Here is a 57,500-nt window from a genome sequence, read left to right as displayed (position 1 = left end):
TAATTGTCCTTTTAAAAAGGTAATAATTTTTATTTTATTTTTATTTTGAGGTGAAATATGACATGGGCATTTCGTGACCGGTTTCCCATTAATTGACTGGGCTGCTCATTAATTTATATATTAGTGTGTGTGTGTGTGCGTGTGTGTGTGTATGTGTTTGTGTTTCTGTTTGTGTGTGTGCGTGTGAGTGTGTGTGTGTTTCTGTTTGTGTGTGTGTGTGTGAGTGTGTGAGTGTGTGTGTGTGTGTGTGTGTGTGTGTGTGTGTGTGTGTGTGTGTGTGTGTGTGTGTGTGTGTGTGTGTGTGTGTGTGTATTATGGGAGGACTCTATCTTAATAGTCTCAGTGTGAAATAAGGGTCCGGATCATATGATGGGTAAAATGATTAGAAGAGGAAGGTCTCTGAGGGACACGGGACTCTAAGCTGGGGAGGGACGCCCGGATAGAGAGAGGGTCCCAAAGAAAGAAAGGAAGAAAGAAAGGATGAGGGTGGGAGGGGAGGGATGAGAAAAGACATAGGGGATGCAGAGGGGCGCCAGGGCACAGCGATGTCACACACTTTTTTTGTGCCTCAGTCAACAGGCGTGTGCCATGATGTGTGTGTGTGTGTGAAAGCACAGCCCTGCTGTCCAGCTTTAGTTCAGAGCATGGGAACCAACTGAACACACACTCCTAATGACCCGCGTGCTGCTTTTATTATATCAGTCACACACGTACACACACACACACACACACTCCTAATGACCCCTGTGCTGCCTAAATAACACACCAACAGGCGTCATTAGATTCATCCACACAATGGCATTATCACACAGACAACAGAGACATGTGTGTGTGTGTGTATATGGATGCTGACATCCTGATGTGGGTTAATACACATGCAATATGCTTTTCTTTTTTTTAGCTTTACATCAATGTTTTTTGTTCAGTCACCAAAACTTGAAGAGTTTTTTTTTTTAATTTTGTGTTAATTTTGCTTTACCATCACATCACCTTTTGTAAGAAATAATGCAAACTAGCAAGTCAAACATATTTACATTTACCTTTATTTAATTGTAATATATATATACATACACACACACACACACATATATATATAATCAGTTTACAGGAAAGATACTTAAAATAAACTATTAGCAATTTTTTACATTATAGTGAACAATTTGAAGTATGTTTGTCTTGCTAGTTTGCATGCGTTTTTACAAAAAGTGTTGAGATGGTAAAGCAAAACGAACATTTCTCTGCATGCACACTCCTTTACACACAACTTTTGAACAATGTGCTTCAATAAGGCTCACTAAAATGTAATGTTTGAGCGTCGTACTCAGAGTTCAGCATCAAAAAAGCATTAAAGTCACTAAACGCGCATTAAACAAGTCCTCGTCCTCCAGAACCCTGAATGAATGACACAGTCGCTCTGGAGTTTCCCCGAAAGGTCGTTTCAGAGGCACGGCCTGCTCTGCGTCTTCATTAAAGTTTGGAGGAACCGTGCCTGTGTAACAGAGGGAGTAGGCGCGTGTGTGTTGGTGTGGAGATGACCACTCCACAGCATCTGTCTGTCCAGCTTGCAGGGGCATCGGCACACAAAAGCCCCTCTCCCCCGGGGCAACACACACGGGGCAGGGGTCTGAGACCTCTACAGAGAGCGACAGAATGCAGCAGAGCCAGAGGAACACAGAGGAGGGAGAGAAAGAAAGAGCCCCCCCTCTCTCTCCCTCACTCCCCTTCACCTTCAGGACCCCTGTTTGTCCCGGAGCGAGCGACGTGTAAGAGGGAATTCCTGAAGAGATCACAACAGGTGCACAGTGGAGGAACACTGGAAACACACACACACACACACAGAGAGAGAGAGAGGAGGGGTGAGAGTGAACTCTGTCCAGGAACTGACTCCAGACCTGCTTATCAGTCGCAGTGAAGTTACCAACACATATATTAAAGATATAAACTATAAGAGAAATTCAGTGTTAATATCTATTTCCTACTGACAGATGCTGATACTAACTAGAGCATGGCGGTTGATTCATAGTATTTTATAATGTTAATTTGTAAAATTAAGAAATAGCGACAAAAAAAAACGTACAGAAAACTTTTATATTACACCATATTTAATGCAATTGTAGTGTAACATATGATTTATATTTATACATATTACTGTAAAATAAAATAAAAAACAACGTTCATAGTCTCATAATAGATTTTGACAACTGACAGATTAGTTTTATATATATTTACACCGGTATATATAAGAAAATTAATTTATAACATTAGTTTATATATATATATATTCATTTTGATATTTTTTCTAATAAAATCTAATAGAAATAAAATTATGTATTTATTTATATGTATAAATTACAAAAAAAATTAACCAATTTTATTTTTAAAACAAAAACATAAGATTTATATAAAAAAAACATTAAGGTAAAATTGTACACATTTAAAAGAAATTTTGACATTTTTATTTTATATATTTATTTTTATATAGACTATATTTATATAGGCTATATTCGTTTCAATATTGTTTCTAATAAAATATAATAGAATGTATTTATTTACATATATCATTTTATTTTATTAAATGCTATGTTTATTTTTAAAACAAAAATATAAGATTTAATTAAAAAAACATTAAAGGTAAAATTCATAAAATGTAATAAATTTTAATTAAATTTTGACATAACTGACTTTTTAGAAAATATGAAAATTAAATATAATAAATAGAAAAGCACATATAATTAATTTTTTAATGCATTTTTTTTTTAAATAATGTTTATTTGTGATTATATTTAATTCAATTTAAAAAGTAATTTGAAATTTTTGGTCTCATCTTGACCAAAACCTGACAGAATAATTGGCCTGGTCAATAAATCATCATCCCTAATCCTCACTAAACAATCATACACACAGGGGCTTGGCTTGGACAGTTATTGAGCTGTTGGTTAAAGGTGAATATAAACATGAGCATCATGGTGTGCGTGTCTAAAGATCCCGAATCATATCTGATGTTGAGCCGTGATGGATGAGACGTTTCCATCACTGACTCCGGATCAGTGCGTGCGCGGAGAACAACTCCTTTGTGATCGGGCTCTTCCCACGAGCTTCATCTTACCACCGACACACTCAACACCTGCCACCGGCTTTGTCTTAAAAAGCTGATCTTAGTTATTCTGTCTTTTTGTGGCTTTGTTGAGGGCCGGGCCATCACTGTAAAAAAAAAAAGTTTTTTCACAGAAATATACTGTTTTATTTTACGGATATTTTCTGTTTTTTTAACATTACGTGTAAATGTCATTAAAATACAGAAAAAAACTTTTATTAAAAACATTAACCATAAAATAAAAGTAATAATCTGTAAATTCATATAAGGAGAAATTATAGTTTTTTTACAGGATTATTCTTTTGTTTAATTGGCTTGAATGTTAAATTACATTAAATTGTATGTAAAAGGACAAAAAAAATCGCTTATTTAAAATTAAGACAACTATGTGTTTTTTTACTGTGAAACCTTACATTTAAGGTAAATACATGTAAAAAAACAATCGTAAAAAAACGGTAAAAAGTCTGGCAGCAAAGTTGCCAAACACTTACCGTCAAATTACAGTAAAAAACTTTAAGTTATTCTACGGAATAATTCTGTTTTTTAAAATACAGATATTTACTGTAAACATTTTCTGTATTTTTACAGTTCCACTACTGTAGAATGAAAAGAAAATCTCATTAAAAAAATGTCTGTAGAACATTAAACAAATGAATAAATCTGCATATAAACTGGAAATTATTGCAGGAATACCTTACAATTATAAAATTAAAGAAGTCTTCTGTTTTTACACAGTATTCTTTGGTAAATTCATAACATTATCAATTACATCCACAAGAACTCCCCGTCAAAGTACAGATTTTTAGATGTAAAACACGTACTTTTCACATTAATGTATAGGTTTACTTTGAATAAACTTACTTTTATAGTAATTAAACGCAACTATCCAATATATCTACATACTTTTAATTCAAGGAGTTCACTTTATATAAACATTGTTTTATAGTAAATAAAAGCAACTATCCAATATATCTACATTACTTTACCATTAATGTATAGGGTTAGGGTTAGGTTAGCACCTCACACCTATCAAATACAGGGTAAATGTAAAACTTCCAAGTCCCCTGCCACCAATGCAGATATTTTTCAGAAGCAAAGATAAACTTTGCTGGCCACATCAGCTTAAGATTCAACAAGTGCAGATACAAGAGTGATAGATAAAAATATATACATAAAATAAAAATAAAAAAACAGCTATGTAGGCTATACCTTTCATGCAGATATGCTGTAAATAAAAATTGAACATAATAATTACTGTGTGTTATACTACAGAAACAGATCTAAAAATATTGCCTTGAAAGATGGATGAATACAGTAGGAGATATTGTTGCACAGTGTAACTAAATATACAGTTATTGTACATGAAATATTTGAGCTTAAGTTTAATATAAAATTAAATCAAGAATAGTCAGTGATTGTTTATGCATCCTATATCCAGTGTTTCTACTGTCAGGTACCACTGACTCAGTGTTTACAATTCTGAAGTGTTCTGTAACAATTTCATAAGTGGCAGAGAAAAAATTGAGTGGCAACATTTTCAGACCCCACCCCGTGCACTGTAGCTGCTGCTGTCTGGTGCTGCAGCCTCAAGTCTCGGATCATCATGCTTTGGGACAGTTGCAGCAAAGTTGACCAGGCTCAAAGACAACCAGGCTCAAAAATGCTGGACACTAACCGCCTGTCTGCCTGTTGGTGTGAAAGGCTGAATCTTGTGTGCTGATATGTCCTCTTTTGGCTTGGCTTTTAAGGGTGACATTGTCCTTTTTGTCTGTTTGAAATGCTGCCCTGACAGTGATTTTCTGACCATATACTATATTGACACGTATCTCATATGCTTATTTGAGAAGAAAATATGTGATTCAATTTAAAAGTAAAGGCTGTAAATCCACTTTTAAAACGTTGAAGCATTAAGACACAAAGTCAATCTATATTCAACAAAATTCAAGGCTCTCACTGCAGTGAAATCATTAGGCCACTCCACAATTTTCTCGGTTGATGGGAACAAACCGCCACACTATGAATAAAGCTTTACAATGGGGTGCTATATATTTTTAATTTACAATAGGTGAGCAATGTGTAAAAGACAAGGAATTTATTCTGGGGCTCGAGTTCAACAAAGGCTCTTGTAGCATAAACTTGAGCTTTGGTGAACTGGGGGTAAAGGAATTGAAGACATTAAAATGGTTGAAACATTACACAACGTGTAAACAAACATCCTAATTGTTTTTCTCTGTGCTTTAGATATCAAGAAAGTGCGCGCAGATTCAAATAATTGAATGTTGTACAATCATTGGACGAATCATACGCCAGAGGCAATCTCGACCAATGATATTGTTTGACTTTGGGAGGGGGATACGTAATAACTTCGCGCGAAGCAGTAGAGAGCCTGGATAAAGTATGGAACATTTCCACGATATCGGCATTCAGCTTTCACTAAAGGTAGATTAATATACCCAGCCGGCACATGACCGACCTTCAACGTTGAAATATGATTGAAATAATGCCAGTCGTTGAAACAACGTTTAATGCTAAATGGTTGAAAAAGGTTAACAAAAACACTTTCTAAATCAACGTTTAATTTTTTACAAGATCTGTACGTTGAAACAACGTAATGTTTTCAACAACATACATAAATATCTGCCTTTTAACATATTATTATGATAATTCATTAGCATTTAATGATTTTTCTGATTTTCATAACAGTTCTTCAATGTATATGTTAAAATATAAGTATTATCATTAACAATAATAGTTTCACCCTCAACAGAGCAGTGCAGCAGAAACCTTTTGCTTTATGTGATTTTGTGTGAATTTACAATTTTGTCTGCTTGCCTAACAGTTTACATTGCATTATTACATACTCATACACTGTCATGTAATTTGACCAATTAATTAAATAATAATACAGACTGCAACTCGCGCAAACTATTCCTATTGTCATTGGTTGTTTCTCCGTTTTACTTTGAGCATGATTGGTTAATCTGTCTGTCTTCCAGGAAACTGTCCAATGAGAATGTGCGCAGCTCTGCGCGCCTATTTTAAGTTTGAAAATACGTCCGTTACTCTCGGTTGATGGTGTGAGCAGCTGCTGTTTGCGTTGATGATTACTCGGTCAGACCTGGATTATTTTATATCTACCTGTTGAATTCTTAAATTCTGAGTGAATTTTAGTTGCTATGCAATGAAGAACAAAAGCTGGAATATGAACAGAGGAAGGGGTCGTAGCCTACGTGGTCTGTTGGCGATATCAGGTAAGAAAACATTTTTCAGTCCTTAACAGTCTAACGTTTAGGGACACGGGTAACGTTAGCAGCTAATTTACCTGTCATAGGCTTACTGCAACCTCATAAGATAAATAAGTTATCTCTGTGTGTGTTTTTGTACTGCTTCACTATTAACGTAGCGATATTAGCACGTATTTCAATGTGTTAGTACCATCTAACATTGCTGTGTTTTTGTTGTTGGTAAGTTAACATGAGAGGTAAAAAAGCGTGGGAATGAGTAAAGTGATAAAACCGTCATTTATTCGTTAGAAGTATGTTTAACGTTACATAACCTCTTCAAACACTGATAACATATTGAAAAGATATTTGTTTACTTTATTTTTTAGATCAAGCATTGGAATAAGATGTTTATCGGGGGAGAACACCCAACAGAAAGACCCATTCACCAACTAACGTTACAGTAAGTCAATTTTACCCACGTACTGTTCGAAAACCTACACTGGCATAGTATTAAGTGTGACTTTCATACTGTTACTGATGGAAAGTCTGAGTAACTTTCTGTCCTTTTGTCTTTCTTCTGCTGAAGTGGCACACTGAAAGGGGAGATTCGTGTCACCTTCATCAGTCCTTTCTTTAATCACTGGAAACATTAAGGGAAAGACCCTCAGATGCAGGTAAAATTATTTGATGGGGTTAGGGTTATTTGATTTTGGTGTACCAACTGGCATTTTTTGTGTGTGTGCTTCCCTTTCTCTGATACACATTTCTGACGGGATTGCCATGCTTTGTGTATGTTTACATTTTTAATCATGTAACAACTAACAGTCTCAAAGATGACATTACTCAAAGATAACATTTTTACAATTGAAATAAATTTCATATACATAATATAGGCTATATATATATATATATTTATATATTTATGTTTCCTCACAATGTCAAAAAGCTTTTACAATTTTAATATGCAAGTTAACATTTATGTCGAGTCAGCAGGGCTAACGTTAAAACTCACCGTTTGTTACATTATGTCTTAACCTTATTGTCTAACCATAAGTCTGTCTAGCTTTAGCATGTAACATGCTGGTCCTAATAAAGTTAAACCGTTATTAACGTTAGCCCTGAATGTGAAACATGCATCAGCCATCATAACATTAACGTTAAATACCTTTGGTTGACTAACATTAATTTAATAACGTTAGCTGTTAACTTAACGTTACATCTTACAAGTTACTGTTGCCTCTTGCAAACACGTAACAGTAGGGGTGTGAAGGTTATTATATAACCGTGAGACCGACAGTTATAGTTGAACACCGTCGTCATTAGAACTCTATAACCGCCAAAACCGTTATTCAAATATTTTTACAAAAATGTTTTATCATAGAGAATGTTTAAATACTATTATCAGCTTACGAGGGAAACAGGTGGAGAGTTAGGGCTCGTAGGAGCGCGTAGCTCGCGTTGGTTGCTCGCGTTGACTATGTAACGGCCCTAAAGGTGCACAGACCTCTCCCGAATCATCTCCAGCACTCAGCCTCCGAAGCGCTTCAGAGGCTGAGTGCTGGAGATGATTCGGGAGAGGTCTGTGCACCTTTAGGGCCGTTACATAGTCAACGCGAGCAACGCGAGCAAGCAACGTGAGCGACGCGCTCCTTTTCATAGTACACAAGCGTCACCGGCGATGCGTGAAATGCAATACACCGATCGCGCAGCAGGGGGTAGTAGAGTCTAGAGTCGGGTCACGTAATATTCAGATCAAAATGGCAACTGAAGAGGAGTGCATATTGCTGATTTTACATCGGCGGCAACAAAGGATGTATACGAACAAGCTCGCATAACTTTTCCTCTTCGCCCACCATTGTATTCAAATCTTCTTCTTCTGTAAACATAATAATATACCTTTTTATGTACATTACTTGCAATGTCGCCCCCACCGACAACGCATAGTATTGCGTGCATCGGCGCGTCGCGTATCAAAAACTAGGATGACACATTTGGCTACGCATCGACGCATAATGGCGGCCGAAGCGTAGCGATGTGTAGCCTTGCGCACGCGTATGCGTACCGATGCGTTGACTATGTAAGGGCCCTTACCGATCAGAGTGCGCGCTGACACGGAGTAAAGCCTTGTTTATACTCGACGACGTGTCCGTTTCTTTTACTGTCTATGGTCCGCGCGCACCTTTTAAATAAACGCGCAATTTTAAATAAACGTAGAGCAAGTAGCTAATCAGTGTCTGCTCGTTTATTCAAACTAAGTTGTCCTATAACAGACGAACGTCGCAACGCATACAGTTCAATTTTCATTCAAGCTCCAAACTGCAATTATTGTTAAGGGGCAACCTAATGGCTCTGCTCTGGCGATTTTTACAAGCATGATACATCTTATCTATTTTTCAGGACAATGCCTGGTGAGAGCCACTACAGAGGATCATAGCCATCGTTGGAATTTTGAAAGGACGTGGGTGAATATCAATCTGCCAAATGAACTTTTTTAGCATGCACATTCACATCTGTATATTAATACTGATTATATATTAACTTTGTTTGTTACTGGAAAGAACTTAGCTTCTGAACTAAGAACAAAGAACTTTTTGACTAAAGGACTTGACCGTGTTTTAAGCCTATGTGCATTTTAAAGTAAACCCCATGCCATAATGGAAAAAGTATGTACACATATATTGGACAGTTGCTTGTAATTGCTATCAAATATTGTTTACATAAAATAAACATGTGTATTTTTACATATATTGGAGAAATGCTTGTAATTACTGTCTATTAATGTGTATATAAAGTGAATCCATACATTGAGTAAATGTCATGTTGATATATTGGAAAGTTGATTTTAATTAGTATAAAGCAATGTTTATATAAAGGTTTATAAAGTATACCTCATACATTGATGTTAAAAGTATATAGAAGGTAAAGCCCCATACATTAAAGGTACAAATATGTAGAAATATTGGAGAGTTGCCTGTAATTATTGTCAAATAATGTTTATATAAAGTAAACCCCCTTATTTAAATGGTAAACATGTAGAAATATTGGAGAGTTGCTTGTTATTACTGTCAAATAATCTTTATATAAAGTAGCACACTGTATTTAAATGGTACAAATATGTAGAAATATTGGAGAGTTGCTTGTTATTACTGTCAAATAATGTTTATATAAAGTAAACCTGCATACATTAATGGTGAAAGCTTGTACATTTATTGGAGATGTGTCTGTAATTACTGTCAAATAATGTTTTAATAAAGCAATAACTGTTAAAAATATGTTTCTGAAACTTAATATCACAAGATCTTGTTTTTTTGTACAGGATAAAACCAATATTTAACAGGAATTTACTGTAAATAGATTGAATAATGACATAAAATAAAAGTTTAAATCGATCAATATACTGGTATTAGGCTTTAAATTAGGGTATCTGAAGGTAATTATACAACATTTTCTGTGTGTTTTACATAGAAAAGTCTTTACTTTGACAAGGAGTTCTTGTAGATGGATTGGATTATCCTAAAAATATACCAAATAATACTGTATTAAAACAGAAGTCTTTGATTTAATTATGTAATTTTAAGGTATTTCTGCAATATTTGTAAGTTTTTATACAGATTTATACATTCGTTTAACATTCAACAGACATTTTTTTTATGAGATTTTTTTTTCTTTCTACAGCAGTTTGACTGTAAAAATACAGAAAATGTTTACAGTAAATATCCGTTTTCAAAAAACAAAATTTTTCTGTAAAATAATTTACGTTTTTTTACTGTAATTTGACGGTAAGTGGTTGGCAACTTTGCTGCCAGACTTTTTACCGTTATTTTACGAAAAAAATTTTTACAGTGCACTTTCGGAGGGTGTGAGGCTTGATTTTGTTACAGAAGCGTGATTACTGTATACCTGAGGCTCTTGTAACATACAATCACACCCCGTGATCCATCAGGCACCATGTGTTACTCCCAACCTGACACTCCAGAGCTGTAGCGTCCCATATTAAATCAACCTGACACACACACACACACACACACACCTGTGTCGTCAGCGTTGTTTGGAAATGAGCAATCATCCTGCAACAGATTGTTTGAGCCTGTCTGGAAGATAGTGCTCATGACAAAGGCTCATAGAGAGCATGTGTCCTCAGGGAACGTGTGTGTGTGTGTGTGTGTGTGAGGGGGTGATGGAAGTATAGAGCAGGGGGTATAGTTTCTGCCCCCCTCCTCCCCTGTTCCCTCTTTGTGGGCCCTTCTGAGGAGGATTGAGGAGGTTAAAAGGGAGGAGAGGCAGAAGAAAAGGAGGATGGGGGATGTGTGAGTCCTAAACACAGGTGCCTACATCTGTTCATCCTCAGGGCAGATGCTGCAGAGACACACACACACACACACACACAGGACTTCACTTTCAAAACAAAAGCCTGGAGTACACTACGAGTCAGAAGTTTGGACACACCTACTCGTTCTTTGTTATTACGGTCCTTCGCATTATAAAGTAACAGTAAACTATGGGGGTGAAAAACAAACAAACATGAGAGACTAAAATTAAACTTAGTCTAGATCCTAGGCTTACTTTATATTATCAACCAATATGAGATCCGGCTCCGGTTTTGAGATGTATGGAAGGAGGGCAAAGTGACATTCCTTTAACATTATTTTATTTTGTTTCCCCCGTAAAAGATTTTAAACTTTATTTTATAACAAAAGGAGCAGGTCTTTACACAGGGCTCAATGATAAGGAGTTTAATGGTTACTTGCCCTGCCACAATTTTCAATAAATAAATAGTATTTTCATAAATAATGTTAACAAATTAACAAATTACAAGCAATAGAACAAATATACAAATAAAATAAACAGATTTCAGGTGTGCCTAACAGTATTCAGGTATGAAATATTATAAATTAGATGTACATTAATCCTTATTAAAGATTTGTGCAGATTTTTGAGCTACTGTCACTTTAAGAACAAATGCACAGATCTGACACGCATCACATTTTCTCCCACCTGTTTTAGTTCATTAAGACTTTTTCATTAATTTAAGTGCTTATTTTAACTTGCCAAAACGGGCAGTTTAACATAATTTTGAGTGTATAAGCGAGATAAGACAAGGGAACTCAGTTCAGTAAGCTTTATTTGTAAGAGTGAAGGAGGAACATACGCATTGATTTTCAGTCCATTCCAATTAAATTTTATGAATAATGAATAAGTTCATGCACAATTTATACTGTGACCCCAAAATGTATTAAGTCACACTTAATGCCTCATCATCACTGCATTATAAAAAACAATATTGAAGCAAGAGTTTTTTCCTCTTCACTTTTCTACATAATTTTAGCTTTTTTGTCTTTGAATCAGCTGTTTTTAGTGGAAGACCTCAGTTCTCCTTAACGTCACAGGTGTTCCAGCAAGAAAAACCATCACATTAACTATCAACACGATCCACTAATGCTTCACAAACACAAAGAGTGGCACATACTCGACTTTGAGCACTTTATTGTTTAAAATCAGCTTTAAAATATAGTTAAAAACGTCATTTTACTCTAACTTGAGCTTCTTTAACATATTTATATAACTAATCATTTGGATTTTGTTTAAGTTAGATTTTTTAAAATATAATACATATATTTTACATAACACACACACACACACACACACACACATATATAATGTTAAATATTTAAATATTATTTTAAATTTAAAAAACATTTTATTTATTATGAATAATAGGCTAATTCAGTACTGGTCAAAATTATAATATATATATAAAATTATATTTTTATAATGTGTGTTTTTATATATATATCATAGTCTCATATTGGCCAAAAACTGACAGATTAGTTGGACTTGTATGCTGTTTTAAAGTAGGATACTTTACCTCTTTAAATTAAATACCACATTGGTTTTTCTTATCTAATGAAATAACATTGAGACATGACTTCAGTTTCTACTGGCCACTGTATTTGGCTACAAAACTAATTTAAAGCATTCAAGCTATCAGATCAAAAGGTATTGAAGATTATTAGAAACACATTGTGAGGTGTGTGCAAACTTTTGACTGGTAGCTAAAGTGGAACTAAGAGGAATCATTTCCAGCACAAAAACATCACGTGGGATGCATCGACATCTTTAGCGTGGGGATTGTGGTGTCAAAAATGCATATTCCTTGTCAAATCAATATGTTGAGAGAGAGACAGAGGTCGATATGTTGTGGTGGCCGACTGGCCGGACGCGCGCATCAGTCCCAGGAGCCCTGGAAGCAGATGTGTTTTGATACGCGCAGGCACGCGACAAGCGTCAGCTCCCAAACGTCCACGCCTGTTTCCTTACGCTCGCACACACCCACAAACAGACTCACACGGGCGCAAATAAGAAGATCCCTGCGTAATTATTGAATGATTGTATCCCCTCGGGAGGCCCCCGAGAGAACCTCAATGAAGCCACGACCACCATGTCCATGGCAACGGCGCATGATAATGAGCCTCGTGGTCAGAGCCAGGGCGCGCGTGGATTGTTCTGCGCGCCCGCGGGCAGCTGCTCAAAGTAATACGATCTGAAAGTTGAAACAATGCATGGACCACAGGTAGCCTCTGATCAACGCGCGTGCTTTTTGTATTTAAGCGGAACTATATGATAAATATGCGACTAAAACACGCATTTCTCATTCTAAGATGGACAGGGTGCGAATTAGGCTACCCCTCCTCTAACCCCCAAAGGAAGTGAAAACAAAAGGTTGGGTGTGTTAGTAAAAGTGCATTTGCCTATGCTTTTGTATATACAAGTATATATTTCGACAGGGTTTTAGCAGCTAATGATAAACATTTAAAAACGAACTAGTCAAAGTGAACGAGCGCGTAACCGTAATAATAAAGTGACGCTGTGCGGTCATAATGTAGCATAAGGATCACATAGGGGTGAATTCAGGTTGATTGGGACACTTTTTCCTAGTCATCCCAAATCACCCTGAATTCGCCTATATATAAATCGACCAATTATATTATGAAAAATAGTGCTTTATTTACAGTATTTGAGATAATTTATGGTTGGCCAATAGTTGCGCGACACGAACCTATAGACAAATTGCTCCAAGAAAAAAAAAAAAAAAGTCTAAAATTCACTTTAAAAATAAATAGTTAACCCCCTCCCTAACACTCTGGATGCGCGCGCGCCTCTCTTTCTGCCCTCTCATCCATGTTACCTTCTCCAATCTAGTGCCACGTTTTTGTAAAATAAGCCGTGGCGTATCAAATCAGATTCTCCAACCCCTTCGCCGATCGATAGGTCGCAAACAACATTATAGCCCCTAATTGTGATCCCCACACGACTTCATATGATCGATCCCGTGTGATGCGAGCCCAGCTTAGGTTCCCACGGCCGCCCATGTGCTGTCTAACTCCGCTGGGACTGCAACACTTCTGGCTTCGCCTGCGCCATCTGGCCCCTGCCGGCCCATACCGTTACAGGTTCTTTAACATGCTTCTAGTTCAATTTAGACCCAGGGCAGTGAGCACACACACACACACACTCGGGCAGAGGGAGGGAGGAGACAGGCGTTTAGTCAGTGGCAGATGGTGTGTAAGGGTCTGGTCGCGTCTGAAGGCGTACCGTAGACCCCCTTCAGTGACTGTCCCCCGAGGGGCTTCACAATCAATGAAAAACGAAAGCGCAAAGAAAGGCAAGAACAAGAAGCAAGCGAGTCCCACTGACCTGGTAGCTGAGGGGCTTGAGTTACTGCAGGCTTCAACTGTTAGTTCATTCCACAAGGGAGAAGGAACGAGCAAAACAACCTGACTAAAAGCTGTTGCTCGAGAACTCATGTTTGCCTTGATATTAAAAAGGGGAAATAAATAATACAGTGAAATGAATTGGTTACAGAAAAAGTGAATTGGTTAACTTTAAGACACGTTGCAAAAATACACCAATCATTACATGCATCACTAAACAGGCCTATCATAAGCCAATAAATTCATTTTTCCTTTAAAGATATATAGTTAAAGAAAAAGTAGTAGGTTTATTAACTACCTTACACTTTACTACACTGTTAAGAAATGGTCCCAAAAAGTTATTGTCGCAGTGATGCCATTGAACTATTTTTGGTTCCCCAAAGAACCTGTCTGTGAAACCATTATTTTTCTTAATGTGAGAAACACTTTTAAAAACTTTTTCTTTTTTTTTTGCTATAAAGAACCTTTTGAGGAATGGACAGATTCTATTGGTGTTAAAGGTTTTTCATGGAACCAGATGCAGAATAAGGAGAACCTTTATTTTTAAGAGTGTATAGGCTACTAAGAAAAAAATTATTCAGCAACAACACATAAAAACTACCCAAAAAGTTTTTAAAAATAAAATCGTTTTTTTTTCATGGGCAAGGAAACATTCCCAGAATTCCCTGTGCAAACTATTACATTTGTTGAATTCTATGTTTTTTTTTAAATAGCTTTGTCTTGATGTTATGCATCAGTCTGTTTTAGCTCTGCATTATATATATTTATGTTTTTTTGTGGTTCACACTATCTTTATGCAGATCATTTGGTTTTGAGGCAAAATTTGATAAACTTTAAGTTGATCTGTGTACCACCTGTGTTGTCATCAGAACATTTACTATTAAAAATAAATGTAAAAAAATCCATACCTCAGATTGGCATGTTGAATTAGTAAAATATAAAACATTCAGAACATAGCCACTGTGTTTTATTTTTTTTACTGTAAAGCTTCACAAATGCCAGTTTTTAATCATTAACATGAACAGTGTAAAAATACAAAATCCTAATAGGCTATTTTTAGCATACATGTTTGGGGGAAATAGTAAAATAATTCAAATGCTAAATTCAAATCTCACACACACAGGGAGCAAATACAGAAAAAGAGGAATTCCATATTTGCCAGCCCATGCCCAAAGTCCCGCCCCAGCCCCCCGCGACCAGCAAAGTTTCACCAGGAATCGATTTTTTTCCCACTCTATGATGTCAGAAAATTTGGCTCATTTAAAGGTTGGTGGATTGGAAATACAGAAAGAGCTCAAAGCATATCTTAACACAGTGATGTAATTTGTCTCACTTGTGTTTGGTTACTATGGACCTCAGGCGAAAAGCTTTTGTGCTTAAGAAAATCGCACTTAAATGAACGACCAAATTAAGACCCCCCTTCCACCACCCCCATTACACACGCGCAAATCTCGCTCTTTTTTCTCTCCTACACACACACACACACACTTTTTTTCGCACAACGAATTCTAGCTACAGGGAAAAAAATCGTAGCGGGTTCTTCTAATGTAAGACAACAGTCGGGCATCGAAGAGGTTCAAAAGACGAAGAAAAACAAACATATATTTGTTTGAATGGGCTCCTGAGAATGGAACGATAAGGAGGCGATTTGCTTGTTTTTGTGGGGCTCCGCGGATCGGCCGATTATGAGAACGGTAGCGCAGGTGCTGCCCAAATTACCATACAGCTGAGAGCAAACTTATTCCGCCAGCACACAATAGCGGTGCGCCCGGGGGATGGCCACGCGAGTAACACATACACACACACACACACATACACACACGCGCGCGCGCTTCGAACTCTTTCACTGCACGCGTATACACACACACACACGCACGCGCGCGCGCAGGCACACACACACACACACACACAGAGGAAAAGGGAAAAGCAAGTGGAGAATTTGGCCTCCATACAAATGATGCGTATTCTTTTGTGAGTTTGCCTGACGCACACACAGTGTTAGCCTGAGGAATGTTTTTTAGACACAAATCAGGACTCCCTCAAACAGGAAACGCAAAGGGAAGTAGACATGAGTTGAAAACTGAGAATGTCTTTCTCAAATGTGCTGGAAGTTAAACTTTTAACTAATTTTTAAAAGTTGATTTTTTTTTAGACACACACAAAAACACGCGTATTAAACTCCCTGAGCGCGTAAATGAAAACAAAAGAAAATAAAACTTATACGTCACGTTGCACTGTGTCATATTCTAATGCAAATAATAATAAATAATGTGTCTAAAACTTCAAGTTGTAAATTACCGTCACTTTTACGCACACACAGCAGCGCACTGATGTGTTTGGTTGGTTGGTTGGTAGGGGCTGGTTGCAAGCGAGCCGCATTGTAAAGCGTGGGACAGATTGGGGGTAGCGGTTCATTAGCATATTATTACCCCGGCATGTGGCACCCCGTATAAAACTGGCGGCAGGCGGCCTCGCTCCAGATACAAACGCACAGTGTCCGTCGGAGAAAGACGTGTGGAGGGATGTTGGAGCAGTGACAAACCCTGGTTTAGGATCAGACGAAGAAGGAATTATAAGAGCACACACGCGCATTCTTCTCCGAATTTTGAGGATTATATCATTCCGACGGTATTCCACAAGACTTCTGTTTTAATTTGGAACTTTCAGTTTGTTTTGGACACACTTTTTTTTCGCGGGGAAGAACTGGGAATTGTTTTGACATGAAAGGGAACTGCGTTCATGCTCAGTATCTTTTGAAAGCAAGCCTCTTCCAATGAATCAGCCGGCGAAAAGAAGAGGCTTTTAATACGAGGGATCTCCTGACTGATCTGGGAGCAGCCAAGTTTGCTCAAAGACTTTCATAAAAAAAACTATTTATTTATTTATTAATCATGGGACGCCACTTACTGTTGCTCTTCTCCATCCTGTACATGCTGCTCTGCCAGGTAAGGACTCCTCGCTCATGTCAGAATAAGGTAATGTGTTAAATTGCAATCACATTTAGATCTAATACTCATACATTCATTCTTCTCCAGGCGTCTTCCTCAGGCGTCTTCGAGCTGAAGTTGCAGGAGTTTTTGAACAAGAAGGGCGTGCAAGGCAACAAGAACTGCTGTAAAGGTGGACTTACCACCCCGTACCAGCAGTGCGACTGCAAGACTTTTTTCCGCATCTGTTTAAAACACTATCAGCCCAATGCATCTCCAGAGCCACCCTGCACCTACGGAGGCACCGCCACCCCTGTGCTGGGGTCCAACTCTTTCCAAGTGCCAGATACCTTACCGGATGGCTCTTTCACCAATCCCATCAGGATGAATTTCGGTTTCACATGGCCGGTGAGTACCCTTTAGTACCAATGCACTGACTTCAAAAGTGATGGTCAGCTCATTTTCTAATGGACAAATCTGTTTTTGCTATTGCAGGGAACTTTTTCTCTTATCATTGAAGCGGTGCATGCTGATTCCAAAGAGGATCTGACAACAGGTATGTTATCTGACAGTAAAAAGAGAAAAGAATGAGTAGTGTATGAATATTGTTTTGAACGGCATGACTGAAAAACATGCATTTTCTACACAGAAAACCCAGAGCGCATCATCAGCACCATGACCACACAGAGGCACTTGACTGTGGGCGAGGACTGGTCTCAGGACCTTCACAGCGTGGGTCGAACCGAGCTCAAGTACTCCTACCGCTTTGTGTGTGATGAGCACTACTACGGAGAGGGATGCTCCGTGTTTTGCCGGCCCAGGGACGACGCATTCGGTCATTTCACCTGTGGGGGAAGTGGAGAAATCATCTGCGACGCGGGATGGAAGGGCCAATACTGCACAGAACGTGAGTAAAAAAATATTGTATATTACTAAATTATTAATGGTATAGTAAACATAACGCTCTGCTATCATGAAAAACTCAGATTTTTGAAAGGCTGTGCTGTTATTTAGAAAAGAGAGGGAGAAAAAAAAGTTAACGGTTACAAACAACTTGTAACTAAAACCCTGCCCCCCACACTCACACTCCCCCTTCCAGCCCACTCTCACAACACACCACTTGATTTATTCTAGTCGGGAGGAGGAAAGTTTTTAGGAATAATCTCACGCGTGCCATAAATTTACATGCTGCCGTTCGATTGGCTGCTCACGGAGTGGGCCGGCTGCCGATTGGCTGGCGGAGGGGAGGTATTGTTTGAAGTGGGCAGCTGCCGGGAGTGCGCAGACAATGGAGCAGCTGTCGCCCGCTGGCCGCGCATACACCAGCTGTCCACTCTTATCTTCCCTACCCGGAGACATCGAGAGCACAGGGGAGGAGAAAAAAAAGTTTTGACCCATAGTGAAGAGAGGGAGGAAAGAAGGGTCCCCTTGTTTGTGAGCGCCCTATTGTTGTCATGTGTTAAGCAGAAATTCTTCAGAGGTGATTAGGAGATTTGAGCATTTATTTTTTTAAGCAAGAGAGAACGCTAATAGGTTTACGTGGCCCCCTCATTTGACACGAAAATTTTATGGGAAAATGTAAAAGTTGTGGATCCTTGATCCTAATGCAGGTGTTTTATCCTCCTTACAGCAATTTGCCTCCCAGGATGTGATGAGGAGCACGGCTTCTGCGAGAAACCTGGAGAGTGCAAGTACGTTCATCACAATGATTACATCATTAGCTGTTGAAATCACATTCAGGACTGATTTTCTAACTGGATCATTTGTTTATATTGTGCATCAGGTGCAGAGTGGGCTTTAAAGGACGCTACTGTGATGAGTGCATACGTTACCCAGGATGCCTTCATGGGACCTGCCAACAACCATGGCAATGCAACTGCCAGGAAGGCTGGGGAGGCCTCTTCTGCAACCAAGGTAAGACACACAAAAGATCAAAGAAAAGCATTTATAATGGCCTTGGAAGACTAAATGACAGAAGGATGTTTGGTAGAGAGGCTGGCTGAAAGAGAAATATGAGTTCCCAAGTGCACAAGACTACAAAAGAAAGAGCGAGCAACAGCTGTCCAGCTGCGGTTCAACCATGTGTCGCTGCTTAATCCACATGTGCTCAACATATGTCCGCCTCTGTTACAGATCTGAACTACTGCACACATCATAAGCCCTGCCTGAATGGAGCCACTTGTAGTAACACCGGTCAGGGCAGCTACACCTGTTCCTGTCGCCCAGGATTCACTGGAGCCAGCTGTGAGATTGAGGTCAACGAATGCACAGGGAACCCCTGCCGCAACGGAGGAAGCTGCATTGTAAGTGTACATGTTTTATATAAATTAGGGTGTATTCACACCTGTCTTGTTTGGTTCGATCGAATCAAACTCAAGTTCGTTTCCCCCCTTGGTGGGCAGGTGTGAATACAGCAAACATACGAAAATGAACACGGGTCAAGCAACCGTACCGAGACCCAGCTGAAGAGGTGGTCTCGGTCCGGTTACAAACGAACTCTGGTATGGTTTGAATTTCTGTCCAATGAATGGATGACCTTAGCACACGTGTGGTTTTGTTTACAAATTTTGGTTCACTTTCAAAAAGTGTAAAAAAAAAGAACCACATCAAACAAACAAGGTCCAGACCAAAGCAAGTGAACTAGCGGACTTTCCTGGTGTGAATACATACACCCTAAGACAGGGATGGGCAACTTCGGTCCTGGAGGGCCACTGTCCTACAGAGTTTAGCTTCAACCCTAATCAAACACACCTGAACAAGCTAATCAAGGTCTTCAGGATCACTAGAAAGTTACAGGCAGGTGATTTTTTTCAGGGTTGGAGCTAAACTCTGTAGGACAGTGGCCCTCCAGGACCGAAGTTGCCCATCCCTGCCCTAAGACTTTACAACCACATATAAACCCATGTGTTTGCAATAAAACACTCGTTCTGTTTGCTGAGCATCCCATACCTTTTGCTTTCACAGGACATGGAGAACACCTACAGCTGTACCTGTCCACCGGGCTTTTATGGCAACAACTGCGAGCTTAGCGCCATGACGTGTGCGGATGGGCCGTGCTTTAACGGCGGACGCTGCGCCGACAACCCAGACGGTGGTTATTTCTGCCAGTGTCCCACTGGATACGCAGGGTTCAACTGCGAGAAGAAGATCGACCATTGCTCCTCCAGTCCATGCTCGAACGGTATGTTGCACTTTTGTATTTGAACTTCATTGATCTTTGTGTTGAAACCAGTCCAGAATCTCATTCTCTCCCCACTTTGATCCACAGGTGCACGGTGCGTTGACCTGGTGAACTCGTACCTGTGCCAGTGTCCAGAAGGCTTCACGGGTATGAACTGCGATCGCGCCGGGGACGAGTGCTCGCTGTACCCTTGCCAAAATGGCGGGACATGTCAGGAAAGCGCCAGTGGTTACATCTGCACATGCCCACCTGGTTACACCGGGCGAAACTGCAGTTCACCTGTGAGCCGCTGCCAACACAACCCCTGCCATAACGGCGCCACCTGCCACGAGAGAAACAACCGATACGTGTGTGCTTGCGTTTCGGGATATGGAGGACGCAATTGCCAGTTCTTGCTTCCGGATAGAGCCTCCCAAATAGCCAGTGACGTTCCCTGGACTGCTGTGGGATCAGGAGTCCTGCTTGTGCTGTTGTTGGTGGTCGCATGTGCCGTGGTGGTGGTTTGCGTTCGCTCAAAGGTCCAGCAGCGCCGCCGGGATAGGGAGGAGGAGGTCGCCAACGGGGAAAACGAAACGATCAACAACCTTACAAACAACTGTCATCGTGACAAAGATCTGGCTGTAAGTGTCGTCGGGGTAGCACCTGTCAAGAACATCAACAAGAAGATCGATTTTCACAGCGATCACGACGACCTGAGCATGACGACAGAGAAGAGGAGCTATAAGACAAGACATCCACCTGCAGACTACAACCTGGTGCATGAAGTAAAATACGAGGCGAAGCACGAGGTGAAACTGGAGCACGCTGGGAAGGAAATGACGGCGAAGGAGTTGTCCGATAGCTGCGAGGACGTAAAGTGCCAATCTCTGCAGGACTCTTCCGAGTTTGAGGAGAAGCGCAGGAAACGCCTGAAAAGGTAAAACTGGTGTTATTCTTGTATTAAGATTTCTTCTTGTAACTATCAACTCAACGTGCTCTCAAATGAATGCATTGCTAACACACTATTCCCTCTCTTTTCTTTACAGTGATGCATCAGAAAAGTCAAAATATTCAGAGTCGAGGTATTCTGAATCAAAGTATTCTGAATCAAAGTACTCAGAATCAAAGTATTCAGAATCAAACTATTCCGATTCGCTGTATTCCGAGTCAGCATGTGCGTCGGCATGTGCATCGGCATCCACGTCGGCTTGTGTCGACACCAAATACAAATCCGTCATGGTGATGTCGGAGGAAAAAGATGAATGTGTAATTGCAACTGAGGTGAGTGTCACATATACTAGTTGACTTCACTACATCATGCAAAGAACGTACATCCATTCGGCATCCTTACCTTGAATCTGAGAACTAACAGACTTTTCATTGTCTCGTCCTTTTCCCAATCTCAGGTGTAATGGGCCTGCAGGAAGCCGATGCTCATTGTGTCCTATGGGAGACATTTTGAACTCCCTAAGAAAATGCTGCTGCTCGAAACCTTAGGTGGAAACGTCCCACCTCGTGACTACTGCTGCTGAGAAACTAAGACTGATTAACTGATATTCAGGATGAGCTGGTTCTCTGTACTGAAAGAAGCACAGGCAGTGGTGGCCTGTAGGCTTGGAAACTTGTGGAAATGATAATGATGGCAGGAGTGTCATTGAAATTTCAAATGTAGTTGTAAAATTTACCTGTAAAGCCATTTTAAAGGTGTTGGACAATGTGTGTCCATTTTTAAAGTTTTTTTTTTTAAACGTGGGTTCATCACACACGAAAATGGCATTAGGAAAAAAAACGTAACAGAAAGATACAAGGAAAGTAAAGTATCGCAGTGTTTTGCCATGTGATGTCCAATACTTTGTCAGCATTGTGGCAACGTTTTAACAATATTTTGGCAACATTTGCTGGTTTTTCGCCAATAATTCCCACAGGCTTTTACTGTGCCCAGAGACTGCACCAAACATTAAGGATGTTAAGGAAGTAGTTTAAAATAAATGTGTCACAAATTTTCTTGCCGTTGACTGTCTCAGCGACACCGTGGCAAAGTTGTGACAACATTTTAGCAATATTTTGGCAACATTTGCTGGCCCCACAAGTCAGTGTACAAGGGACTACATCAAAACGGTGGATGTTACCAGACCATACTGGCCTGTCTTGCACTGGGTTAAAATGTCACATGATGTCATATCCTGTCACATGACCAGTGGAAACTATGTTTATTACTTGATCACTGTGTAAATGGGAAAAATAAGTGCTCAAAAAGAAAATCTCAAAGTCTTCCAAGCCTCCGCTTTTTTTGCATTATGGTTTAGAAAATGTGCGTAATTTGTTTTTCGACGTAAGAAAATAAGTTTTTGTTGATGATGAATAATATCCTTGTTTGTATGTATTTTTGCTTTCTTTTTTATAACAAGAGTTGTATGATTTAAGTTAATTTATTTTTATTTAAGTTGTATTTCTAAATATTTGTAATGTTTTTAAGATTATTTAAGTTTGCGTTTTTCCTAAGTTGCTCCTGTTACTTGCAAAGGCACTTCGGGTTGCTGGGATGTTTTGAGAAAAAGATATTTAAAGAAGGATTGTAAAAAAATGTTATTAATGCTATTGTTTTCATTAACAGGTTTTTGTTTGATTTCCTTTCTCTGAATGAAGGTTTAGCTTAAATTATTTTTCCAAATAAAGATTATGAACTATTGAATATATGTTATTGTTTTATTGACAGCTGCACCACATACACTGGTCTTAAATGTTAACGCTCAGCATCTTTACATTCATATTTGAATACCGACACAATCGTTACAGCATTTTCAGTCTAAAGTAAAGACAAACTTATAAATCACATGAACATAACACCAAAAACAAAATGAAAAACTTTTAGAGGCTGCTAAATTGGAGCCTCTTTTTATTTAAGCTTCTTTTGTGGTGATTCACGTTTTTTATTAAGTCTTTTCTGGGTGTTGGATTTGTGACTTTTATGTGTGCCACTCTGTAAGGGTTAGAAATGGTTCCTTAGAAAATACGGAATAGATTGGGATGCGGGTTCTTTATAGGGATGAGAACGAAGCTAATCATTAACATCTGCTCTGGCCTCTTGGTCACCCCATACTGGGCTATTCATCGCTTTACCCCACATTCTGCCTGCCGCGGGTGCATCGCTCAAGAAATGGGCCTTTGAGAAAAGCCGTCAAATAGCTGCAGGATGTTTACAAGTTTTCCAACCAGACTAGAGAGAGAAATTTAAAGCTTTGGGAAGAGCTGAGGGGGAAAAAAAACCCTGAACTAGTTGGCAGATTTCCTAAATGGATGAAGCTATTTGGCAGGTGTTTTGGCGGGAAAGCCTTTCTTGATTTCAAACATGCATCACTAAAACAACCAAAACCAAAAAAAGTTGTTTTTAATGCCTTTCTCTTAAAGAAGTTTGTGCTTTCTATTAAGAAATAACGTTGCAAGATATTTTGTATCCTAACATTGAAGTAGCTATAGAGAACAAAACATCTTTTGTTGAGCTTTTATGGCTAAACATTAAGCTGGAGGAGAAGTTCAGAGGAGTTCTGGCTGAGGTCTCTTACAACACTCATCAATGGAGCTCTGGGGAACAGGCAGAGTCACACAATGTAGTGGCGGACAATAGCCGATACAAAAGGGCACCATTTGGGAGAGGCAGTGTGTGCCTATGAATGGAGGGAAGGGAGGGGGCAAAGAACGACAGATGTTGTCTGTCCTCCTGAGTCAAAGCGTCCTGCAGGCAGAAAACACCAGCTAGACCCCACATGGCCATGGATGAGAGACACAATGGAGACCCTTCAGCTCACGTCTCTTGGTCTTCTCTGATATTTCGCATCTGAACGCAACTTAAAACTAATTTACACTGCACTGCAAAAAAAGCAATTCACTTAATTTAGATATTGACCCTGAGATTAATAATTAAAAACTTTATTTTATTTACACCAAGACAGGCCTCACTATTATTCAGTGGCGGGCCGTGCATCTCACACCTAGGCCTTCTGTCCTACCTGAATTAATAACTTTTAATAGTGTAGCAGCGCAAAGACTCTCTATAATTGTTGGTTTTATTTTGCACCGGCAGTTATTGGGTTAATGCGGTGAGTTTGGAAAAGGTCGGTAGAGAGAAAGAGTTCGGCTGGTGCGTTTGTGTACAGTTGTTCTTGCGTTCCGATTATAAGTTCAGAAACGGAGCCTCCCTTATCTTGTCGTTCAATGGTTACAATAGTCCCTTTTCAGACGTTACAATAGTATGGATGTTTGAAAAAAATTAAGTTTCGATTATAAATTTAAAAGAAAAATTAAGAAGAAAATCATATTCACCACGGGAAAAAAAGCATTATACTCACCAAAACTACTAATTATTTTTTGCAGGAGACCCGGAAAGTCCATGGTGAAGGCTGAGCGATGACTGACAGAGGTTGAGCTGGAGGACCGAATAAGGAGCTTGGAGGAGTCCTAGGACTGACGGTGGAGCCAAGGGAAAGCAGAGCCGGGGCGGAGCCGACAGGCTGAGGTGGAGACATTGGCCTGGAGGCCCGAGGTGAAGAGGGGGCTAAAACTCACGCCGAGCCACATGGAGCTAGCGCTGGGGACGGAGCCAAGGAGCCGGACGAATCCAGGGCAGTGGCCATAACCAGCAGAGGAGATGAGACTTAGAAATCAGGTGGGCATATCGGAGATTTCTGGACAGATTTTTTGTGGAGTGAGGGAAACTAAGATACATGTTTATAGCATTTATAATGTTTCTAAATGTGTTGTTTTATTTACTGGCATTTCACATTATTTCTGAATGTAATGAAAAGATGTGTCTTATACTCAGATGCACCGTACAGTTTGTTTTTTCTCTCAACAATGCAATTTTGACCCAGTGCAATATAAAGTCAGGTGTGACTTATTTGACAGAAAATACAGTAGCCATTTGCTAACAACCACCCAAAACACCATACCAAGCTCAAACCATCGAGACCACAAAGAACACCCCAGCAATCACATAGCAACGCCCTAAAAACTATTCAAAACACACTAGCAGTCTCATCGCAATGCCCTGGCAACACCTCAAAACACATCAGCAATCTCAAACCCTCGAAACCACCCAGAATACTCCAGCAATCACATAGCAACACCCTGGCAACTACTCAGAACACCACAGCAATCACATAGCAACACCCTGGCAACTACTTAAAACTCCCCAGCAATCACATAGTAACACCCTGGCAACTACTCAAAACACCCCAGCAATCACATAACAACTAGGGCTGTGTTGAAAAAATCGATTCACCAATTCTGAATCGATTTTCATGTTAATTTCTAAAGATCGATCCGTAACTCAGAGGATCGATTTAATAATAGGAACTTTAACTTGCCGAGAGATCCCTGTATGCGCATTGAAAGGCTTTCACTCAGCGCGCACACTGTTACAACAACGGGCTTTGAGTGAGTCATTCGTTCATTCAACGAACACGTTCAAAAAAGCTGATTCATTAAAAGAGATGTAATGAAACAAGGTGTTAATTATTTTTAACTTTGAGTTCCACTTTTCAAGGCTCAGCTGAGCAGCAATGTGTCGCATGGGTTACGCTGAAGCTGATGCTTCACTTATTAGAGACCAATATGGCATTGATTCAATGCGTGACTCGCTGATTTTATTTCCCCGCGGCTTCCTCGCGCTGTGGAATGCTGACCAGCGCTGCTCCTGACGCGCATTTATGGTAAATACCCGTGACGTGAACGCTAAAAGGATGATATGACAAATATTTCGCTTTCCTTTGACACGGCAACCTTTTTCACGAATACATATGACTTCAAAGACAGACGCAGGTAATCGCACGCGCTCTGCCGATCTCTCTCATTCACTGTCTGTGCGAAGCCTCTGTAGGCTACACATCACCACGATAAACGGTCTTGTTTGTTATCATTATGAACTTGTTTAACATTCAATACACATGCATGAAGTTAAAAACAAGCAGTTAAATGTCTATAATAGCCTAATAGTATCAATATGTTGCATAACTACAGTCCTGTAATTCAGGTAACAGCTGGAAAAAACAAAAAAACTCATATCTAAATCTCGAAAATCGGATCAGATCGGATCGGATCGAATCGAATAATGATAATCGATTCAAGATCTTGAGAATCGGAATCGAATCGATTCTTGAAATTTGAATTGAAACCCAGCTCTAATAACAACACCCTGCCAACTACTCAAAACACCCTAGCAATCTCACAGCAACAGCCTGGCAACTACTGAAAATACATTAGCAATCTCACAGCAACAGCCTGGCAACTACTCAAAACACATTAGCAATCTCAAACCTTTGACACCACCCAGATTACCCCAGCAATCACATAGCAACACCCTGGCAACTACTCAAAACACATTAGCAATCTCAAACCTTTGACACCACCCAGATTACCCCAGCAATCACATAGCAACACCCTGGCAACTACTCAAACACCCCAGCAATCACATAGCAACACCCTGACAACTACTCAAAACACCCTAGCAATCTCACAGCAACAGCCTGGCAACTACTCAAAACACACTAGCAATCTCAAACCTTTGACACCACCCAGATTACCCCAGCATTCACATAGCAACACCCTGGCAACTACTCAAAACACATTAGCAATTTCAAACCTTTGACACCACCCAGATTACCCCAGCAATCACATAGCAACACCCTGGCAACTACTCATAACACCCTAGCAATCTCATAGCAACACCCTGGCAACTAGGGTGACCACCATCAAACAAACCAAATGTGGGACGATTACTAAGTTTGTGTGGGACAATGTGGGACATGTTACCAACACTAAAACATAACCTGAAACTGTTATATAATGTCTATTTAAACATTTGTATTCTGCATTTCAGCTGATAAAAATACTTTGTTCTTCAGTCCCTTCCAGAAAACACAATTACATCACAATGTAACATAACTTAACTTTATTTTACATGTCATTTAAATTCAAAATCACTGAGCCCAAAGGCAGCAGGCATCATTTCAACTATTTTGAAACAGTTCTGACCAAGTCCAACTAAAATCCAACAAAATAAATAATGAACAAATAAAATATAAAACAACATGAAATTAGTTTATTGACAGTCTTATATATCAAGAATATATTAAACCAAAAACTTTAAATTTTTTAGAAAGGATGTGAATTAAAACAAGCACAGCAGGCAACAAGTTGATAAATTCTGTTAAATAAAAATGTTAATTTACAGAATTATCCATTTGTTTTCTGACAGGGAACACATGGAACGAATCACCGCTCCACATTTTGATTGACAGCCGTCACAACCTACTAGTGACCGTGTTTACTCCTTTCTCTTCAACCATTTGGATAGGATTTAAAAAACGGCTGTTGTATTTGTACTTCTGTTGAAGCGCTGTTAAATATAGGTGAAAAACCATGCCGCAAAAATAATAAATAAAATGCTTTCTTAAACCTTTGACACCACCCAGAACACCCTAGCAATCACATAGCAACACCCTGGCAACTACTCAAAACACCCTAGCAATCTCAAACCTTTGAAATCACCCAGGCCAGAACACCCCAGAAATCACATAGCAACCTTGCAACTACACCCTAGCAATCACATGGAAATGCCCTGGCAACTACTAAAAACACCATAGCAACCACATAGCAACACAATGGCAGCCTCATACCAACACTCTGGCAACCACTCAGGTTGCAATGTCATAGCAACGCCCTGACAACCAACCAACTTGTGGCGAGTTTCGCATGGGCAAACACTTACATTTTTTAGAAGATGTAAAAATCGAATTAAACTTAAATTATTTAATATTTGGTGCCTAAAGAATAAATATGGGCATGGCCTTTCATATTAAAATCATAGAGCAATCTTAAGAAACATAGTTTTGCACAAACAACCCAAGATCAAACTGGGTAAGCGTTCTGCACTTCAATTAGCACTAGATCTTGAGCTGGCATCAATGTGACTTCATGGAAAACGAAGAAGGCAATAAGAGGTTTGCTCTGTGATCCCTTGCATTTTAATGAGCCGATCATGTAGAGTCCTCAGGGAACAGACAGTAACACTATATTCCGGCACAACATGGACGCTAAAATACTAAACAGCAGCGTGCTCAAAATCGCAAAGTCATCAGTCACGTCCAACTGAGCTGCGAGGTCTCGGTTCACGTCCACTGACTGACTCTAGTTATTAATGCGCCATTACCAGCAGGTGAAGTTGGAAAACTGACCAAGGAAGAAACTGAGGCTGGTTCGGGCAGAGCTGGAAATAACTGAAGAACACAGATAAGAGGACGAGAAGAAAATGTGAACTGGGAACAGGAGAACAAGGAAGAGGACTCGGGTGCAATAGGGACAGACCAGGTGTGATGAAATAGTCATGAGGAGAGGCAGAGTCTAGCTTGAGTTACACCTGCCGGTCCTAAAGTAATGAGGAAAGAGCGAGAGGAGGAACGCCACAGAGATGGGGAGAAGAAGGAGAGATACAAGACGCTGGCAAGGGCATTAGTGAAGTCTTGGGAGCGCTGAGAAGGTTTGTGTTTTATTTGTGGACTTTGCTTCTGTACTGACTTACAGTATGCTTAGCTATTCTATCTTTGCTGGCTACTTTCTGCTAACGCTAAAAAGTGCTTGCTAACTTTGCATGTTTGTGCTGTAAGCTCACGCCTCACACCGTAGTGTAGCTACATTTGCGTTTTTTAATGTGTGTAGGGGTTAAATTGAGTTATTTTACATAGTTAACATCACTTGATTAGTTGCTTGAGCTCTGGCATAACATCCATCTAACCTTTAAGCCTCGAGGAACTTGTTTAACCCACAAACTACATTAAAATATCCTGTTTCTGGTACAGATCCTGCTAAGATTGCACTTATCGCTGTATTTAGGAGTTAAAAGTCTCTACCTTCACCTTAGCGATGTAAATTATTCAAGAACACTTGGATTCCGTCACAATCTGTCAATCAGGGAGATTAAGGTGATCCTGAACAAGCAGCTGCTGTGATGTGAATTTGTTCTTCGCTACTTGATGTTTTGACGTTTTGAAGGGTCACCACTGTGATCTACAACAAAATCAGGAAAATCAGATCCTTATAAATGCATTTTATGGTTTACATGCAAATCAGTAAAGGGTCAATGCAATAAAGTTTTCTCCTGACATCAAACCTTGTGCACAATAATAAAAAAAATATATATATATATACACTACCGTTCAAAAGTTTGGGGTCAGTGAGAATTTTATTTTGATTTTTTGGAGGAAAGAAATCAATACTTTTATTTATCAAGGACAGGAAAGACATTTATAATGTTACAAAAGATTCTATTTCAAACAAATGCTGTTCTTTTGAACTTCCCATTCATCAAAGAATCCTAAAAAAAAAAAAAAAAAACTGTACAACTGACAGACCAACAACTGTTTCAACATTGATAATAATAATAAATGTTTCTTGCGCATCAAATCCTCATATTATACTGATTTGTGAAGGATCATTTGACACTGAAGACACTGACACTGGTGATGCTGAAAATTCAGCTTTGATCACAGGAATAAATTACACTTTACTATATATTCACACAGAAAACAGCTGATTTACACTGGAATAATATTTAATACTATAACTGATTTTTGTTGTATTTTTAATCAAATAAGCGCAGCCATGGTTAGCAGAAGATAATTCTTTTAAAAGTATTTAAAATCGTACCGACCCCAAACTTTTGAACGGTAGTGTATATTTAGATGCAAAACAGAAAAGCAAAAATCTTATATTTTTTTAATCAGGTTTCGCTTAAACCAGGAGATGCCCAAACTTTTTACTACAAAGCAGGATTGTAGTTAGTTAAAATTAAAACCATACAAATAATTGATACATAAAATGAAATAAACAACTGAAATTAAATAAAGATTAGTTGCCAAAGAAATATCTCATTTTTATTTACCTTGACCTTAACTAAAAATGAATACATATAAAAAATAAAAAATAAACTAATAAAATTACAAAAACACACAATGAAATTACTAAAACTATAACTAAAAAAAACTTTAAAAAACTATAACTATAATAGTATGTCAATGATAGTAAAACATACTGCTGTGGACCGAAGGTTAATGTTGCATTATATGCAACAATTTTATTTTCAAATTTACATTCAGAAATTTTTAATTTTAATTTTTAATTTCAATAAGAAAATAAGTTAAAAAAAAATAAAACATAAATTACTAAAAAATTATGATATGCTTAAATGGCACGTTATTTCCCCCGCTCTGTCGATATGGCATGGCAGGGCAAATCAAAGGTCATCAGTGGCCAACTGGTTCAGGCATCTCTGGCTTAAACGGTTTACAAGCTTTCCTCGAATCAAGAAAACATTGAAGAACGACATTCACGTGACCTGGCACACATCTGTTTCTTAAGATCAGCATCATTCTCCTCGAGCTGCAGGTGGAGCTGAGCACTATTTGAAATACGTCAATATGTTACTTGACCGTGTCTAATTCAGATAATGGATGAAGACAAAGACCCATTAGAGAGTGATGTACCATCTGCTTTAATCTACTACTAATAAACTACACTGAAAACCAGGAACAGGCAGTAAAGGGTACATTTTTATGACATCCACAAGTTCAGTAATTTAGTCAAAGTGTCAAAATTGAATCCAAATTGTTTAGCTACCATTAATAGCACTATATAAATATGCTACATAATTCCAAAGATAATATGAAACAAAACCGAGCAATTACCATGTGCACTGCTAAAAACGTTTTCTTTCTTAGAATTTGAACTTTACTTTTCTCGTTTTCCAGTACAAATATTTTAAACAATCCTAAATGAAGATATTAGCATGAGTGGAAAAAAATATCATGTGTCGTGTTTTGAAAAATGCATAAAAAGTAAGTGAGTTTATGTTTAATGGGATAAGAAAAATAAACTTATCTCTTTGAATTAAGTTTATTTTTCTCATCACATTGGCAGATATTTTTTCTTGTTCACTGAAAAAAAAAAAAAATGTTTCAACGTTCTGCCTTAAAATTTTAAGTTTAGGCCGGTTTCACAGACAGGGTTTAGATTAAGCCAGGATTAAGCCTTAGTTTAATTATGACATTAAAGTAGCTTTTAAAGGCGTTTGATACCTTGTAAGGACCATTAGATTTGGATGAGATGCATTTGCATAATTTTTCTCCTTCTCTTGTTTGATCTCTCTTTAATTTCTTTTCTTTATTTAACAGCTTTAAAATAAAGTGTGACCTCTGAAGGAGCGATCATTGTTACAGAACTGAAGTTCTCCGAGTCAGACCTAAAGCATGACTCGACTGGAACCGGCTCTCCAGCGCTCAGAAAGTCGCTCAGTGATAGAAACGCAGAGCAGGAGAGGAAGCGTCAGCATGAGCAGAAGAGAAAGTGTCAGCCAACACACAGGTGAGATTTACGCCGTATCATGATTACCGTAATTACACGAGGACAACCCTTGACGTTCTACTCGTAGCTTTTCACGTCCTCGGATCTGTAGAGTGATCAACAGACAAAACCAAAACACATCAAGTAACAGTCGTTATGCAAATGCCTTATTAATAAACGTATAGTTTATTTAGTGGGACATTAGATTGTATTAATTGCTGTGCTAGTTACGTTAAATTGCAATGTGGTATGCCTTTTGTTTAAATTCAAATGATTCTTGCAGTATTAAGACATAAACAATAGTCAATTACAGTAATTACTAAGCAGAAATATTACAAAATAGTAACTTAACAACATTTTATTGCTGAAGACGCAGCCATTTACAATAAAGATGTCGTTTTAAAAATCATAGCACACCACAACTATAACGATAACGACACAGAGGAACGATATTGTTGGAATCACTTTCAGAACAACATTTTTCCAGTTGATGAATGATAAATAAAAGCGAAACAGAATCCACCCAACTTTAAAGAGCTTGAGTAATTAAAGCGGCAGAAAATAATATTGCTTATAATAAACAGAACGATATTGAGTCTAAAATAGTTTTCGTTCTTAGTGTGAACGGGACTTCAGCAGTATTAGCCAGCAGCCATATCACCCTGTAGCCCAAGACTGGTTGCCCACTGAAGCTAAGCAGGGCTGAGCCTGGTTAGTACCTGGATGGGAGACCTTCTGAGAAAACCAGGTTGCTGCTGGAAGAGGTGTTAGTGAGGCCAGCAGGGGGTGCTCACCCTGTGGTCTGTGTGGGTCCTAACGCCCCAGTGTAGTGACGGGGACACTATACTGTCAAAGAGCACCGTCCTTCGGATGAGACGTTAAACCGAGGTCCTGACTCTCTGTGGTCTCAAAAAATCCCAGGATGTCTTTCGAAAGAGTAGGGGTGTAACCCCGGCATCCTGGCCAAATTTGCCCAGTGGCCTCTGTCCATCATGGCCTCCTAATCATCCCCATATATATATATACACTGATTGGCTTCATCACTCTGTCTCCTCTCCACCAGTAAGCTGGTGTGTGGTGAGCGTTCTGGCGCAATATGGCTGCCGTCGCATCATCCAAGTGGATGCTGCACATTGGTGGTGGTTGAGGAGATTCCCCCTTCCATGTAAAGCGCTTTGAGTGCCTAGAAAAGCGCTATATAAATGTAATGAATTATTATTAATTATTATTATTATTATTATTACAGAATATTTTGTCTTGTATATGCAACAATCAACAAATAATAAGAGTGTAACGGTACATGTAGATAGATATATTCGTACGGTGTGGACGTCACGGTTTGGTTCATGCAGTCGCACGACGAACACATTCAGTAACAGGCGATCCACACTCCAATCCAGAAGGGGGCGTACGGCAATGCAACGCTGTTTGCTATCAGTAAAAAAAGCGAAGAAGAAAACAACAACCATCTATTGATATTTTTGCATCTCTCAACAAGTGTTTCAACTGCAGAAAGATATCAAAACAGCTTGAGAATAATATCTCACGTAGCATTACGTTTACCTCAGTTTACCGCATTTAGTGTCGACAGCAGGTTAGTTCACTAGAGATATTAACTCTAGAGAGAAGCATTTCATATATGCACTATATTAGCCTATTCATTAGGTTTACTTAACCTGATGGTTTTAATAGTCTTGATTATTAGATAATAGATAATTAATAGTCTTGGTTATTTAATGTATGTTTAAATAAATTTGTCATGAAAACAAGTAATGACAGCCACTGTGTAAATGATTATATTTCAAAAATGAATTGGAGTAGAAATTTTTATAATTAGATTTAGAAGTTAATGCAAAACCTACCTTATGTGCAATTTACAGTACATGTTTTATTTATTTATTTGAGTGTTGATTATTATATCTAAAAATAAATAGCAACTGATTTTAATAATTTGGGCTCTGTTGTTACTTGTAACCTTGTAATTAAGGGCTCCCCGTATAGTTTACAGCATTAACTAAATAACTATTTTATTATTATTATTTATTAACTATTTTATCCTTAAAAAAATTTTAATTTCAAAAGAATTTATTTAAACACATATACACACTTTGTAAAAAAAACCCCCCCAAAAAAACAGTTTAATAAAAATAAAAATAAAACAGAAAAAAGAAGCAATAGTTTTCTCCCCCATCCTGTACCGAACCGTGACTTCAATACCGAGGTACGTACCGGACCGTCATGTTTGTGTAACGGTACACCCCTAAAATAATAATAAAAATGATCATACATGGATTTATAATACGTTAATTATGTATGTGTCAATGCCTTGTCTTCCTCAAACAGAGACTAGAACAGAAACAGAACAAAGTGGTGGACGTGCCATTTTTAAGAGAGCCAATCGCTTCCTCTCACGAGACCGGGAACAAGAAGATGGCAGTCCTCCGTCTCCCTTGCGTCACTACGAGAGAGGCCACCCTCTTCCGGCCAATCACAGTCCAGAACGTAAAGCCGCCATCCCTTTCCGAAACCGTGACCTGGGCCTCCCGTCCTATAGGAGGCGCACTGACAATTTCAGCGATGAGGCAATGAGCGGCCTCTCCCCCCAGCGACACATGTCCTATTCAAATTTCAGACGTGGAGACAGCCAATCCCGCGCAAGTCCTCGTTCCTGCAGCCCGAGATCTACGAACGTCTCACCACAAAGGCGGGGGGAATCGCGAAGTTCGTCCCGTCGCCAAGGTTCAACAACGCACGGCCATCGCACATCCTCACAGCAGGCTTCTGGGAAATGCACTCCGTCACGAAGACGAGATTCGATAGTCACGCGCACCACGACCCCCTCGCGAAACTCAGGTACGAATAAATATGCAGACTCCTTTAGCCCCGCCCACAAAAGAAGCCCCTCCCAGAGTTCTTACGGGCACAGCTTGGATTCTGAAAAGCTGTATAAGAATCTCAAGTCAATCGCGAGTTCGGCAGAGTCAGACGCCTCCGAAGAAAGGAACAGCTGGTCAAAAAGTTTACATTGTGATATGGAAATCGACGGCGATTTTAACGAACGCAACCACAGCGGTCGCAGCAGTCGAAAGAGTGGTGGTGGTCGCAATACTGGCTACAACAGCAGGGATTTCTCTCCAACTGGAGGCAATCGTGAAGTAACTCGAAGTCGAAATGGTGGTGGTTATAATAGTCGCAACAGCAGAAATAGTGGTTTTAACAGTGCTGGCACTTCAACACCTTATCGAGATTATGATGAACATGGTACTTTAAAAAGCAATTCAAAAAATAAAAATCGCAGGAATGGCGTGTACACCTCAGAAAAACAGTCCAGATCTGATTCGCGTCAATCACTAAGCCCCACCCACTCTCGTCGAAGCCCCACCCACTCACGTCCAAGCCCCACCCACTCTCCTCTAAGCTCCACCCACTCTCCTCTAAGCCCAACTTCACCAGCATCAACACCAAATATCTCCCAATCAAGGCGGAGTCGGAATCCAGTTCCTACCCCTGATTTGCCCAAATCCCAAGCCTTAATTGCAGAGACGGAAAAGCCGGTCACTGATCGGAGCAGAAGCAACATCAGGCGGGGCTTGGAGGCGCTAATTCTCTCCGAAAACACCAGGTCTTCCAGCCAACCAGCAGTGCCAGAGATGACCATTGAGGACTATGTGATCATAGCAGATATTCCCCGATCGAAGCTGTACCCTGAGGAAGAAGAAGCAATAGTAGTGAGGAGGAGACCGCAGAGCAGGAGCCCACGCAGAGACAACCAACACAGGTCAGAGGTTTAAAGAGAGAGGGAGAGCGATACCGCTTTACCGCTGACATGGTGCCGGTGCCGAAGCCTGAGCAGATCATGCCTAATATCGCCCTATACATCATCTTTCATACAGACTGTCTGGTTCTAGAGCACCAGCACTATTTCAGTGGCAAAGGGGCATGAGCGAGTGAGTAAGAGACAGAGTGAGAGAGACAGAGTGAGAGAGAGAGAGAGACAAAGTGAGAGAGAGAGAGCGCAATGGATTTAAAAACAGAGTCTCAAGACGCGAAGTAGCATTTTAGAAACACAACACTTGTTTAAAAAAAAATAAAAAATACAAACTTTACAATCAAACTTCACTCATTCATGAATTTGAAGACACCCATCAGGGTCAACATCGCAAATACGTTTGTTTATGCCCCAATTTACATCCGAAAACATCCAAGTCATTAACCAACTTGTAATAGCTAAACACTATATTGATAGGGGATTTTATTAACCGCTTTAACACTGCAAATGCATCAGTTAATCCACCATCATTCAATTTTCCTTTACGTGAAAAACAAATTGCCATTTTAGCTTGCCCAAATAAAACATTTAATAAAACATGAACATGAGAGAGAGAGAGAGAGAGTGGAAACCCTGTCAGTAAAATTTGCTTCTTCTTTCTGTGGCTAAAGCTATGGGGATAGGAGATATGGTGATGATGAGCATGAGGTTTCAGAAGAGCGAGGCAGAGGACGAGAAAGAGAAAGAGGAAGAGACCGCAGAGAGAAAGAGCGGAGACGTCCAGACAAAGAAATAGGAGGGTCATCATCAAAGGCCAACAGCACTACATCAGGCCATTCACAGGTGCTGGAGTTCACAAAGCTTCACAAAGCTTCACACACTTCCTTTTCTCATTGGTTTCATTCACTGTCTACTCTGCTGAATCTGCAGCATCATACTTAAGAAATCCCAATAGACTTACACTGACATCTGAGACATATTTGAGAGTGGAGATTTTGGTGTGGGTCAGTATGTAACAACCCAGCAAGCAATAGCTGTCATTTCACCATCTAGGTTAACCATAGACCCGATATAGTCCAGCTATGAGTGACCCACTTCAAGCCAAAATAACCTTGAATTTGGTTACATGTCGTTTTTTTTTGCCAAAATAACTTGCGAAATCATGTAAGCAAAGTAAACAGTGATTACAAGGTGTTTGGTTTCATTTCTTCACTCATTTCATTTCTTTGTTATCTAATTGAAGACTAGTCTATTCTTGGGCTATGGTTTAGACATCTATAAAATGTTCACTGACAGCCCAAATTTTGCCTTGTTTTAGCCTAGACGTCTGGACTGTGTGTTTGGACGGCTATTAGACGTCTTTTAAACACAAAATTGCTTGCTGGAAACCGAGCAACCACCCAGAACCTAATAACTGCATAGCAACACACTAAAAAACACCAAGAACACCCACACAAAGTCACAAACACATGCCCTGCAAACAACCACCCACAACAATGATTCCTTGAGAAAATAAATAAATAACGTTATAGCTTATTAATTTTTAAGTCTTATTAAGTCAGTATCTCTCTGAATATGTTCTCAGAGGTCCAGTAAAAAAGCAGAGAACATAAGGATGGTAAACGGAGGACACAAAGGTCCACAACAGCCTCCTCAGATGCAGGTAAAGTCACACACAGTCACCGCCACTCGTTTACCAACACTGAGGTATTCAGTTTCTAGTCCAGAAGCAGGTGTTTATGCTCGCAGGACGGACGAAAACGCACTTTTGAGCTACTAGACAGAAATAACATTATATTTAGCGCTAGATACAGACGTTTTAGTGAAGTTATGAGAGGATTTGAAGCTTAAATTACACTGAGAGAAGCTGTAGTGTACAGTTTAGTGGTAATGTGTCAAACCGCGAGCTGCTGCTTAGTTCGCGGAAGCTTGAGGTCACATGACCAGCTGTTAGAGATGCTTGTCTTGTCTAGTCACACAGGGATAATTTAACGTGTTTGTATTTATGGTTATTTAATTACGTGCGGACACTATTTAAATTAGCGTGAATTTGTATTTATTTAATTCACAAGTGCAAATACGCAGTTTGACGACACAACGTACTAGCTAGAATTGAGCAACTAAACCAGTTTCTTCCCTATTTCATGCCAACAACCGGATACCCATGTCGGTAAGTCTTTAAAAATGTATGTAATTGTTGAAATACTTGTGAATGATTAATTGACGCGCTCGTCCCTCCTCGCGCGCGCGACTGGAATGTCTCGTGCTCAGGATTGCTGTGTTCTGGAATGTCACGCTGTTGCTCTGAAACATTCATACTGTAACTGTAGACGTTGAGTTGATTATACACATCGAATTGCTTATGCATGCACTTGTTTTAACGCAACTGGTTCTGTTTTCTATAAGCTTGACCTTCTGAACTGTAAAAAGGGATGGATGTATTTGCTGGATGAAGATGAAGAGGTAAGGATACAGGGCTTTCTTTGAACTTGATCCTTTGAATGATGTTGCATGACCGATCTGTCTACGTGACTTCCTATTTTAACACTCACCAATTTCCCCCTAATTTTTTATTGTTTTATGGCATTTTTATGAACTTGTATTATTTAAGAGACAATGTGGGATATTTGTGCTTTAAAAAAAATAGTTTGGGCTTTTTAAAGGCGATTAAACATAGTGAAGAAAATGAGAAATGGTGCTCATTTACAGAACCTAAGATATACGTTCTCTCATATTTACCTTCCCTAAGGTTCAGAGAGATTTTGCTTTGATTGTGTTAATGCATATCGATGTTTGACATACTTCTGTTTAACTGCAGTGGAGGAAGCACTGGTTTGTGATCACTGATTCAGAACTGAGATACTATAGAGACTCTGAAGCTGAAGAGGTGAGCGACCGTCAGTGATTATTAACTAAAGACTGTACAGATAGCGCTTGAGGAAATAAACATGAACATGGTAAAATGTGTAAATGGAACTGAGAGTACTATATTTATTATAGTATTCTCAGATTATCTGAATAGGCATGGCAGATAATTAATAATAAGTTTGTTTTTCACTTTGTTAGAGAGATGAGGCAGATGGTGAGATTTATTTACGTCACTGTCTGCAAGTGGAGGAATATGATGCCGACAAAAACTATGGGCTTCAGCTGCATGTGAGAACTTGCCACAAACGTTTTTAGAGGCCAAAACTCAAGAATATGCCTAAAGTGTCCCGAATCTCTCTGATTGGTCTGCAGATGCGCGATGGACTGGTGACGCTGTCAGCGATGACCTCCAGGATCAGGAGGAACTGGATCGACACGCTGAGGAGGAGAATCTCCTTCAGGGATTCAGCTGAAAGCATACAGTATGATCAAACTGAGGGGCATAAAAATGCAGAGAATCAATTAGAGATACATTTTTTCAATAAATACTATTTTTAGGGGTGTAATTTTCATGAAAATTAAGCATTTTACACAATGGTATTTGCTACGATGTCCTTAAAATATGCAAAGCAAATCTAAATAAAAGAAGTCATTGACAGAGCATCTAATGAGTCTTAAAAGTAAAATAGCTGGATTGAGACTGCAATGAGATTTTGGGGAGGGGTGGGGAAATTATGGTTAATTGTCATGAAAATAATGTCAGAATGTAAAATTTGGCTTAATATTTCTTAATCTCTATAAAAAAAAATATATAATGATACAACAAAATATTAGACTTAGATACAATTTCTGGTTTTGTTTTTTTCATTTGATTTCAGGTTCATGTTTTTGTGATATTCACCCATAGAGAATTTATTTGGATATTCAAAACATATCAAATATCCATAATAAAACATTGCTATATTAAAAGTCCCCCTGAAGTCAATAATATTATCCCTTAAAACTCATCTTTGATCACTAAATTTACAAATTTAAACGTTTTTTCTTTGAAAAAAAAAAAAACGCCATGCCTTAAAATAACTTGAATGGAACTCTACACCCTTGCCTTATTTAGTAAATGCATAATATGCAAATGACCCCGCCTCCACTCACTCACTCAGCTCAGAGATCCACTCGTTGACGATCACACGTTGATCTGATTGGTTACAAGGTAGTGTGTGACGTCAGAAACACCAGCGATTTCAAACCGTGTTTTTGAGACTGTCTTTGGTTCACTGCAGTTTTAAGTAGAAAATACTCAGCAATGCTGTCGACTTATGAATTTGCACATGGTTTGTCTTAAAGCACATTAACATACACCACATAGACATATAAACAACATTAAAAGCTGGATTTTCACCACAGGGGGACTTTAAGGTAATCTAAAAGATTTTGCTTTGGACTTTTTAAAACTGAAATTTAAAACCTATTGATGTCCAAGTGGAGCCGGTTTGAGGTTTGACTCGAGTTTTTGTTTCCTTGTAATCAGGGAGTTGATTTCTCTTTCTGTTCTCAGACACCCAGACAACAGTGACATCAGCGACAGAGAGAACTCCAGTTCCCAGAATGCACCATCCCGAACCTCTCCCGCACCCCATGACCCAGGGTCAGATGTCGCCAGTCCATGTCAAGATCACAGCGACATGACGTCCTCACCTTTGACCAATCGAAGGGAGGCGGGCGAGGGCCGTGACCGAGATCAAGAAAGACGTCTGGAGGACCGAACCAAGTGGTTCCAGGAGGGAATATCCGACAGGGAGGGCGAGGACCCCTGGGAAAAGGTGGAGTTGAAGAAAGGTGCCACTCCGGTGATGCCGACTAAGCCTCAGGTTCCCAAAACTCAGACGGTGCCGGACATCGAGAGAAAGTGGGCCGACTTTGAGCAGCTTCCAATCGGATTGAACAAGTCACCTGTTGGTTCCCAGAATCCACAAGCGACAAATGAGGTGCTTCAGCGAGAGGTGTGTTTTTGTATCATGGTTGATGTAGTAATGGGATTTAGGCAACGTCCTTGCAGAGGTGGAAAGTAACTTAAGGTTACACTTTATTTTACAGTGTCGTTGTTACATATGTTACATATACTTACCATAGTAATAACAGTAAATTATGCATAATTACATGCAATTAACCCTCAACCAAAACCTAATCCTACCCTAACCCTATAGTAAGTACATGCAGTTAATTATTATTACTCAGTACTTAAATATAGAATTACACTGTAACACAGATACCTTAAAATAAAGTGTAACCATAACTAATTACAAATACACTCGATACAGTACTTGAGTAGATTTTTAAATTTCTTATATAATTGTATAATTAAATTGTGGTACTTTTACTTTTACTTGAGGTGAATAAAAAATGATGTATTCAACTTCGCTAGGCCTCTGGCCTCCAGTAGGAATGAAACAGAAATTACATGCGCATTTAGCGCTCCATATTGCTAACATCGCCTCATTTTGGATAAAAAATAGAAAATTATACTGAAGTACTTTGCTGAAAAACTACTCAAGTTACTACATTACAAACTACTTATTTACTCTTACATGAGTTATATTATTTTCCAGTATTTCATTTTTTTATATATTTTTTTAAAGAATTGTTTTTTTTATAGTTTTACAATATCAAAACCATGGTACAGGTGTTTCATGGCGGTATATACAATCATCCATCAACTGGTAGTTCAAGGATCGGGTGAAGGGTAATAGCAAAAAAAAACAAGAGTCAAGAAATAAAGACATTCAACATACATTCTCTCGAAAGAGAAAACAGAGAGGGCCCAAATACGCCAGAAATCATTAGACCTCCGGCGTAAGTCACAAGTTCGTTTTTCTAAAGGAGGGAAAATAGCAATTTGATTCATCCACATATAAACAGAAGGGACATGTGGAGTGGACCACAACAGAAGTATACATTTTCTCGCTAAGTAAAGATGTAAAACACATTCTTAAATCATGGTTGAGGTGTAATTCATTTTCCAGTACTTCTACATGTACTCAAGTCAATTATTTTTTGAAGTAGCAATACTTTTACTTAAGTACAATTGTTTAGTACCCTTTCCCTTGTTAGTCCTGCAACGTTTAGTAAGCATCATCTTCATGTGTGTGTGATCTGGACGCATTGCATCGGTCAGGTGGTGTCTCTGAGGCAGCAGATCGAGGCTCTTCGCGAGGTCCGTGTGCCGGCCGGTGTCGGGGGTCTCTGCGCTCCTGACGCGCCCTGCGCTCTGAGACTGGAGCAGATGGAGAGAGAGCACAGAGAGAGAATGACCGAGATACACAACGAGCACGAGAGAGAACGCAGAGAGATGGAGAGAGACAAACAGAGACTGCTGCAAGAGGAAGCCAAAAATACTGTTCAAGGTCAGTATGGGCCACAGAACACCACTGGGTCACATATGGGTGACATAATTATAATAATAGTAAATGTTTCTTGAGCATCAAATCATCATATTAGAGTGATTTCTGAAGGATCATGTGACACTGAAGACTGGAGTATTGATGCTGAAAATTCAGCTTTGATCACAGGAATAAATTATGTTTTAACTTATATTCACTTAAAAACAGTTATTTTAAATTGTAATAATGTTTCACGATATTACTTACTGCGTTTTTGATCAAATAAATGCAACCTTGGTGAGCAGAAGAGACTTCTTTCAAAAACATTGACAAAACCCAAAATTTCAACTAGGGATGCACTGATATGACATTTTCTAGCCGATACCGATAACCGATAATTCTTTATATTTGAAAGCCGATAATCAATATATTGGCCGATAAATCTAAATCAAATTTTTATATCATTTTTGAGAGCCTGATTACAAAACCAAAAGTCTCACCATTAAAATCCACGTCCCAAGCACACAATTATAATGATGTTCTCATTATGATTTTATGTAGCTTATGCACGTTGAAATGCATTTTCCTTTTTTGAAGTGCTTCCAATCTTATTTCAAGCAATTCAAAACCATCATGGCGGACAGTGCGCGTCTGAAGTGTCTCAGCGGAAGGAAATAATACATTGGCTTTAATATATCAGCCAAATTTTCTTATCGGGCCGATAACAATAACATTAAAAATGAACATATATCGGCCGATACCGATACGGTGGCCGATATATCGTGCATCCCTACTTTCAACAGTAGCGTCCATCCCCAAAAAAATCTAGTGCTTAAATTGAGTCATTTTGATGTACGACCGGGTGAGACTTCAGTATGTTCATTTCAAATACTACTTTTTTCATCTTTATTCATGCAGCTATGGAGGCTCTGAGGAAATCTCACCAAGAGGAGATTGAGAGACTGAAGGTTCATGGAGGAGGAGAGCCAACAGACCCCTCGATCAAACAACAGCTGTACGTCCACAAGTTACTCATAACACTCAATCAAATCACTCAAACCTACGCAGTCTGACAAGGAAACACCACCAAAACTGCTCTAAGCTCATTTTTGTGGTGCGTAGCATGCTGAACTTAGCAGAAAACATGTTGAAAATCCACTATATACCTATTTAGCAACATAATCCTTTGCAAAATCAGGGGCTTTTGCTCTGGAGGAATGTTTTCACACTTTTGACTATTGACGCAAGTACCTGCTTTAAGAATGCCTTTTGAAGGGAATAAATCAGCTCCTAATTCAGTGTCTAACCCACCACTATAGGAACCATAAGTTTCATTTCATTTTATTGTTTATTTTTACAGGGACAATGCACAATTAAAAGTAATTGCACCAGAATTAGCTAATAGCTAATTTACATCTGCTGTCCCTGGGCAGGTAAACAAATAAAATAACATACAATATTACATATACACCACATAAAACATCACAATACATGTGTCCAGGGATGTAAGATTTACAAAATCAGTTTATAAAACAGATAATTTACCACACAGTCATTAATGGTTGCAGATTTGTTCTGATAGTAGCCAGTACTTAACCTTGTTTTTAAAAATTGAGAAGCTATCAATACTTTGGATGTTTATGGGTAAGGAATTCCATATCCATAAGTGACATAAGGATACGCTGATTGGCCGAACGCAGGCCTTACGAAACACTAGTCGTCTAGTTGACTTTAATAATCTGCTATAATGCTTTTAAGTTTGAAGTCGACTAGTTGCCGATCATGGCCTCTCTGAGAGCGCTCCACAAGATATGTTTGATTATACCATCTGGATGCTCAAAATTGTTCGGGTGAATGCACGTTTTATACAGTTTATTGTACACTTAAAGGGTTAGTTCACCCAAAAATGAAATTTCTGTCATTACTCGCCCTCGTGTCGTTCCAAACCCGTTAGATCTTCGTTCATCTTCAGAACACAAGTGAAGATATTTTTGATGAAATGCGAGAGGTTTCTGATCCCTCCATAGGCAGTGACGATATTACCACTTTCAAGGCCCAGAAAGGTAGTAAAGACATCGTTATAATAGTCCATGTGACTACAGTGGTTCAACCTTAATGTTATGAAGCATTATTCCTCCACTCCACCTCAATGTTATTGCTCACGTGAACAGCTTCATAGGCTGATGCGCAAGAGAAGAAATTGTTGAATAAAGTTGTTATTTTTGTTTGTTTTTGCGCTCAAAACTATTGTCGTCGCTTCATAACATTAAGTTTGAACCACTGTAGTCACATGGACTATTATAACGATGTCTTTACTACCTTTCTGGGCCTTGAAAGTGGTAATATCGTCACTGCTTGTGGAGGGATCAGAAACCTCTCGGATTTCATCAAAAAATATCTTCATTTGTGTACCGAAGAGTTGTGTTCCGAAGAGTTGTGTTCTGAAGAGTTGTGTTCCGAAGATTTGTGTTCCGAAGATTTGTGTTCCGAAGATTTGTGTTCCGAAGGTTCGTGTTCCGAAGATTTGAGTTCCGAAGATTTGTGTTCCGAAGATTTGTTTTCCGAAGGTCTGTGTTCCGAAGAGTTGTGTTCTGAAGATTTGAGTTCCGAAGATTTGTGTTCCGAAGATTTGAGTTCCGAAGATTTGTGTTCCGAAGATTTGTTTTCCGAAGATTTGTTTTCCAAAGGTTTGTGTTCCGAAGAGTTGTGTTCCGAAGGTTTGTGTTCCGAAGAGTTGTGTTCCGAAGATTTGAGTTCTGAAGATTTGTGTTCCGAAGATTTGTGTTCCAAAGATTTGTTTTCCGAAGATTTGTTTTCCAAAGGTTTGTGTTCCGAAGAGTTGTGTTCCGAAGATTTGTGTTCCGAAGGTTCGTGTTCCGAAGATTTGAGTTCCGAAGATTTGTGTTCCGAAGATTTTTTTTCCGAAGGTTTGTGTTCCGAAGAGTTGTGTTCCGAAGATTTGAGTTCCGAAGATTTGTGTTCCGAAGATTTGTTTTCCAAAGGTTTGTGTTCCGAAGAGTTGTGTTCCGAAGGTTTGTGTTCCGAAGAGTTGTGTTCCGAAGATTTGAGTTCTGAAGATTTGTGTTCCGAAGATTTGTGTTCCAAAGATTTGTTTTCCGAAGATTTGTTTTCCAAAGGTTTGTGTTCCGAAGAGTTGTGTTCCGAAGAGTTGTGTTCCGAAGATTTGAGTTCCGAAGATTTGTGTTCCGAAGATTTGTGTTCCGAAGATTTGTTTTCCAAAGGTTTGTGTTCCGAAGAGTTGTGTTCCGAAGATTTGTGTTCCGAAGATTTGTTTTCCGAAGGTTTGTGTTCCGAAGATTTGTTTTCTGAAGATTTGTTTTCCAAAGGTTTGTGTTCCGAAGAGTTGTGTTCCGAAGATTTGTGTTCCGAAGAGTTGTGTTCCGAAGAGTTGTGTTCCGAAGGTTTGGAACAACACGAGGGCGAATAATTTATGACAGAAATTTCATTTTTGGGTGAACTAACCCTTTATTCGCCGTTCTAAATGAATGAGCTGAATGATATTGTGAACAATACACCCAAATAACTACATCTGAATTATAAATGATCAAAGTTATTCATTTCGATCACATATTTATACATTGTATTACAACTAAATGAGACTTTACACCATTCTCAACAGAGACAAGCTTAGATGCATTGTAACACACACACACACACAGACAGTAGCTCACACATCACGCGCAGATCGCGCGCACACAGAAACATTCATGTATTGTCAAGACTGTTCTGTGATTTATCAATAAGATAGCTTAGAAACTGAAAGGTTCTAGCATATATTTCTTAGTAACTAAAACCCACAGCTTCACTATTAGTAGAGAGACGCACCATAGCAACCACTCAGAACACTATAGCAACCACCTAGCAACCACCTGAACACATGAATAAGCCATATCTCAACACCAGACATGGTTGTTGGCTCGTATGCAATAATGTACCACACTCTAGCAACCGAGCGGTGAGTTTTGCCACTGCAAGCACCATTTCACATTTTCTTCTGGAAATGTCCATTCTAGAACAATCAATTCACATGCAATCGCTCTCTAACTAATGCATTCATATGAATGTAATCTTTACTGTGCTACTTTATCTGTATCCGAGTTAGAACGTGAAATCTGACGAAATATAACGACCCAAAGACAGATGAACTGATAAAAATAAGCTGTTATGTAGGAGCGCTGTGTCATATCTGTGCACAAGGCGACCCGTGTTCGAGTCTCAGCTTGAGGTTCATTTGTTCATTAATGACTTGACTTTTTTCAAATACATGTCGACTTTAAAAAAAATCCTTCAACCCCTACCAACTACACTCACAGTGTTCGAAAAAAGTCGTCTGTCAGATTTGATGCATGTTCACAAACACTTTATATTCAGTAATCCTGCCAGAATCCATCTGATTTAACCCTGTGCCGTATGAAATAATAGTCTTTGTTTGAAATGGAACAGTTTATTCAAATGCTGGATGTTTGCTGTGTTGGATTCAGTTTGAAATGGTCTAAAAAGTCGAGACGAGAGTGTGTTGCATGCTAGAAAAGCCCAACATCTTGTTAAATATTTGACCGGCATGATGATATTCTCAAGGGATGTCAATAATTAATACTGTACACAAGTTCTCATCTGTGCCGTGATTCCTCTCTCGCGCCTCAGAGACTCCCAACCCAAGAGCGTCATTTACTCTGAAAAGCGGCAGGTGTTTGATTGACAAGAATCGATTGATCACTCAGTTAATCGATGACTGGGTCTGTGTGTCCATCAGCCACGAGTCGCTCTCTCTGCAGCGGGAGCTGGGCGGCCTGTCCGAGCGTTATTCCCAGCAGTGTGTGGAGCTCAGCCGCGTCCAGAACAGCACCGAGGAGCGAGACGGGGCGATCCGACAGAAGGAGAGAGAGATGCAGCAGCTCCGCCAGGAGAACCAGGTAGACCGGAAGTGGGATGAGAGGAATGAGGCCATTGGAAGATACACAATACACCATGTGAAACTAAAATTTAAACTTCTAGCGTCCCCAAATTAATAATGCATGATACACACATAGTGAGGATCCAACCCGGATCTGAGACTAACTGGACCAAAAAACGTAGTCTTCCTGGGACGTTCGCAGATATGAGGAAATCATAATTATGACATGGTTTTGGTTAAACTAACCTAGACTGTTTACTTTTCTGACAAAAACAGGAAGCTTTGGTAACACTTTAGATTACAGCCCGGAAAGTTCTGCGTAATTAAAGCGATTTTACAGCTTAACTTTTGGTAATTATAGTGTACCTATAACGTACTTACAATATAAGTATAAGGGAACAATATTTTAAGTTTGGGGAATAAAGGGGTAACAACCAGGAGAATTACAAAATTATTTATACTGTATTATAGAACTAAGGGGAACTTATTCTACTATTATGATATAACAATCTTACATTTAGGAGCATTTTAGCGAGAACATACACTGCGTACCTTTTTGAAATAATGGTGAACCAGTACATACTGTATAGGCTTTTTAAAAATTACAGGGTACATATCTATGCATTTATAAAGTAATCTTTTTAACAAAAGTGCACTGAAAATGAAAACTATTGCAACATTTGCTTAAATATTGGGGAAAGATACTCTTGTTTCATGTAGTGGTGCTTGTTACCCCCTTGTTCCATGTAGTTACAGGGTAAGTACAATAAAAATGCATACACAATCTTATATCACTGACTCGGAAACCTTTATTCATTATACAAGCGCCACTTACCCTGTAACCACATGAAACAAGATATATTTCCCAGTATTTAAAAAAAAATTTGCAATAGTCTTAGCTTTTCTTGCCTTGAAACATGTTAGGCCAAACTTAAACATCTGCACTTTTGCTATCAAATTTTTTTAATTTTTTTTTTTTAATAAATGCATAGATATGTACCCTGTAAGGTACGCAGTGTATGTTCTCGCTAAAATGCTCCCAAATGTAAGATTGTTAATAGTAGAATAAGTACCCATTAGTTCTATAATACAGTATAAATATTTGAATTAATTAATTCTCCTGGTTGTTACCCCTTTATTCCCCAAACTTTAGATATTGTTCCCTTATACTTACATGCAAGTACTTTACAGGTACACTACAATTACCGCAAGTTACACTGTAAATTCCTCTTAATTACACAGTACTTTCCAGGCTTTAATCTAAAGCGTTACCAAAGCTTTTTTTTACTTCTAGTGTGTTTAACTGACGCTTTATGTATTTTATCAATCACACGCTGCTACAAAGAATGATGGGAAATGTACACTAGTGTTCAAAGGTTTGGGGTCGGTACGTTTTTGAAAGACGTATCATGTTCAGCAAGGCATTATGTTGATCAAAAATACAGTAATATTGTGAAATATTATTACAATTTAAAATAGCTGTTTTCTATGTGAATATATGTTAAATGTAATTTATTCCTGTGATCAAAGCTGAATTTTCAGCATCATTACTCCAGTCTTCAGTGTCACCTGATCCTTCAGAAATCACTCTGATATGAAGAAAGAAACATTTCTGATTATTATCAATATTGAGGATTCTTTGATGAATAAAAAAGTTCAAAAGAACAACATTCATATGAAACAGAAATAATTATTATAATTTTATTATAAATATTACATTATAAATGTTTTTACTGACACTTTTGATCAATTTAATGCATCCTTGCTGAATAAAAGTATTAATTTCTGGGGGGGGAAAAAAAAGAAGAAAAAAATCTAAAAAGCATTTATTCTTTCACAGTAAACAAAATCCATTCACACTTGGGCTGATTAAAATGCTGAAACAACCTAGTTGTTACCGTATATTATAGTAATATTTTAACATCTCATACCTTCCTTACTCAAAGTAGGAGCTTAAAGAAAATATCCCACTAGTATTTAATTACGGTGACATTCAGGTGTGCTGATTTCATAAACGCGCTCATTTAGACATCACATGTCATCCTGTGACTCAATCCATCATGTCACATATTGAAATCTGACACAGAGCACCTTTAAATTTTAAACACACATCAGTTATTCAGAGGGACAGAGCGACTGATTTCAGCGTGTGTGATATGTCTCGACACACAGCATCCTGTTTCATTGTTCTCAGACTGTCGGTGTGAGTTTTCTTCACGGACCCAGGACTAGTTTACTTACGCTAGCCAGAGTTATTGTCACCAAACAAACGCATGAAACACAAATGCTCGCCTCGCTGTCAGTGTGTGAATGAGCAAGGCTTCTTGTGTGGTTTTTAGCTTGGATGTGTCAAAATCACATTTCCTCTTCCTGTACACACAGGAACTGCAGGCGCGTCTGACGGAGGAGATAAGTCTCATGCGATCCTTCATCACAGGTCAAAGGTCAGGAGTTGTTCCCCTCGGCAGCTACGAAAGGAGCACCTCCGAATTAGAGGTGAGGCTCTGACCTTCGACCCGTAGATTATGTCTTCATGATCATTCAGAGAGAAGTATATTAGAATATTCTAATTAATGCAAATTAAATCAGCATGTAAATCGTGTAAATATTCACTACTGTCCAAAAGTTCTGGGGTCATATTAGAGTGATTTATGAAGGATCATGTGACACTGAAGACTGGATGCTGAAAATTCAGCTTTGATCACAGGAATAAATTACATTTTAACATATATTCACATAGAAAACACTTATTGTGAATTAGAAAATATTTTCACATTTTTACTGTATTTTTGACCAAATAAATGCAGCCTTGATGGAGCAGAAGTGACTCATTAAAAAATCTTACCGACCCCAAACTTTTAATGAAATAAGGCAGAGTAGATAAATTGATGTTATTGTAAGAAATGTGCTAATATATCAAAAGTTACTAAAACTCAAAAGACTGTTGTTAGATGCTCAACACTGGTTTAGTCATATATGTGATACTGTACGCACAGAATAATCAATAACAAACAAGTCAATTCACTACCCATCAAAAATATGCTAAAATAGATGAGGAAAACACACAAGAATTGATCTCACCAAATACTGCAATCCTCCATTTTGTGTCCAAAAATGATCCACTACATGATTAATCCACAAAAAAATACTTATAAATCCCAGATTGTAAGTGAAATTATTTTCCTAATATATAATCTATTTAGGAGGAAATAAATATTCAAGAGGCCTCTTTCCTCATGGCTATCACCGTTGATTAAAAGTCCTCTGCACTGTCTGTGGGGTTTATGAATCAGAAGAAATGTCTCCAAACATCACACCATCCAGTAGAAGAACATCGGCTCATTTTTAAGTTTGAGCGGGAGATTGAAGGTGCCTTTAGGGTCCAGATGGTGTAATTATGACATCAACCAGCAGGGGCTAATTGACCATCCTAACCATCAGCCAAACCTCGACTCCGTCATTATACGTCAGATTTTGGGGAAATGCATTTAATAACCTGGGATTTCCACTCCACTTTGCATTACTGTGTTTCAGAACATATAACGCATACTGTAAAAAGAGTGTGTAGTTTGGCTTGTAGACACACGTGAGGTGGATGACGTCATCAGGGGCGGGGCATGTGATGTGCGTGATCTGTGGGCAAACGCTGCCATCTAGTGATCATACGAGTAAATAAACCGATTGTTATTTTGCAGATCCATGTTTTGCTGTAATAAATCCTTAAATAGTGTCGGTGGTTTATAAATTATTAATGATAAAACTGGTTTGGGTGTTGTTGACAAATAATATGGACATTGCTCCATATATATATATTTGAAAGATTATATTTTAGGTGCTGTGACTGGTCACTATGTCCTTTATTTTGCTCTAATAGTGTGATGAATGAATTTTTACGAGGACAAAATGTAGATTCTTGATTAATATGAAGTAAAAAATGAATGAATATTTGCATCAGAATTGGAGAAATGGTTTAGTATAGTCATTCTGCCATGTCCATCTGTAGATGTTGCTGAAAGTGAAGGAAAGTGAGGTGGATTATCTTCACAAGGAGATCAGCTGTCTCAGGAAAGAGGTCCAAACTCTAACTAAGGTACAAATTCAGCATTAAATCAAAATACTATCCATTATTAATGCTTATTACAGAGAAAACACTTTTAGATTGATGGATTCGGCCATGAATAATTGATTGTTGATAGTAATATTGTTGTGTGTGCCTGCAGGAGAATGAAGCGCTGAGTGAGCGCTATAAGGAGGTGTATGTGGAGCTGAGTGAATTAAGGGGCCGCAGTGAGAGAGACATCAATGCACTTAAAGAACACCTCAAACTCACTGATGCTGCGCTGGAGGAGGGGCGTCTCCTCGGCAACAGCAGAACCGGCCAATGAGAACACACCAGGAGATCATAAGATGGAAACTTCAGTGTCACATTGGGATGCATCGGATTCGCTCACATGTATACAGGATATTGTGTTATTATGTGCAGGTCTTTTCTTGGTTAACTTAAAAATCATATTCTTTAGAAATGACAATGGTGCTAAAAATTAATAAATATTCCATATTCTTAAAGCAAGATGTATTTTAAGTTAAACACAATAAAAAGTGCCTCTGTTGGACTTTCTAAGTGTGTGAAAATGTATGAATCTTAATGTAGAGTCCAATAAAAACTCACTAACTCTCACACACACTCATAAACAGACACACTCACTCACTGACACACTCTCTCGCACACACATTTATATTACATTACATGTATAACAAAAACACAACGAGCAACTTAACATTCAATCAATTTATTAAATAGAAGAGAGGCTATTGATGAGGGCAGCCTCAAATCATATTGTCGTAGACAATGTTTTGAAACCTAAAAATAACATTAAACGTTGGCTTCTAGACATGTTTAGTGTAATGTGGGAATTTGAACACTAGAGTGTGTTGACAATCTTTATTATTGCATAAATATATATCCTGTTCATCTGCATCAGGCACCTCTCAGAAGATCTGCAGACCGCTGGAGTGAAACCTGCACAAGAACATAAACATCTACAACCACATACACACAATATAATAGTAATACATAACACAATATAAAGATATAAATCTACCTTCGCTCAGTCGTCATCATCATCATCATCTGGGACGAAGATCTCATGTTCCTCCAGAAGAGCAGCGAAATTTTTACTGATCAGATTACCAACATAGAGGAACGGAATCACCACTATAAACATGCGGGTCAGACCGAACGGGACCTGGAGAAATATATCAAATTATACCTAAATTAGTAATAATAATAATATATGTGCATATTGAAACCTTCACAATGAATCATTTGGCGTTTAAAATATATTTAAAAAAAAACGTTTTGTATACGGTACACGAAAAACACAGTCGATAAACTGACATATAAATAATTGATTTTTAGAAACAGCCGTCACGTCACGAAATACACTTCCTCTTTTGATAAAATATGTGCCGCTCCAGCAATATGATTGGCCATCATTCATGTCAATCAAGACATTCTTATTTTTCATTGGCTAGCCAAAAGCCCTACCCTGGTTCCAACTTATCCTTAGGAGCCTCCAACTGTAATGCTTAGACATGTATAAACTCACCTTATCTGGTTTAGGAAGGACTCTCCCCGTTGTGGATGACACGGCGGTTCGGCTGAGAGTCAGTCCTGTCGCATTCACCGATTTTGGACCAGTTTTGCGGCTCAGCGTTGCTGTATTTCTAAAGACAACTGCTAGAGAGAGACGAGCCACCAACGACGCCATGTTTCCTGTTTGTGCGCTTCAGAGAAACGCCCAGTGGACCCGCCTCCTTTGGATTTATAATTAGGGGGAGGAGTAAATATGCTCTCCCCTGTTTACTGAACTCAGCAAAAAAAAAAAAAAAAAAATTCGACAGAATTGATGTCAATAATGTCAATAAAGTTTAAATGACAACGACTCAACGACTCATTCATTTCAATGACATAGGGATGGAGGGTGATACAGCCATTCATGTAAATTGTTTCACTAGACTAGAGACACACCCGCCCGCCAGGTCAAGGTCCTCCTTGGTGTATGATAAAGCTCGACATGATAAAGCATAATAATATGACAGTTATTTCTATGCTTTTTATGTTAATTATTAAAGTGTGCTTGAAAGTGATCATGATAAAATAAAAATAGAATATGAACATTTTAATTAACTGCAGTATAAATCGATTGAGACGACTTTCACATTATAATGTTGTGATTAGTTGACTAATTAGAAACTACATAAAATGTAACCTCATTTACACACAATTATTTTTCCACACTGAACACGTAAACCAAAATGACAGTGGTTGATTGGTTGAAAAATGTTCAGAGCCAGAACGCAGCAAATAACCCGCCCTCATTTCTTTGATTGACGGCTTTTGTGACCAATCAAAGCTCTCATTGGAGAAGGCAGAGCCAATCGGCGAGCTGCTCGGGCTGGACTGATGGCAAATCCATAGAACTGGCAAAAATCAAAAATGGCGCCCAGCTCGAAATCTGAGAAAGATGACAACAAACAAAAACACCAGAGAAAACATAAAGATCACATCATCAAACTCCTCACGCGAGGCCGGGTAGGTAGAAAGAGGAAAGTTGGTCCAAATGTCACATTTGTTGCGTGAAATGTTTCAACAGCATAACGTATATAATAATGTGTCTGTTATTAGCATGTTTAGCTGTAGCCTCATTAAACGCCTTTATGTGTCTATCAGAGTTCATTATTTGTGTATGTGAAGCTATTAATGGGCACATCTACAAAAAAAGCAAAAATATTCGTTTGCAGCAGTACATGGTTCTTTGGGGCAGTTACAACAACAAACAATGGTCATGTTTATATGAATCTGTCATGATTGAGAAGATGTCCATCAATTATCATAACATAAGTAACTTATTATTCATTGGTTTGCACTGACATCTATCATTAACATTGAAATAACAGTATCTGTCCTCAACCCCACCTCATTTAATGAAAAATGTCATTTTTATGGTATAAACGCCTCAGCCAGGTTGAGTTCAGTGCAAAGATGATTTTAATAGGTTATCATAACTATCATGGTCTTGATATTTAGCAGTAACACCCTTGATTAAGATGATTTTGTCAGTCTAAAAGCTCATTTAACTGTAGTTATGGCTCATGTGTCTCTGTAACTGAATTAAAGTCTCTGTCTGTCTGTCTTTTAGCTGAATGGGCAGCTCTCGCAGCGGCTCTTCCGAAAACTCCCTCCTCGCGTCTGTGTCCCGCTGAAGACCATCGTCAGTGAGGAGTTCCTCAGAGCAGGGTGAGGAGAACATGCGATCTCTGTCGGAGCGATGTGAATGCTGTGTCTGATTCGTCTCTCTGCTATCACAGGCACATCTTCCTGGGCTTCACCAAATGCGGGCGGTACGTTCTGTCCTACACCAGTGACTGTGGAGAGGACGATGACTTCTCCTTCTACACGTATCACCTGTACTGGTGGGAGTTTAACCTGCACAGCCGCCTCAAACAGGTCTGTCAGAGTTTTGGATCCTGATTTAAAGTCAATATGATTTAAAGGCATTGCTCAGAGTAGCATAAGCCAGACAAGGGAGGATTAAAGGAAAAGGAAATAATATTTTTTTTTTTAAGAGGTTAAGTGCTGACGGAAGAGATGAGTTTCCTGCTGTCTTTTGAATGTTGTCAGCGATTCTGCACTCCGGATGAGGGCGGGAAGATCATTCCACCAGCAAGGAACCGTGAATGAGAGTGATTTTGTGGCTCTCTGTGATGGCACCACGAGCCGTCGCTCATTGACAGATCGAAGGCTTCTGGTAGGGACATAGACTCATATGAGCGAGTGGAAGTAGGAGGGCGCTGAGCCTGTGGTCGATCTGTAAGCAAGGGTCAATGCCTTGAACTTGATGCGAGCAGCGAACGGTAGCCAGTGCAGAGAGATGAACAGAGGAGTGACGTGGGCTCTTTTGGGCTCGTCGAAGACGAGACGAGCTGCAGCGTCTGGATCATTTGTAGAGGTTTAGTTGCACATGATGGAAGTCCAGCCAGAAGAGCATTGCAGTAATTAAGCCTAGAAATGACCAGGGCCTGGACGAGTTGTGTTGCATGCTCAGTTAGGAAAGGCCTGATCTTCCTGATGTTGTGCAGTGCAAACCTGCATGATCTTGTGGTCTGTGAAGCTGTCATCAAAGATTACTCCAAGATTTCTGACTGATCTTGATGGTGTGATTGATTGAGGATGAGCCTAGCTGGATAGTGAAGTCGTGCTGTAGAGACGGATTGGCAGGGAGGACGAGAAGCTCAGTCTTTGCCAGGTTGAGCTGCAGATGATGTTCCTTCATCCATGCCGAGATGTCCGCTAGACAGCTTGAGATCCGTACGGCTACTGTGGGATCCTCTGGTGGAAATGATAGGAAGATCTGTATGTCATCAGCATAGCAATGGTAAGAAAAACCATGTGCCTGTATGATGGGTCCCAGTGATGTGGTGTAAATGGAGAAGAGGAGAGGTCCAAGCACTGAACCCTGGGGAACCCCTGTGGTCAGTTGATGTGTTTTGGATACCTCACTTCTCCATGCGACCCTGAAGGACCTACCTGTGAGATAGGACTCAAACCAGTGGAGAGGAGTACCTGTGATGCCCAGTGATGAGAGGGTGGACAGGAGGATCTGATGATCCACAGTGTCGAAGGCAGCAGACAGATCCAGGAGGATGAGAACTGATGTTTTGGAAGCAGCTTTTGCGATCCGCAGGGCTTCTGTGACCGACAGTAATGCCGTCTCGGTTGAATGCCCTTTCTAGAAACCAGATTGGTTGACATCCAGCTGGTTATTCTGAGACAGGAAAGATGATACTTGGTTGAAAGCAACTCGTTCAAGTGTTTTCGCAATGGGTAGGAGAGAGACAGGTCTGTAATTCACTAAAAGTGATGTGTTTAATGTTGTTTTTTTAAGCAGTGGAGTTTGCTATATGAACACAAAAAAATCGTAGACCTAATGTGTATATGTATATAAGGCTGAAATCCCCTCAAAAACATTAAAGAATACATTTTATTTAATATAGTACATTCATGAGGATCACAAGTGTGACCTCTAAGTGAGCGTTTAACTATTTGAACAGTCTGTAGTTGTGGCTTCTTCACATCTAGAGCGACATGACAAGTCAGTTTCTTTCTCTTTGCAGGTGCATCATGTGCGTTTGTTTGCGGGTGAGGACATCTACACCGATCTCTATCTAACCGTCTGCGAGTGGCACAACGATCATTCCAAGCTGGTCGTCTTCGGCTTCAAGTAAGAGTCTGTCTTCCTCCTCTGTACTGGGTCAGTGGCAGGGTTGCTTTAGTAAGAATTTAGTTTAAATAAAACTAAAGCCATAAAAAAATGTTTGTTACTTGAAATAAAACAATCATTAACTGAATTAAAATATTAAAAAAAATATTTATTTCAGCTAGGCCTAGTTGTCGAGCAACATTTCTCATTTTCATTTAGTTTTACTTGATGTACTTAACTTAAACTTAAATAAAAATTAATAAAACCTATATAGACATTTAAAAAAGCGGTCTTTCACACAGGTATTTCTTTCTTTCTTTCTTTCTTTCTTTCTTTCTTTCTTTCTTTCTTTCTTTCTTTCTTTCTTTCTTTCTTTCTTTCTTTCTTTCTTTCTTTCTTTCTTTCTTTCTTTCTTTCTTTCTACGTACATCTTATGCTCTATTTTCTTCCTTTCATGCAGTGTTAAACAAATAAAGTTATTGTCTCCTAAAAAAAAAAATATGAAAATTCGGAACTGCTAAATCGAGTCATCAGCAATGCCGAACTCACTTCCTGCTCGAACCTTCGTAACAACGTAACAAATTTGCTTAATGCCAGCCTATCGTCTTCATCGGCTGCCCTCGAACGATGCCTACTTTGACCCTCAAACACTGTACAAGTAGCTGAGGCCCAGAAGAGTTCGGTTCGTGTTGTCGACATGTCGAGAGACGCTGTTTTCAGTTCTGCGAATCCACTTTTCATGCTCTTCCAAACTAAGGATGAGGACTCGGGTTCAAATTGATACATTAAAACTGACACCACTGTTACTGTTTGTATCACTGTTTATAAAGGGCTGAGGAAGATCTGGAGCTGAAATTCATATATGGTAACGATGGTTTCATTAACGACACGCTCTGTAATCGGTCGACCAATCACAACAGACTGGTTAATCTGGCCAATCAGAGCAGAGTAGACCAATCACAACAGACTGAGCCATCTGACCAATCAGAGCAGAGTAGACCAATCATAACAGACTGAGCCATCTGACCAATCAGAGCAGAGTAGACCAATCACAATAGACTGAGCCATCTGACCAATCAGAGCAGAGTAGACCAATCACAACAGACTGGTTCATCTGGCCAATCAGAGCAGAGTAGACCAATCACAACATACTGGTTCATCTGGCCAATCAGAGCAGAGTAGACCAATCACAACAGACTGAGCCATCTGACCAATCAGAGCAGAGTAGACCAATCACAACAGACTGAGCCATCTGACCAATCAGAGCAGAGTAGACCAATCACAACAGACTGGGCCATCTGACCAATCAGAGCAGAGTAGACCAATCACAACAGACTGAGCCATCTGACCAATCAGAGCAGAGTAGACCAATTACAACAGACTGAGCCATCTGACCAATCAGAGCAGAGTAGACCAATTACAACAGACTGAGCCATCTGACCAATCAGAGCAGAGTAGACCAATCACAACAGACTGGGCCATCTGACCAATCAGAGCAGAGTAGACCAATCTCAACTGACTGAGCCATCTGACCAATCAGAGCAGAGTAGACCAATCACAACAGACTGGGTCAACTGACCAATCAGAGCAGAGTAGACCAATCACAACAGACTGGGTCATCTGACCAATCAGAGCAGAGTAGACCAATCACAACAGACTGGGCCTTTTGTTATTTTTTAGCTTGGGTGCCTGTAAACCTGTTGTAGGAGACTCCAAAACAAATTTAGGAAACATTAAAATAGCATAATAGTGGCGCTTGAACTAAAATTCAAATGAAATGTAGTCAGTGTATATGTAAAC

The 57,500-nt window shown here is 39.1% G+C and overlaps 4 protein-coding genes across 4 annotated transcripts in view; 3 read left to right on the top strand and 1 right to left on the bottom strand.

The window, feature by feature from the left end:
• The first annotated feature begins 16,373 nt into the window (after nucleotides 1–16,373).
• dla (deltaA) lies at nucleotides 16,374–22,118 on the top strand. The gene is made up of 11 exons (XM_056234359.1): nucleotides 16,374–16,975; nucleotides 17,066–17,365; nucleotides 17,453–17,513; nucleotides 17,607–17,864; nucleotides 18,588–18,648; nucleotides 18,741–18,871; nucleotides 19,091–19,260; nucleotides 19,922–20,138; nucleotides 20,226–21,054; nucleotides 21,164–21,398; nucleotides 21,524–22,118. Exons 1-11 carry the CDS (start codon nucleotides 16,922–16,924, stop codon nucleotides 21,527–21,529), a joined length of 2,322 nt encoding a protein of 773 aa, XP_056090334.1. The 5' UTR covers nucleotides 16,374–16,921; the 3' UTR covers nucleotides 21,530–22,118.
• A 9,262-nt stretch (nucleotides 22,119–31,380) lies between these two features.
• Nucleotides 31,381–51,052, top strand: triobpa (TRIO and F-actin binding protein a). Its single transcript, XM_056234350.1, has 15 exons — nucleotides 31,381–31,529; nucleotides 33,852–35,286; nucleotides 35,949–36,120; nucleotides 36,863–36,940; nucleotides 37,684–37,740; nucleotides 38,096–38,164; nucleotides 38,344–38,433; nucleotides 38,518–38,627; nucleotides 39,701–40,145; nucleotides 41,318–41,546; nucleotides 42,441–42,537; nucleotides 46,297–46,456; nucleotides 48,820–48,933; nucleotides 50,441–50,527; nucleotides 50,658–51,052. Exons 1-15 carry the CDS (start codon nucleotides 31,415–31,417, stop codon nucleotides 50,820–50,822), a joined length of 3,423 nt encoding a protein of 1,140 aa, XP_056090325.1. The 5' UTR covers nucleotides 31,381–31,414; the 3' UTR covers nucleotides 50,823–51,052.
• Nucleotides 51,053–51,211: 159 nt separating this feature from the next.
• On the bottom strand, nucleotides 51,212–52,249 carry smdt1b (single-pass membrane protein with aspartate-rich tail 1b). Its single transcript, XM_056234336.1, has 3 exons — nucleotides 52,047–52,249; nucleotides 51,540–51,683; nucleotides 51,212–51,457 (listed from the first exon to the last, which is right to left on the bottom strand). The coding sequence occupies exons 1-2, from the start codon at nucleotides 52,206–52,208 to the stop codon at nucleotides 51,546–51,548; spliced, it is 300 nt and encodes a 99-aa protein (XP_056090311.1). The 5' UTR covers nucleotides 52,209–52,249; the 3' UTR covers nucleotides 51,212–51,457; nucleotides 51,540–51,545.
• A 633-nt stretch (nucleotides 52,250–52,882) lies between these two features.
• The window catches only part of dcaf15 (DDB1 and CUL4 associated factor 15), a 17,504-nt gene continuing 12,886 nt past the window's right edge, over nucleotides 52,883–57,500 (top strand). The window contains exons 1-4 of the mRNA XM_056234353.1: nucleotides 52,883–53,032; nucleotides 53,640–53,737; nucleotides 53,809–53,947; nucleotides 55,615–55,721. Coding sequence (XP_056090328.1) covers nucleotides 52,937–53,032; nucleotides 53,640–53,737; nucleotides 53,809–53,947; nucleotides 55,615–55,721 — 440 coding nt within the window. The 5' untranslated portion in view covers nucleotides 52,883–52,936. The remainder of the gene's footprint in view (nucleotides 53,033–53,639; nucleotides 53,738–53,808; nucleotides 53,948–55,614; nucleotides 55,722–57,500) is intronic.

This window comes from Rhinichthys klamathensis, unplaced genomic scaffold (assembly GCF_029890125.1).
Source record: "Rhinichthys klamathensis goyatoka isolate OS25496 unplaced genomic scaffold, OSU_Roscu_1.1 h1tg000393l_1, whole genome shotgun sequence".
Lineage (NCBI taxonomy): Eukaryota > Metazoa > Chordata > Actinopteri > Cypriniformes > Leuciscidae > Rhinichthys > Rhinichthys klamathensis.
This window is presented reverse-complemented; position numbering and strand designations above follow the sequence as displayed.

Excerpts from the sequence above, each read along its gene's own strand:
- triobpa (XM_056234350.1), top strand. The coding sequence starts at position 31,415 with ATGACTCGACTGGAACCGGCTCTCCAGCGCTCAGAAAGTCGCTCAGTG. Across the intron at positions 38,165-38,343 it reads GAGACTCTGAAGCTGAAGAG|AGAGATGAGGCAGATGGTGA; the intron begins GTGAGCGACCGT and ends TCACTTTGTTAG. Across the intron at positions 38,434-38,517 it reads ACTATGGGCTTCAGCTGCAT|ATGCGCGATGGACTGGTGAC; the intron begins GTGAGAACTTGC and ends ATTGGTCTGCAG.
- smdt1b (XM_056234336.1), bottom strand. The coding sequence starts at position 52,208 with ATGGCGTCGTTGGTGGCTCGTCTCTCTCTAGCAGTTGTCTTTAGAAAT. Across the intron at positions 51,684-52,046 it reads TCCTTCCTAAACCAGATAAG|GTCCCGTTCGGTCTGACCCG; the intron begins GTGAGTTTATAC and ends ATATTTCTCCAG.
- dla (XM_056234359.1), top strand. The coding sequence starts at position 16,922 with ATGGGACGCCACTTACTGTTGCTCTTCTCCATCCTGTACATGCTGCTC. Across the intron at positions 17,865-18,587 it reads GGGCCAATACTGCACAGAAC|CAATTTGCCTCCCAGGATGT; the intron begins GTGAGTAAAAAA and ends TCCTCCTTACAG. Across the intron at positions 21,055-21,163 it reads CGCAGGAAACGCCTGAAAAG|TGATGCATCAGAAAAGTCAA; the intron begins GTAAAACTGGTG and ends TTTTCTTTACAG.